The sequence below is a fragment of the Bidens hawaiensis genome, unplaced genomic scaffold (assembly GCF_021521415.1).
Source record: "Bidens hawaiensis isolate Kalapana, Puna unplaced genomic scaffold, B.hawaiensis_p1.1 tig00000702_1, whole genome shotgun sequence".
NCBI classification, from domain to species: Eukaryota; Viridiplantae; Streptophyta; class Magnoliopsida; order Asterales; family Asteraceae; genus Bidens; species Bidens hawaiensis.
This window is the reverse complement of record NW_027491042.1, coordinates 1,887,530-1,959,618: the sequence shown is the minus strand read 5'-3', so window position 1 is coordinate 1,959,618 and position 72,089 is coordinate 1,887,530. Positions and strand designations below refer to the sequence as shown.

General features: G+C 39.5%; 3 protein-coding genes across 3 annotated transcripts; all 3 read right to left on the bottom strand.

The window, feature by feature from the left end:
- Nucleotides 1-6,666: 6,666 nt before the first annotated feature.
- LOC143532160 (uncharacterized) lies at nucleotides 6,667-7,809 on the bottom strand. The gene has a single exon (XM_077027290.1). It carries the CDS (start codon nucleotides 7,807-7,809, stop codon nucleotides 6,724-6,726), a length of 1,086 nt encoding a protein of 361 aa, XP_076883405.1. The 3' UTR covers nucleotides 6,667-6,723.
- Nucleotides 7,810-17,186: 9,377 nt separating this feature from the next.
- LOC143532149 (uncharacterized) lies at nucleotides 17,187-40,203 on the bottom strand. The gene is made up of 3 exons (XM_077027282.1): nucleotides 39,947-40,203; nucleotides 18,910-20,297; nucleotides 17,187-17,950 (listed from the first exon to the last, which is right to left on the bottom strand). The coding sequence occupies exons 1-3, from the start codon at nucleotides 40,201-40,203 to the stop codon at nucleotides 17,187-17,189; spliced, it is 2,409 nt and encodes an 802-aa protein (XP_076883397.1).
- Nucleotides 40,204-40,585: 382 nt separating this feature from the next.
- Nucleotides 40,586-40,909, bottom strand: LOC143532138 (uncharacterized). Its single transcript, XM_077027272.1, has one exon. It carries the CDS (start codon nucleotides 40,907-40,909, stop codon nucleotides 40,586-40,588), a length of 324 nt encoding a protein of 107 aa, XP_076883387.1.
- Between the last annotated feature and the right edge of the window lie 31,180 nt (nucleotides 40,910-72,089).

The following is a 72,089-nucleotide window of genomic DNA, read 5'->3' as shown; positions in this document are numbered from 1 at the left end:
TCGAAGAACTTGACAAAGATTGAGTATTGAAATTCAAAGGAGGAACAACTCTTGAATTGATGAGGTAGAATACGTATTAAGAGTAATTTGAAGGTGAAGAATGGTGGAGCAGAATTTGAAGGTCGTTTATAAAGGTTTAATTAGACCATAACGGGCTTTACGATAAAAATCGTTTAATTGAAAGGATTTGGTCATAATGGGCTTTATGATAAAAATCTATTAATTAACAAATTGAATCATAAAACTTGCGAGGATAAGTCATGGAATTAGGCTAGGAACAAGGTCTAAACATATTAGCATCGATTAGTAAGATAGATACGCGAAATCAGGCTTACAAAGAAATGAAATCGACTATATACGAACTTTATGTATATCTGCACTCCCTCGAGCATCGCGGGGCATAGATGCTTGTCTTCCATGACGCGCGGGGGAATAATTATAACAATGATAATAATAATAATTTTTTAGAAATTGACGGATGTCACATATATCCCCATTAGAATATCACCAATCTTTGATTTAAGGCCGAAAATGAAGAGATATGTTGCACAATCTTCATAAATTTCTTCAAAAAATTTAACCTTACTAAGCAAGATTTTGAATTCATTACAATATTAATCAAGCGTGCCTTTTTAGCTTAAGGACTTGAGCATGTTCATAATAATCTCCTTGTTTTGATTTCTTGGTGATGCAGAATCGATTTTCGTCCTTTACTTGTTGTTGTTGAATCTTTTGGTTGTCTTAATTCTTGAATCGTTGTTGTTATTACCGTTGCCCAACCCCCATGTCATAGGAAAGGATGCTTTGATGCCATTTTTATGAACAAAAATGATAATCAAGATTAATAAGCGAGAAATACTAAAAAGAAGAACACGGAAGAAGAAGAAAAGATAATTTTCAAATCAATTCACTACCCAAATCATTCACTGCCTATTTAAGTATACCTAGACTTGTTCACAATACCCCCTATACTACTCAACAATTACATTTCAGACCACTATTCTATTTTTTTACGTATCATACATTAACAAAAACACTGAAAATCCCCGAAACCAGGGTACCTCAGTTGTTGAATTTACTCACGAAACATAGTTCTTAAACTAGAGAATTTCATTTGTTAAGTGGCGGAAACATTAAAAATTCATAAACATATGAAATATAAATTTTTTTTATAACATAAGTATAAACATATATTCTGGATGGTAGTCTCTAAGTCGGATAGCTCGCCAATGCCGTCCATCCTAGCACATAGATTACATAAAATCAACCTGATGTGTATATTAAAATTCAGCTACGCTGAGTGAGTTCTAGTTTTAATACATAGATTCAATTCATCATATCACATTTCTTAAAGTAATACATCCTAACGTAACATTCCTAACATAGCATTCCTGACATAAAAGTCATAACATTCTTATGAGTACATGCGTGGCTCGCCGACCATCCCTCTACTCAATATTAACACTGCAAGGCTTGCTATATGCTCATTATTATGAACACGTACAAGGCTCGCCGACCTTCCATATTCTCATCTTTACCAACATGTACAAGAATCTTAGGCCTTCCCTATGCTCACACATACAAGGCTCACCTGCCTTCCCTAAGTGTACACGTACAAGGCTCGTCTGTCTTCCCTATGTTTACGTTAATCTATCAGGTACAACATGAACACCTACAAGGCTCGCGAGCCTTATCTATTTTGAGACTAACATTCATTTATATCCTTCACATACTCACTAAGTATTATACTTCGACATTTCATTACTTAGTTATCTTTTTCAAAGTCCTTACACATCAAATGTTAACATTAATAATTACTATTTAAATAATAATTCTTTATTTTTCGCGGCTAGAAGCCATAGCTGTTACGTCATTTTATTTTAACATTTTGTGAGTTTGCACACCAACTCAAAATATAACATGAGGGGGGGGGGGGGGGGGGGATGTTTCCATAAATTCACCTAATAGAGCTAACTTCTTAATCATAGGGCTAAGCTTTCATGATCGAACTCTTGAACAACTGTAAAGAGCTATCACTATCTATCTATACGAGAACTGTAAGTAATCGCATATCCATTGCTTTTACATATTTCTTGCATAATCAGGTTCTTGCACGACATAGTGATCGCTTGATCTGGTTATTCCATGACCCATTTATTGCACTTTCCTAGTTATTGCATGCTCAACTTATCGCATTGGAAAGTTCTTGGATGACCAAGTTATTGGATAACCAAGTTATCGCATACACTAGCCAATGACAACTAGCATTATGCGTAAACTAACTTATGCGATTACTTAACTATACAATTACTAAACTACGATATATCTAACTTTATGTGATAACTAACCTATGCGAAACTATGAATATTCTATAACCTACACTCAAAGCGACTAATACTATTAATGTGATCACTACAAACATGGTGATAACTTACCCAGTTAGCCGAAGAACCCTATATATGGATCTTAAATGGTTGTTTCGACATTCAATCCTTAAAAACGACTCATGGCATAAGCTTTATGATTCCTGATGGTCCAAATGTTATTCCTTTAAGTTTCCATGCAAATCCAATACAAAAAATATGACCATTTACTGAAATGCTACCTTCAAACTACACTGAAGATTGAAGATTGATCTTGAAGAAGATGATGATTGGTTGATGTTGTAACCTGATTTCACGGTTCATCCTTCACCAAAACTTGTTCCTTATCGAAAAAATTCAAGAAAGCCGCGATCTTGAGATCAGTTGTGGCTCTCTCTCTCCCTCTCTCTCTAGTCGAAGATACACACACACACAAAGTGTTTTGCTTGTTTCAATGAGGTAATGAAGACGACAATGGCTAAACCCTCTTTTAGGGTTTTTCCCATGGTTAATCTTTGCCAAAATATCATAACACCCGTTGCTCTTTTATATTCTTTTAAGCACCAAAAATAAATAATTAACATCTCATTTTATACAAAAGGAAGTTTGGGATGTTACAAACCATATAAGACATCAAAGAAACACAAATTTTTATTTGAGTTCCACTCTTTTAGACGGATTAAAAAATTTTAAATTAAAGACCACAATGAACTCAGAACCTGAATGCAAGTTCAAACTTAGAATATGCTTTTATCATTGGTTTAAATGATTCCATACGGTGTACATTTATACAGCATCACTAACCCATCGAAGATTTATATATCCTAACGTCAAGCTTATACAATAATCATCTAACTTCAAGAACATAATGTTCAATAACCCCCCCCCCCCCCCCCCCCCCCCATTTACAGAACGTACAATGGAGTTTTTGCATTATTATCATCACATAGTCCTTAAAGAAGCATTACTAACACATTATAACAACCAATTTTAGTTTAAAACACTTTTTTTTAATCAAATTGTTTTTGTTACTTTGGAGTTCTAGGCTTCAAATATTATTAAACACATAACTCTTGATTCCTTTTAATCCAACGTAGAGCTAGGGTTTAATTCTTGATTCAACCTTTAATTTCATCAAATTACAACCTATCGGTATCCCCTATCCATCTCTCTCATCTTCGTCGCACAACACTAAGCTTGCACACTTACACTTGCCAAAAGCACATGTATAGTACATATAGGTTTTACACCTTATTGGATTGTATCTCATACTTGTTGTCTTTGGCCCCAATATTAATACATATATGTTTTACACCTTACTGGATTGTATCTCATACTTGTCGTCTTTAGCCCCAATAATCTATTTCGTTAACACATAACTAGTAGTTTAGTTTTTTATGTTTTTAAACATATTAAAACCATAACATTTTGGAATACATTTTATAAAGTGACACCCCTATAATATATATGAATCAACATAATATAAAAATACGGATGTTACAGGTTGTGTTTTTTATGCATTTTTAGATCCATTGTTTATTTTACTAGAAGTTAGGAGCATTTATTGAGATCAAGGACTTGTATTTAACTATTTAAGCATTTATATATAAGGGGGAGAATAATTTTAGAGGTAATCTTTTGTTTTAACTCCTATTTCATGTGTAAAGCTTTATCCCATGCTAATTCAACTATGAAAGATTAAATGATGATCTTAGGTCTTAAGTTCGAGTGGTGTGGTTGTATTCATATTGAATTTGGGATAAGCATCATAGAGTTGATTATATATTTCTGATGTGCTAAAAACAGTCAATAAATATTAACTAAATTAAACAAGTAATAAAAACTAGACCTAAGACTCAACTAAACAAAACACCGGCAAGTGAACCGGTCAATTGTATTAAAGCTAAGTAAGTCCGGAATATCGAACCCACAGGACTCTATAAATTACGTTAATTAACTAATTAGACTCGACTTACGACACGACTATTTATTATTAATGTTTTAAGGGGGATTTTAAAACTAACATTAAACTAAGAAAACAAATAAAAAAGTAAACGAGAAACAAGAAATCAAACACAAGATTGGAACCAATAAGAGAAGGAATCTACCTAGGTAAGAAACCCATGCATCAACAATCATTAAGCAATGGACAAATAACATGATTATGGAAACTGATTTATAAACGTATTCATCTAACAAACCCTAAGGACCTTTGACTGAATCAAATGAAATCCCAAAGAACAATTATTAGATTATTAAGCAATCAGTATTATTGATTTCCGCAAAGTCATCAATTAGGGTTAATTAATAGTATCTAAAGCAAGCAATCTTACGAAACACTAAACTCTAGATAACTTGATAAGCTAACATGACATCATGAACATGGATCAACACAATAAGCAAGAATATTGTCACTAACTATCCTAGCATGCAATTGACCAAGACACATGAACAATTCCTCACCTTACAGCTACTGGAATTTAGCAAATCACTTAAAACCCTAACCAACAATTAACAAGCTTCTATGATCTAATAGGCCTATTCAACCATAATAATCAAAACACCAAGTAATGATTAAACATAAACCCTAAATCTAAATAACACAATCAAAAGATAAAAGATCTATGTGAAGCAATTGTTAATAATCAATCAATATAATAAATACTTATACGCATCATGAAAATAAAACCAAGTCTTTACTATTAAATAACGAAATCCATAATCAAACAATAGTCCAAAGCAAGAATCAAGTCTCAAACATGTTCATCAAACCTAGGTAGATATGAAGTCTAGCCTAGAATCATTATTAAAAACAATCCTAAACAAGTATTAAAAACAAAGAGGAAAGACATGACAAATAATGAACAAGGAACGAAAGTTAGAGCGATAAAACCCTTTGCGATTGATCCTTGAACACCCGGATGAAAGAACTCTTGATCCTCCTTGGTTCCTAGCTTCAAATCACCTTCAGACCCTTAATAATTCTCTCAAAATCGGCTGGTGGCTTCAGGTTCTGTCAGGATTAAGTTAAAGGTGTTTAAATACCAAAAACAAGGCCCGACAAGAAGCAAAAACGAAAATAATGTAGCCCAGCTGTGCCTAGGCGCCGCGCCTAGGGCTTTTGGCCTTTCCCCTTGGCGCGGCGCGGCGTGCTCTTCTATGGGGGCCGGTCAGACCGACCCGGTCAGACCGGTTCTCTGCTCTGGTTCTTCGTGACGCGTTCCGGATCTCCGTTTCGGCTCGTTTTTCGCCCTTTTTCATCACGATCAAATCCCGAAACCTACAAAACATAAAAACGTTAGTAGTATACAAATCTTGGCTAAAAACGAACAAAAACAATTAAAATATTAAATAAAATAAACAAGGGAAACATATATATTTAGCATTATATCAATTTCAAACATGAAAGGAGTTTATGATATCATGATTCATGAATAAGTTATTTGAAAATAAATTAATGTGATACTTAAAGAAGATATATAATAAAACAATGTTTGGATTGAGTAAAAATATTTAATATACTTAAATAACTATATCATGATAAATACTTACAGTTTGATCAACTACATATAATAAATGAAATGCATATTGATAATATATCAATAGACACGATTGATATATAATCATTTTTATGTAGAAAACTAGAATAATCATATTATACAATTGTGCACGATTATTTTCTTATTTAATGGGAGATAACAAAGAGTGAGGTAGATTGTTACTTATCTGCCTTATTAATTAAAGCTAAAACAAAACGATTCAAATGTTTATGTAGTGTTTCAAATTCAATAATCATTTTGGAAGAGAACAATCATCAATAAATAGTTTTATCTTTTCAATATTATTAGATAAAAATGAATTTAAAATCACAAAATAGATAACAACGTGAAGAAAATATGAAATCAATCATTCATAATAATAAAAATACCATTATCCTCCTATTTATACAATGATAAATTACATAAAAGAAAATAAAAGATATCAAAGTCACAACACGCTTATCACCCTCTCCGAAATAACCAATTAAATTTGTTTTTTTTTCAATAAATAACCCTTCAAGTTATTCTCCGTTGAGAGTTGAGGACTCATAACAATGAAGTATAAAGGAAATGGTTCTAAACAAAATATTAGTGCCCTGAAGTGCAATATTGAAGACCTTATTAGAAAGGATTGGGTGCAAATGAACTACTTCTTAAACTTCTCCTCAAGGAGCCTTCTTTATTGTAACAGTTTGAATAAACCTGAAAAATAAATACGAACTTATCATTATTGCAGTTGCACTCACAGAAGTAGTTAACATATCAACATGAAGTATGATACTTACAAGATCGTAGCTTTGGAGTGATGAATTAATGAGGAATTAGTAATGAATTGGGGGTGGTGGAGAAGCGTAAATGTACATGGGTGGTGAAGGTGATTTTACTGGTGGAGGGGGAGATGTGTAATGGTATGGTGGTGGAGGAGATTTAACAGGTGGGGGAGGTGAGGTGTAGTGGTAAGGAGGGGGAAGAGATTTCATAGGAGGTGGCGGTGAGGTGTAATGGTAGGGTGGAGGAGGAGATTTAACAGGTGGTGGAGGTGATGTGTAATGGTAGGGTGGAGGAGGAGATTTCACTGGTGGTGGAGGTGATGTGTAATGGTAGTGTGGCGGTGGGGATTTAACTGGAGGAGGAGGAGAGGTGTAGTGGTATTGGGGTGGTGGAGATTTAACAGGTGGGGGAGGTGATGTGTAATGGTAAGGTGGCGGAGGGGATTTAATCGGTGGAGGTGGAGATGTATAGTGGTATGGTGGTGGTGGAGATTTTCCTGGAGGAGGTGGTGATGTGTAATGATATGGTGGTGGAGGGAACCTAACTGGTGGTGGTGGAGAAGTGTAATGGTATGGTGGTGGTGGGGATTTCACTGGTGGAGGTGGTGAAGTGTAGTGGTATGGTGGAGGTGGTGATTTTACTGGTGGGGGAGGTGATGTGTAATGATAAGGTGGTGGAGGGGACTTAACTGGTGGGGGTGGAGATGTATAGTGGTATGGTGGTGGTGGGGACTTCACGGGTGGAGGAGGTGACATGTAATGGTAAGGTGGCGGGGGTGGAGATGTATAGTGATATGGTGGTGGTGGAGATTTTACTGGCGGAGGTGGTGAAGTGTAATGGTATGGTGGGGGTGGTGATTTAACTGGTGGTGGAGGTGAAGTGTAATGGTATGGTGGGGGAGGTGATTTTACTGGTGGTGGAGGTGAAGTGTAGTGGTATGGCGGGGGTGGCGATTTAACTAGTGGTGGAGGTGAAGTGTAGTGGTATGGCGGGGGTGGCGATTTAACTGGTGGTGGAGGTGAAGTGTAGTGGTATGGCGGGGGTGGCGATTTAACTGGTGGTGGAGGTGAAGTGTAGTGGTATGGCGGGGGTGGTGACTTGACTTGTAACACCCCGACCAAAGGCGGATTATACATCGGGGCGCCACATATTGTTTCATTACTCGTGACACTATTGGGTGTCAATATTTAATAAATACATTTATTCGCGCACGCGCAAAGTAAACAAGATAACATAAAACATCATAAATCAATATATTATAAATCATAATATTCGAACAGCAAAGACTTGTCTTGATACATTTTAATCTAGGTCCAAAATAATGAAAACTTCCTACGTGTCCACAAGCTCCAAAACAGCTACTGCAAACCTGAACATGTGTTAAAATAAACGTCAAACACTTGCGTGTTGGTGAGAAATCAAGTTTAATAGATAATAATAGATAACAATAAATCTGCGCGCAACACGTGTATGTCTGGTGTTTAACAAGGGTGCAATCAGATTGTGATCAAGCCTAAATAGATCATAGCTCATAGTTCATAGTTCAATCCGTGCTCCCAATTGAGCACAAAAACGAGAAAACATCTGTGCAAGTGTAAACAAAGAAAACCGTAAACGATAGGTCTCCCGTGTTCATCTAATGGATCCATGAAAACTGCGGAATAGGCCGAACAAAGCGGTTAATGACACACACATACAAATAAACAGCCAAGTAAACGTCCTCAACACATGGGATACTGCGCGACTAAAGCTCATAAACAAGTTTAAGACTCTAAGTTTGTATGAACACATGAACATCCCAAAACATTGAAAGCAAAAAGGGATTAGGTACGAGATTACTCACTTGATAAACGATGCGGTGTAAGATAAAGCAAGAACCGACTTTAAACAAGCACAAGTTAACCTATAAATAAGATTATTGTTTTAATGATTTGTTTTAAGTCTTGATTATAAGTTAGCATAATTAATAAGTAAGTTATTATATATTATGTATTACCGGAAATCAGGGCAGAACAGGAGAGAAAGACGGAGGCAGAGAGGAAGACGGCAGAGAGAGCAAGGAGAACAGGAGAGATTAAGTGTTTGTGTGTGTAGTGTTAGGAAAAATAATACTATTATTTATAGAGAAATCCTAGGGAACACAATCCCTAGAAAAAGGGGAAAAGATCTCAAAAAGCAAAAGATTCCAAAAGCAAAAGATATCAAAAGATATGGCAGCAGGGAAAAAGAGAAAAAGCTGACAGGGAACAGTAAAAAGGCATGGGCAGGTCAGAAAAAGGTACTGGTCAAGCATGGCAAAAGCAGATCTCAAAAGATAATGTCAGTCACTTTTTCTGCCAACCAATGGGGTTGGTGCGCATGCTGCGCCGAAAGTAACTTTTCAGACATAAAGCAGATTAGGTTAACAGCACAAAAGATAAGACAACACAAAAGCAAACGGCTAGATTAAACAGAAGAAAACTCAAAGGGTTTAGCGCGAGAAGGCTCGAGCGCGAAGGCAGACACAGAAGGTCAAGAGAGCGCGAGCGCGAAGGCAGACGGAACCAACCTTAACGCGTCGCGGAAAGAACTACATTTCTAAGCGCGCCGCGGGAAGAATCACATTTCTTAGCGCGCCGCGGGAGGAACTAAAATTCCTAGCGCGCCGCGGGAAGAACTATAATTCTTCGCGCGTCGAGGGATGAACTACGATTCTTAGCGTGCTGCGAGAAGAACTACAAATCCTTAGCGCGTCGCGGGAAGAACTACATTTCTAAGCGCGCTGCGAGAAGAATTACAATTCTTAGCGCGCTGCGAGAAGAGTTCGTCTCGCGTATCGCTGAAACAGGTGGTCTTCACGCAGGATTCCTTGTAAGGGGTCTGGCGCGTGGAGCTGCGCAGACAACCTTAGGCGGGAAGGAACAAAGGACAAGCAAAGAGTTAGAAGAAAAAGAGGGAAACAAGGCGTAAGGGCGGGACGGCGACAAGAGGGAAAAGAAGGCGGAAAGAGAGAAGGAGAGGGACGGGACGGCGGAAAGAAAGAGAGAGAAAGAGGCGGGAAGGAAAATATATATATTATTAAAAAAATATAAGTATAAATAAATACTAGATCATAAAAGAAAGAGATCGGGTCAGAGAAACGGGTACCTGGGTCGGGTCGGATCGGGGCAGATGTCACAGTCTCCCCTACTTTAAGAAATTTCGTCCCGAAATTTATCTCGAAGTAGGTGGCGCAGAGAACAGGTGCGGGTACTTGATCTTCATTTGATCTTCCCTTTCCCATGTATACTCGGCTCCGCGCTTGGACTCCCAGCGAACTTTAACAATAGGGATACGACTGCGCTTGGTTTGCTTTACCTCGCGATCCATAATCTCAACAGGCTTCTCAACGAAATGCATAGTTTCATCAACTTGAACTTCATCAAGTGGAATGTGAAGGTTCTCGTCAGCTAAACACTTCTTGAGATTGGATACATGGAACGTTGGATGCACATTACTGAGCGCGGGCTGCAGGTCAAGTCTGTAGGCAACTTTTCCTACACGCGCGAGAATCTTGAATGGACCAACATATCGAGGAGCAAGCTTACCTTTCTTCCCAAAGCGGACAACACCTTTCCAGGGCGACACTTTGAGGAGAACAAGATCACCAACTTGAAATTCGAGAGGCTTCCGCCTACGATCTGCGTAACTCTTCTGTCGGCTTCTGGCAGTCAGCAGATGATCACGGATCTTGGCGATTTTATCGGTTGTCTCTTGAACAAGTTCGGGTCCTGTGATTTGAGTTTCACCCACTTCGCTCCAACAGATCGGGGAGCGGCACTTACGACCGTAAAGTGCTTCAAATGGGGCCATACCAATACTGGAATGATAGCTGTTATTATAAGAGAACTCAATCAAAGGCAGGTGTGAATCCCAATTACCTCCAAAATCAAGAACACAAGATCGGAGCATATCCTCAAGAGTTTGAATAGTTCGCTCAGACTGTCCGTCAGTCTGAGGATGATATGCAGTACTCATGTCCAAGCGAGTTCCTAGCGCAGATTGGAGAGATTTCCAAAAGCGAGATATAAAACGGCCATCGCGATCGGATATGATGCTCAAAGGAGTACCATGACGGCAGACAATCTCTTTGACATAAAGCTGCGCGAGTTGCTCAACACGGTAGTTTTCACGAATGGGCAGAAAGTGAGCAGACTTAGTCAAACGGTCCACTATTACCCAAATGCTATCATGTTTGCTTGCTGTCAAAGGTAACTTGGTAATAAAGTCCATCGCTATACCTTCCCATTTCCACATAGGAATTTCTGGTTGTTCGAGCAAACCAGATGGGCGTTGGTGTTCAGCTTTTACTTTAGAACAAGTCAGGCATCTAGCTACGAACACAGCAATATCCTTCTTCATACCGGGCCACCAATAAGTAATGCGCAAATCCTTGTACATTTTATCGGCGCCAGGATGAACGGAATATCGAGATTTGTGCGCTTCACTCAGGATATCAGTGCGAAGATTCTCATCAAAGGGAATCCAGATGCGATTAAGATAACAGAGAATTCCACTCAGATTAGGGACAAAGTGCGCTTCCGCGCCACACGCTAACTCGGCGCGAAGGTTACCATTACTGATGGATGCGCGCTGCGCGTCACGAATGCGCGATTCAAGGTTGCTTTGGATCGGCGCGAAGTGAAGCTGGGTGCGCGGCAAAATACAGTTAAGCTGGCAGGGTTTTCGGCTGAGCGCATCGGCTACCACATTAGCCTTACCAGCATGATACCGGATCTCACAATCGTAATCGCTGATGAGTTCGTTCCATCGGCGTTGCCTCATGTTAAGTTCCTTTTGATCAAAGATATGCTGAAGGCTTTTATGGTCAGTGTAGAGGATACACTTAGTACCATAAAGGTAGTGTCTCCAGATCTTCAAGGCAAAAACAACTGCACCAAGTTCGAGGTCGTGAGTTGTATAATTCTTTTCGTGAACCTTGAGTTGCCTTGATGCGTAAGCGATAACCTTGCCTCGTTGCATAAGAACACAACCGAGACCTTGGTTGGAGGCATCGCAGTACACGACAAAATCATCATTACCCTCAGGTAGCGCAAGAACAGGAGCTTCACACAACAAACGCTTGAGCGATAGAAAGGCTTCTTCTTGCTTCGAGCCCCAAATATACGGTTTACCTTTGTGCGTTAGAGCTGTTAAAGGCAAAGCGATCTTCGAGAAGTTCGAAATAAAACGCCGGTAATAACCAGCTAAGCCCAGAAAGGAACGGATCTCAGAAGGAGAGGATGGCGTAATCCAGTTCTTGATTGCTTCAATTTTGGATGGGTCGACATGAATACCCATCTTGTTCACAACATGGCCAAGAAACTGTACTTCATCAGACCAAAATTCACACTTGGAAAGCTTAGCATAGAGCTGCTCGGTTCGAAGCTTTTACAACACCAACCGGAGATGTTGCTCATGCTCGGCCTTGGTCTTAGAATACACCAGAACATCATCGATAAACACAATCACGAAACGGTCCAAGAAAGGCCTACACACCCGATTCATTAGATCCATGAAAACGGCGGGTGCGTTGGTTAGACCGAAGGACATGACCAAGAATTCAAAATGGCCATAACGAGTTCGAAAAGCAGTCTTCGGAACATCTTCATCGCGGATGCGCAACTGGTGATAGCCAGAGCGGAGATCAATCTTCGAGAAACAAGAGGCACCTTGGAGTTGATCAAAGAGGTCGTCAATACGCGGTAAGGGATACCGGTTTTTAATGGTGAGTTTGTTCAACTCGCGGTAATCAATACACATGCGAAACGATCCATCTTTCTTTTTAACGAACAACACCGGAGCACCCCAGGGCGAAGAGCTAGGGCGAATGAATCCTTTAGCAGTCAACTCTTGAAGTTGACTTGCCAATTCTTGCATCTCAGCGGGCGCAAGACGGTAAGGAGATTTAGCTACGGGGGAAGCACCAGGGACAAGATCAATACGGAACTCGACTTCACGAGCGGGAGGGATACCAGGAAGATCATCAGGAAAAACTTCAGGGAAAACACGCACAACAGGGATATCGCGAAGCTTCTTCTTTCCTTCATCGGGTTTAACCACATGGGCTAAGAATGCAATACACCTTTTTCGCAAGAGTCTTTGGGCTTCGGCGCAAGACATAAGTTTAAGACCACGGGAGGGTTTTTCGCCGTAGATATGAAGATCACCATTTTCTCGAGGAATGCGAATCAACTTCTTGGCGCAAATAACTTCGGCGCGATTATTCGAGAGCCAGTCCATACCAATGATAACATCAAAGCTTCCAAGAGGCATGGGGATGAGGTCGATCAGGAAATCGTTTTCGTTAAGGTTAAGCGTGCAATCTTTAATCACTGAGTTAATTAAAACAGTTTCGCCATTAGCCAATTCAACTGAAAAATTTTCTTTTAAATCGCTGCGCGGTCGCGCAAGCTTCTCCTCAAACGCGCGTGAAATAAAACTTCGATCGGCGCCAGTATCAAAAAGTACAGAAGCATAAAATCCGTTAAGCAAAAATGTACCATTAACTACGTCATTATTCGCTTGTGCTTGGTGCGCGGTTATGTTAAAAGCTCGTTCGCGCGTCACTTGGTTCGAAATCTGGTTCACCGGATTCGCTTGCGTAATCTGAACTTGTAGTCTCGGGCACGCGTTCCGGAAATGACTGGGATCACCGCAGTTAAAGCACGATCTGGGTCGTGGGTTTTGGTAGGTTGGTTGTGGGTTCTGCGGGTAGACTGGTGGTATTGGCGCAATTGGATTGGCGGGAGGGACTCTACAGTATTCGGCTGAGTGACCAATGCGGCCACATCGGTTACATTGTCGACACGGGGTCTGAGTTGGGTGGTGAAGTCTACAGGTTGGGCAAAAGGGTTGGTTTCCTGTGTAAGGTTTCTTAGTTGGCGGGGTAGGGAGTGCGGGATTGGTTAAGGCATAGTTATGGACTACAGGAGGTGTTGGGTAGGTCGACAGTGGGTTAGGCGCGTAAACTGGAGGTTGGTAGGTGGGTTGCTGGACTATGGGCGGGCTGGTAAGCGCGTAAGCTTTGCGCCTGCGCTTGAGGTTGTTACGGTTCGAGGGTTCTGGTTTGGTTTCTGTTGGTTCAGGGACAGTTTTGGTGGGTTTGGTCTTCTCAGTTCCCCGCAGGAACAGAGTTCCTGCTCTGACATGGTTGTCGCTGAGCACGGCGGCCAATTCGATGGCGTCAGAGAGGGTTGCTGGGTTTCTGGCCCATATAGAATCTTGAATTTCCATGGGGAGACCCCCAAGGAATTTCTCTATGGCTCGGCGGGAAGGGGTAACAAGGTGAGGGACAAGCAGGCTTAGTTCATGGAAGCGCGTCGCGTACTCGCGCGCTTCACCGCTGTATTGCTTAAGATTCCAAAATTCCTCCTCCAGGCGCATAACTTCGTTGGGAGGGCAGAATTCTCGTGTCAGAATTTCCTTGAATTCCTCCCATGTCATGCTAGAAGCAGCTTCTGCGCCACGCGCATGAGCTACTCCATTCCACCATGTAAGCGCTCTAGATTCCAGGACACTGGAAGCATATAGGGTTCGTCTGTCTGAGGGGCATTGGGTGTGGAGGAAAGTGTTTTCTATTTTCTCAAGCCACTGGAGCATCACGGTGGCTCCTTCAAGACCTGTGAACTTTGGAGGGTTACCCGCGTTAAAGGACTTAATGTTGTAACTGGAGGTATTGTTTTGGCTCAAGGCTTGGGCTATCGCGGCGGCCATTTCCTGGGAACGTTGCTGCGAGCGTCTGCGCGCGGCTTCTTTCTTCTTGAGATGGCGAGCTGATAGTGGAGGCATTCTATAAAAGTTTTAATTTTAGTTAATATCTTGATTTTAGCGCAAAGTTTTAATCTTATAAAGCTTGGTTCCGCAGAGTTAGATACTATCAAAAGTTAAAGTAAAATAAATGACTTTAAATGTAGACTTAATAAAGGTAACAAATTCGAATCGAGAATCGACAATTCATGTATCACCATGACCTTCCAAATTCTCAATTTAAAATGACGAGTAAACGAGTATTGGAGATTGACGATTCATGTATCACCATGACTTTTCAATCCTCAATATAAAATATACAAGAAAATGAGTATTGGAGGTTGACAATTCATGTATCACCTTGACTTTTCAAGTCTCCAACCTCAGAACATAATCGTAATTGAAAATTGAAAATCAACTATTCATGTATCACCATGACTTTTCGGATTTTCAATCCCAACAAACGAATATGTAAGTAAAATCAATAAAAATCGAAATTCAACAAAAATCGAAATATCGCGAAATAAAACATAAAATCATATACTGCGCAAGCGCGAGCATATTCATAAATAACGAGTAATTAACAATAAGCGCGCAAACATGAGATTTCTCTCATGCGCGAGAAGGGACTCTTAGGTATTCTAGGCCGTTACGTCTAACCACCTATCCTAAAGTCAACCTGGCTCTGATACCAATCTGTAACACCCCGACCAAAGGCGGATTATACATCGGGGAGCCACATATTGTTTCATTACTCGTGACACTATTGGGTGTCAATATTTAATAAATACATTTATTCGCGCACGCGCAAAGTAAACAAGATAACATAAAACATCATAAATCAATATATTATAAATCATAATATTCGAACAGCAAAGACTTGTCTTGATACATTTTAATCTAGGTCCAAAATAATGAAAACTTCCTACGTGTCCACAAGCTCCAAAACAGCTACTGCAAACCTGAACATGTGTTAAAATAAACGTCAAACACTTGCGTGTTGGTGAGAAATCAAGTTTAATAGATAATAATAGATAACAATAAATTTGCGCGCAACACGTGTATGTCTGGTGTTTAACAAGGGTGCAATCAGATTGTGATCAAGCCTAAATAGATCATAGCTCATAGTTCATAGTTCAATCCGTGCTCCCAATTGAGCACAAAAACGAGAAAACATCTGTGCAAGTGTAAACAAAGAAAACCGTAAACGATAGGTCTCCCGTGTTCATCTAATGGATCCATGAAAACTGCGGAATAGGCCGAACAAAGCGGTTAATGACACACACATACAAATAAACAGCCAAGTAAACGTCCTCAACACATGGGATACTGCGCGACTAAAGCTCATAAACAAGTTTAAGACTCTAAGTTTGTATGAACACATGAACATCCCAAAACATTGAAAGCAAAAAGGGATTAGGTACGAGATTACTCACTTGATAAACGATGCGGTGTAAGATAAAGCAAGAACCGACTTTAAACAAGCACAAGTTAACCTATAAATAAGATTATTGTTTTAATGATTTGTTTTAAGTCTTGATTATAAGTTAGCATAATTAATAAGTAAGTTATTATATATTATGTATTACCGGAAATCAGGGCAGAACAGGAGAGAAAGACGGAGGCAGAGAGGAAGACGGCAGAGAGAGCAAGGAGAACAGGAGAGATTAAGTGTTTGTGTGTGTAGTGTTAGGAAAAATAATACTATTATTTATAGAGAAATCCTAGGGAACACAATCCCTAGAAAAAGGGGAAAAGATCTCAAAAAGCAAAAGATTCCAAAAGCAAAAGATATCAAAAGATATGGCAGCAGGGAAAAAGAGAAAAAGCTGACAGGGAACAGTAAAAAGGCATGGGCAGGTCAGAAAAAGGTACTGGTCAAGCATGGCAAAAGCAGATCTCAAAAGATAATGTCAGTCACTTTTTCTGCCAACCAATGGGGTTGGTGCGCATGCTGCGCCGAAAGTAACTTTTCAGACATAAAGCAGATTAGGTTAACAGCACAAAAGATAAGACAACACAAAAGCAAACGGCTAGATTAAACAGAAGAAAACTCAAAGGGTTTAGCGCGAGAAGGCTCGAGCGCGAAGGCAGACACAGAAGGTCAAGAGAGCGCGAGCGCGAAGGCAGACGGAACCAACCTTAACGCGTCGCGGAAAGAACTACATTTCTAAGCGCGCCGCGGGAAGAATCACATTTCTTAGCGCGCCGCGGGAGGAACTAAAATTCCTAGCGCGCCGCGGGAAGAACTATAATTCTTCGCGCGTCGAGGGATGAACTACGATTCTTAGCATGCTGCGAGAAGAACTACAAATCCTTAGCGCGTCGCGGGAAGAACTACATTTCTAAGCGCGCTGCGAGAAGAATTACAATTCTTAGCGCGCTGCGAGAAGAGTTCGTCTCGCGTATCGCTGAAACAGGTGGTCTTCACGCAGGATTCCTTGTAAGGGGTCTGGCGCGTGGAGCTGCGCAGACAACCTTAGGCGGGAATGAACAAAGGACAAGCAAAGAGTTAGAAGAAAAAGAGGGAAACAAGGCGCAAGGGCGGGACGGCGACAAGAGGGAAAAGAAGGCGGAAAGAGAGAAGGAGAGGGACGGGACGGCGGAAAGAAAGAGAGAGAAAGAGGCGGGAAGGAAAATATATATATTATTAAAAAAATATAAGTATAAATAAATACTAGATCATAAAAGAAAGAGATCGGGTCAGAGAAACGGGTACCTGGGTCGGGTCGGATCGGGGCAGATGTCACATGACTGGTGGTGGAGGTGAAGTATAATGGTATGGTGGTGGGGGTGACTTCCTTGGTGGTGGAGGTGATGTGTAGTGGTATGGCGGTGGCAAGGATTTTACTGGTGGAGGCGGTGAAGTGTAGTGGTATGATGGCGATGGTGACTTCTTAGGTGGTGGAGGTGATGTATAGTGGTATGGTGGTGGTGGAGATTTTATTGGTGGAGGAGGTGAAGTGTAGTGGTATGGTGGGGTTGGTGATGTAACCGGTGGTGGAGGTGAAGTGTAATGGTATGATGGGGGTAGGGATTTCACTGGTGGTGGGGGTGATGTGTAGTGGTAAGTTGGGGGGAGAGACTTCACAGGTGGTGGGGGCGAGGTGTAGTGGTATGGGGGTGGTGGAGACTTGTACACGTAAGTTGGTGTTGGTGGTGGTGGAGATTTGTAGTAGTAAGGAGTAGGAGTAGGCTTTGGCTTCTTGCAAATCTTAGATGGAGTCTTGGGGGCGTACGCAAATGGTTTGGCATAAAGTACAACCTCATAATCATTCTTAGACTTGACCTTAAGCTCGGCACCCTTCAAACCACCATGGAGATTTGTTGGGATGTTACATTTGGTACCATTTGGTGCCATATGTAGCTTAGCAACACATGCTTTAGCTCCATATTTTGAATACTCCAAACTATTAACAGTAATTGCAAATTTTCCATTGATCTTAGTCTTTCCATATGCAACAATTTCTTTCTCACCAGTAGCCTTGCATGTGACTTCCACAACAGCACCTTTAATACACATAAAATAAGTTAATTAACAACTATTTTCAACTCTTTATATATCATCAATAATTGATATCCTGTGACCCAATTACCATATGAAATTATATCATGGTACAGATGCTTGATTTAATGATTTAATCAATTCAATTATTCTAATAATAATAAAAGAAATATTTATGGTTATCAAATTTATACATTGTGAATAAAGAACATTCATATATCATAAATTTGTTGTATCATGTAAATGGATCTGAAAATATGATGAAAGTTATAGAAAATAGATCGTTGTAAACAGTAAAAAAGTTAATTATATCATGTATATATGTGCATTAATACATTATCATGTCTGATGAACGTGGGAAACAGAATCAAGGATAGAACATGGGTCAACTAGGAGTGCATATGCATCATGATCACCAATTATTTTAAACATAGTAGTGCCTGTATTATTATGTTAAAACTAAAAACTAGGAACAAAAATTTTGTTATATTGTTTTTTCGTGGGAATATTCTTTTTGTTGTCATATTCTTCTATTATATTCAGTTTTGTTGTATATAAACAATCATATACAACTATTATTATGTTAATAGATCTGACAAAAATTCAAATTGTAGAAAATAGATGGTTTATCTAGTCAAAATGTTACCACATATTTTCCTATAATAGACAAAATAAATAAATTAATTAATTATATGTTTCCCATATGCCATATAATATTAAAAAGACAATTAAATTATATATAAAAAATATTTGTGTATTGTGAATTGTAAACCGTAAACGTATGAATTAAAACAACTTTATCAGAACGTCCCATGATCTTTTAATTGATGATTTAATTTTATGATTGTGTACTATGTGTGTTCATGTGTGGCTCTTGGACGTGGGAAACAGAATCAACTATGAATGCATCATGATAAATTATTATGCTAGAAAAGGTTATTATGTAAAAAGAAAAGGTTTGTACCTTTGAGATGATGCTTTGCATGAGATTTGATTGGGTATTTCCAGTCATAGCAGCTGTAGCAGTAAACTTTTCCGACCACTTTTACGATCAATTTGCGGTGGTGAGGGTGAGGGTAGGGGTGGGGGTGGTATGGAGTTGGTGGTGGTGGTGAAGTGTAGTAGTAATGCGGTGGTGATTTAGCTGGTGGTGGTGGGGATTTGTAGTAGTATGCTGGTGGTGGTGGTGACTTTATAGGTGGTGGTGGGGATTTATAGTAATACGGTGGTGGTGGAGAATGCACTGGAGGAGGAGGGGACTTGTAGTAGTATGGAGGTGGTGGCGATTTAACAGGTGGTGGTGGTGATTTGTAGTAGTATGGTGGTGGGGGGGACTTTACAGGTGGTGGTGGAGACTTGTGCTCATACGGGGGTGGTGGTGAATGCACCGGTGGTGGTGGAGACTTGTATATGTAAGGAGGTGGTGGTGAGTGAACTGGTGGTGGTGGAGACTTGTAGACGTAAGGGGGTGGTGGTGAGTGAACTGGTGGTGGTGGAGACTTGTACACATAGGGATCATGTGGTGGAGATTTGACTGGTGGTGGTGGTGGTGAATGCACCGGAGGAGGTGGAGACTTGTACTCGTAGGGGGGTGGTGGTGAATGTACGGGTGGTGGCGGAGACTTGTGTATGTAAGGAGGTGGTGGTGAGTGAACCGGTGGGCGTGGAGACTTGTATTCATACGGTGGTGGTGGTGAGTGTACGGGTGGTGGTGGAGACTTGTATTCATAAGGTGGTGGTGGTGAGTGGACCGGTGGGGGTGGAGACTTGTATTCATACGGTGGTGGTGGTGGTGAATGTACGGGTGGTGGTGGAGACTTGTATTCATAAGGTGGTGGTGGTGAGTGGACCGGTGGGGGTGGAGAATTGTATTCATATGGTGGTGGTGGTGAATGTACAGGTGGTGGTGGAGACTTGTATTCATAAGGTGGTGGTGGTGAGTGGACTGGTGGGGGTGGAGACTTGTATTCATACGGTGGTGGTGGTGAATGCACTGGTGGTGGTGGAGACTTGTACTCGTAAGGTGGGGGTGGTGAATGTACTGGAGGTGGTGGAGACTTGTACTCATATGGTGGAGGTGGTGAATGCACCGGTGGTGGTGGAGACTTGTACTCGTAAGGTGGTGGTGGTGAATGTACTGGAGGTGGTGGAGACTTGTACTCGTATAGCGGCAGTGGTGAATGCACCGGAGGTGGTGGAGACTTATACTCGTAGGGCGGTGGTGGCGAAGAATATAAGTAAGGCTTGTCAGCGGAAACCGCTACAAGGTTAGCAACCCCAAATACGGTAAATGCAATGACTATGTGCCATAAGCGTACCCTGAAAGGGCCGCCGCCATCACCGGCAGGAGCTCTAATGATTCACCCGGAAAGTTGGTGGTGGTGGTAAAGGAGAGGAGAGTGGTGGTGGTTTTGGGTGATGATGTTTAAGGGAGTAAAGTAGTCGGTATTTATAGATACAAGCCAGAGGATAGTCGTTAGATGGAAGTTGTCATGGAAAAGTCAAATACGCAATTTCGATAACAAAAAAAGTTTTATATTGTTTTAATGCAGCTTGGAGACATTAGTTTTAAGGCCTCGTATGATCGACTATAGTGCATTTACTTCCCACTAAAACTTATATTATTAATATTAATAAAATATATATCATTAAGTAATTGTAAGCACTTGCAAGGGACCACTAAAACAATTTAGTAGTTTTATATTGAAAAAGGAAAATGACATTCCCAGTTGTATATCATTGTTAAATTATTTTTACTTATTAGAATATTGTTATAAAATATTAATATTTCTAAACTTGTTAAAAAAAGTTATCATCTCAAGTCAATTAGTGTTAATCAAACTATATCTATTATTAGTAACTTTTACCAGTAAAAATGTGAGATCTTGGTAACTACGAAATCTGTTGGTGAAGGCTTATACAAAACTAGTGCAACAGATCATGATCGTTATTACCAATAGATATATCATAGACAGATCAAAGACAATTTTTTACATTGACAGCAAGATGATGTAGATATATCAAAGATGCTTTTGCACTAATGGCAAATCGACAACGACCATCTCACCAACTAATTCCTTATCAACATATTACCAATGATGTTATATAGATAGTTTTATCGATAAACACACATTTAAATAGTCAAAGTAGAAAATATAAGCAATTTTTATGAAAACGAAAATACATAATAAATTTATTTATTTATTTCTTTTTGGGTTAGGGAAGGGAAGGGGAGGGGCGTTTATTGTTTTTTTTCCTGGCTAAATTGGCATTGCCGGGTAAAATTATATACATGAGAAAAGAAGTTACAAGATTTAAGGGGCATACCCCTAAGCAACCTAGTAAAAGACACTCAAAACAGACTTTAGGATGTCCATACCAAAAAAACATATCATTCCAACTAAAAAAACATATCACTCTTATTAAAATACTAAAAGTTGAAATACTAGTTACGATGATATCCTAATACAAACCGAACCAAAAGTATCGGTTGCTAAGTAGGATCACTAAACAACATTTCTAGCCAAATACAACAACTAAAAATAAACAAGATTAAAATATTAAAATACAACACAAGAACCAAACGGTTGGGCCCGCAATATCGGCTATGATATTGGCAAACCGAAACAGACCAAAAACCCAAAATTGGGCCTTCAAACCTACAAGATGCCAGGTGAAATGGGCTTTAAAAACATGCAAGTTGACGACCCATGCCTGGTCCTTAACTAAACCAAATTAGTTGAAAAATGGGCTTTCCGGTGGGTAATTAAGTATTTAAGTGGTCGAATTCATCTGCCCAACCAGCATAAGTAGCAATGCTAAACAACATATATATATATATATATATATATATATATATATATATATATAACTATCTAAATAATTGTCTAACATAAAATCTTAGGTGTCGTTTTCAGGTTGTTCCCCTCATTCTTTAGAGCCATCAGATTGCTTGATTTATAAATGAAGGCTTTTCATGCATTTGACCCGAATTCGCGGGTATGGGTCTCACCAAACCCGGATAGTCTTTAAATGGGTTATAACATCTCATTTATTTGTAAACTTATTTCATAATAAAACAATAATTTTCACGGGTCATGGGTCTCACCAAACCCGGATAACCCTTAAACGAGTTATAACATCTCATTTATTTGTAAAATAACCCCTTAATAATCAAATAATATTTTTCATGTGTTATGGGTCTTACCAAAATTTAATAGCCCTCAAATGGGTTATAAGATATAATTTATTGATAAACACTTTCATCATCAAACCCTATTTTAATTTATATGCTTTACATGTTCTCCGTCGTTGGTCTATCATCTCCATTGTCGGTTAACTTCCGATACTACCCACCATTTCCAACTACATCAACGTCCCTTTTTTATTAGACAAATATTCGTGTTCATGTTTGTACATTTAAAAAAATCAACATGCTCATGTTCATTAAAAATCTAAAAAACCAAAACATCTCAAGTGATAAAACCCAAACGTTAAAAAATATAATAACAAACTAATATATATATATTAAATTAAAACAAAACTAGGTTAAAAAATAAAATAAATCATCATAAAATAGTAAAACAATTAAAAATAAAACTTTAAATAAACTCCCGTAACACGGGAGGATTAAACTAGTGTAGATATATATTTATATATGATTAGCTCATTTATAAATATTTTGGTTGCGTTAACCATAGATCAAATATTCACATTACCTCTTTAAATAGTCACACTTTTAAAAGTACAATATCATTTACATTGTCAACTAGTTTATGTAATTTCTATGTTTGGTTGAAGGAATGGAATGAAGGGGGAATGGAATGAGAGAAGGAATGAAATGGACAAATGAAAGAAATGGATCATTATCATTCCTTTGTCTTGTTTGGTTAACATATGAGAATGAAATGAGTAATTAATTTATGTTGTTTGGTATCCGAAAAAATTTTTAGGAATGAAATAGAAATAATAAAAATATTCCTATCCCAAAATAAATATTTTTACAAAAAAAAAAAAAAAAAACTGAAATGGTGACAGTGGTGGTAGCTCTGGAGATGAAAATGGTGGTGGCAGTGGTGACGGTGGTGGTGATGGCGGTCAGGCCACGGGGGTGGTGGTTGTGGTGGTGGTGGTCAAGCGATAGTAGCATTAGTAGTGATGGCGGTGGTAGGGTGGTGATGACAGTGGTGGTGGCTAGGCAAGTGATAGTGGTGGTGGCGGTTATGGTTGGGTGGCGACGGTGACAATGGTTGCCGTGGTTTTGGCGACAATGGTGGCGGTTGTAGCTTTGGTGGTAAGGTGGTGGTGGTGGAGGTGGTGATGGCGACGGTGACGGTCAGGTGGTGGTGGCGGCGACGGTGGTGGCGACGGAGGTGGTGGTGGTGACGGTGGCGGTGGTGGTCAGATGATAGTGGTGGCTATGGTAGTGGTGGTGGTGGCGGTGGTTGTTAGATGATGGTGTTGTTGAGAAGGTTGAAGATGGAATGGAATGAAAAAAAAGAAGAGGGAGGTGGGAAGGAATGGTTTTGATGGAATGAGATTCCATGTGTAATGGATGATTCCATTCCATTGTGCAACCAAACACCTCTTATTTCATTCCCACGTAATGAATCATACCATTCCGTCTGTCATTACTGCATAACAAACGCTACCCAAATGTTTGCTCAATACTAGCAGCCCCGTAGTAAATAGTAATCTACAGTTAACTAAAATACCCCTTTTTTAAACAGCCAAATTTAATCAACCTTATTTGCCCAAGACTAGCAGCCCCGTAATCAGCATGATATATATACTTTGGAAACATTACCTCATAGGAGCTTACATTGGAGTAACTTCTACATAAACTTTACAAAATGACACATACCCGGTTAATGTTTGAATGCCAATATATTATAAAAACGCTAGTAGTTAGATGAATGATCATGCAAAATAGAAGATATTTTTCTATTGTGTACCCGGTTTAGTGATTAGTTTGATTTATTTGGCTAACGGAATAAATCTATCGATTAAAATATAAACTATATTAATTATTTTGTGTATAACCCATTCTTTTCTAAGCTCATTTATAATATGTAGTCTAATGTCCATATCCATATTAGACCTTAGACTATCTTTAGGTGTTGAGGAATATTAATCATCTTGGATGTTTTATAATGTTTAAGACTTTTATGGTTATGATGGTTTTCTATGGTTGACGAGTTATATGTTTAATGGGGTGTTTGTGATACCCTATTTTACCTTCTTATATCTTATTTACGGCATTAGGTATAAGTTACAAAGTTGTAACTGATACTTTATACGCTCACAAAACATAGTTTTTCCAAACACCTTATAAGTTATAACCCATAAGTTATAAGCTATAAGGAGCTAAAATAAGGAATCCCAAGCACCCCCTAAAACTATTTAAAGATTTAGATGTTTTATTATGGCCTTCAACTTTTGGTTTAGAATGCATATGTTGTTTTTGTCTATTATGGCCTTTAGCGACTCTTTGGATTCAAAACACAACATAAACTAAATTAAAGCCAAGTTATTGTTTTGGAGGAATTCGATTAATATGGTTTGAATCAATTTGTTTGGTTTTAACATAACCGAACCGAATTAAATTTGGTCCAATTACGGCCTGATAACCCCATTTTCGAATTCGGTTAGGTTTGGTTTTCGATTAGGGGTAACAAAATCTCATAAACGAACAAGTCAAACCGAACAAATTGAATAAATCGTTAGCCGAACCACTGATCACCCCTAGTCAAGTGGCAGCCGGTGATATGGTTTCCCATGCCAAGCCAAACTCTGAAGCCAACATAGGCCCGGTTGACAAAATAGTATGGTCAGAGTGGGGCAACGAGACTTTCCAAATTTGGGGAGTGTGATGACCTACACACAATAAAGTCGTCGCTCCAAAAAAAAGATATATGATTATCCTCTTATGTTATAGACTTAAAATTAGGTATCTAATTCTTGATTATTTCAAAAGGTTTTAGAAATTCTAACAAGCAATCCTAAACACCCATAGTTCGAACTCGGATCGATCCATGATGACAAAATCAAATTTAATTTCAATATATTAAAGATGGTAGTGGTGGTGGTGGTGGTGGTGGAGATGGAGATGATAAAGATGGTGGGACACAAATCAAATGTAACAAAACTACATGGACGCTTGGTGAAGAAGAAAATATATGTGGTTGAGGTGATTATTTTCATTGCTTGGTGGTTTATTAGGAATACTCGAAACGAGACAATTTTTGGTACGAAACTTGATAAGAAAGATTTTCTTTTCAATTACGTTGTTGCGGTCTCCTATTTACGGCTTTCTTCCCGTAATTGTAATTTTAATTTGAATTGGGTAGTGTGGTTAAGAAACCCGTTACTTAGTATGTAACTTTGGTTTTTTTTTTTCCGGTTAGGATTTTCTAACGAGGGATGTTTTTTAATTCAAGTTGTTGCTCTTAGAAAAAAACTATTGGGACGCAAAATCAACGACTGAAAAGGGTATAATATTCATTTCAGTTTTCCGTTAGACATTAGCTAGAGGGACTCAGAGTGCGCCAATTTTAAAACCACAGGGATGCGGGTGTATCATTTTGATTTTTTAGGGCACATTATGAGTCCGCCCAAAAACCACATGGGAGTAAATAGGAAAAATATCAAATAGAATCATCCTATGTGTCTTCAAGTTATTCTACTTGTCTTGTCGCTAACATCCTCACCATTATTCATGTAGAGTTCGAGGACCTCGCATATGTAAGACGGATATGCAGTATATTAAGCCCTCGTTGATTTGAGTAAGTTATTTTCCATCCACATATCATCATCTGTGAATTCTTTAATACATTATGGTAGCTCATATATTTCACTTTAGGGTCTTCTCAAGAACATGCAACTAATCTTTCAAATCGTTTATCAAATAATTTAATTTATGATGCATTAACTTTTCTAGTGATTTTTAAACAAACAGCTCATTATTATATAGCATTTAATTTAATTTGAAGAGTATGAGTCTGAAGCATGATGTCAATTTAATTCCTACTTATGAAATGTTTTATACGTATTGAGTCGGGCACCCCTCATCGCATTTCTTCCTAGCTTCATCATTGTGTATAACTCTGTTATCACATCAATATCAAAGTTAAACATGTTGAAGTATCGGGTTAGGATACCATATGCTTTAAAGGTTTTCATGTAAAGATAGGTTTTTCATCAAAATTCAAACATTAATCAAATCCTTGATTAGAAAATTTTTTATGAAATAAATGGATTACTTTGAAAACAGATTATATAAGTGTCCTGAGTTAGTTAGTTCAGCTTGGTTAAAAACTAAAATCTCAATAGGCTTAAAAGCATACAAATAATAATAATTTGAATAGGTATACATACCATATATCAGCAAAGAGTTGAAATAATTGCAAAACTTTGATAGGCTTGGTTGTAACTAAGCAATTTACTATTCTTGTCATGTGGTGATGCTTGAAACAATTTACTTTTTATCTCGTTTAAAACAATAGGTAACCAAGGTGGAGGGATCCTGAGTTTCAGGACGAAGCCTATGATTATTAGTTTAGGAAAACTTTAGATTTTCCTGATGGAGGGATCCAGAGTTTTAGGATTAAGTTACGAATATCTTTTTGCTTAATATAATGATAATCTTTTGCCTTAATTATGTCCATATCTTTTTATGCCAAAATTGTTGGTGTATGATGTCAGTAGTTCAGTGTCTAGTGTCTGTAATCGAGTTTGTAATGTTTTGTATTTGATGTAAGCGAAGTTAGCTAACAAGTTCGCTGATATAGGCGAACGTGTTAGACAAGCGAAGTTAGGGACAACTTCGCCTGAACATGCCAGGGGAAGTTGTCGTGATATATATTGATTAGGTTACGGCTTGATCAATAAGAAGTTTTGTTATTCGAGTTTACGAGTCAGAGAGTCCTGTAATCAGTGATTGATATCACGTGTTTAAGGTTGCAATATAACGAGTATTTGTTTATTGTAACGTGTGTTCGATTGTGTTAACTCGTATCGTCTTCTACGCTCGTAACGTCTTACGTAGGGATTCCGCACCTACGTAGAACGAGATATCTCGTGTAGATCCGGCTGAGAACCTACAATTGGTATCAGAGCTTTTGCTCGATTGTGTGGTTCGGGATTATCACGCGGGTGTAGAAACCGTTCCGTTCGACTATTCGCGGGACGAGTTTTCTGAGTTTTTGTGTTATACTCACCTCCTACAATCATAAACAACCCATAACACATTCACAGACCTCGTAAACTCCAGAAATCTAACCTGCATATTCATCGTGTTCATCAGGCGAAGTTGCCGTCACTGTTCGTAGGGTTTCAGCGAAGATATAAGGTTAAGAGAAGTTATCCACAACTTCGCCTACCTTCTCAAGTTCGCCTATATCAGCGAAGTTACCCACAACTACGCCCACTTCACAAGTTCGCTTAGCTTAAGCGAAGTTATCTACAACTTCGCCAAATCAGGCGAATTTAAAAAGAAAGCGAAGTTCAGAATCAGCGAAGTTCAGACTTAAGAGAAAATAACCACAACTTCGCCTACAGTACTGTTAAAAATAAAATTTTTATTTTTCGGGTTTCTGTGTGTTTCGTGAAAGATGTCTTCAATCAACATTACGGAACTAGTTAAGATGGAAGTGGAAGCGGGTTCGGCTACAAAGGCACCGAAGATGCTTAAGAAAACCGATTATGTAGCGTGGAAAGATCGTTTTGAACAATATGTCAAGTACCAAGATGCTAAGATGTGGGTATGCATACAAGATGGTTACATTCCACCTACTGCTGAGTATGAGGGTCGTGATCAGATAAAGAAATACAAAGAGATGGAAGAAGAAGAGAAGAAAATGTATGAGGCTGAAAGCAAAGCTCATGCTGCGATTACTATGCTCTTCCACAAGAGATTCTACACACCTTCAGAAAGTATAAGACTGCTAGAGAGCTTTGGGAAGCTCTTGAAAACCGTTTTGAGGGTAATGTGGGAATTCGTGCTTCAAAGATTAAACTACTTAAAACCCAATTCTCGGTCTTCAAGTACTTGAAGAATGAATCACTTGATGATATCATCACTAGATATTATCATCTGATGACCGAACTCAACAATTATTCAATTGCTTACAAAGAAGATGAAATTGTTGAAAAACTTCTTGATGCTCTCCCACCGAAATGGGAGATGTACACTGTGTTGATGAGAGAAGACAAAGACTTTGCTGACTATGACCTGGAAACAGCAGTTAACAAGCTACGAACTTTTGAACTAAACATGGTTCGAAAAGAGACACCTACCGATCAGGTTCAAGATCCAGGAATGTATAGTGCACAGGTTAATACAAGTTCAAGTTCGAAGTCTGATTCGTCTGCTTACTACTCAAAGGGAGAGTCGGGCGCTAACTCAACACCTGAAGGTCATGTTTCTCTCAACATGAATGGTGATGTATGCTTTGTAGCTGGAGGATCAGATGCTTCTAACCCTCAAGCAACCAAGAGTAGTTTAACCCCAAGTGTTTCGAACAACTACTCAAGGTTGCCCATGAGTGTTAAATCTGCTGAACAGCAGTTTGCTCTCTATGCATCCTTTATTGCTTCGTATGAAAATTACATTCAGGGTAAGATTGTTGATCCAGCAATATTGGAGGAAGACTATGATCAGATCGATGCTGATGATCTGGAAGAGATGGATCTGCAGTGGCAGATGGCGATGATTGTGAGAAGGGTTAAGAGGTTTATGAAGAAGACAGGAAGGAAGTTTGTCGGTGAGAGACCGGGTTTTGACAAGTCAAAGGTGCGCTGTTACAACTGTAAACAGAATGGCCACTTTGCGAAGGAGTGCACGAATGAGAGAGTTGAACGTAGTCAGAACAGGTCGACACACCAGAATGGGGGTTAGATAGCGAGCGATCACTCAGCAATGAACACTAACTGAAAGCGGCCGGGAATGAGTACCTATCCCTTACGGGAATCGAACCCGTGTCTTCGACATGATAATAGGGCCATGATTTCCAGACAGAATGGGGAATATAACTGGAATCTGCATGTTGAAGAAGTGTTCGAACAAGCCAATATGGCGAACATCGAAACTGCAGATACTGAGGAAGTGACTGGCGAAAATGAAGCTTGTATGGCAGATGTGAAAGATCAGCTCACCGAGGTAAGTACTAAACTCCCTTGCACTAAGTGTGAAAATCTGTCTGAACAATTGACAACTATAACTGATCAGTATGTTAGTTTGGATGCTCAATTTAAAACCTTAAAAGAAGAACATCATTTCACTAAAGCTAGAGAAAATAGTTATAAAGTAAAAATAAAAGCTAGTGAAAAAGATATTAGAAGTCTTAAAGCAAATCTAGCTGAAAAAATTAAAGTAATTGATCTGAGCTATGAAGTGTTAGAAGAAAAAACCAAACTAATAGCTGAAAGGGATAAACAGATAGCTGATCACCAGGTGAAAGTGGTGGAACTTAACAGGAAACTTGAGAAATTTAGAAATTCCACCGCTATACTTGATCACCTCGTTAGTGATCAAGGTTCCCCAGTTAAAAGGGGAGGAATTGGTTATCATGAAGTTCCACCACCTTACAATCATAATTACACTTATGATCCTAGTAATCAGAAATCTGTTGATGTTGATTATAGTCAGACAGTTCCGGTTAAGGTTACTATTAAAGAACCAGAAGTTAGTAAAGGCGAAACAAGTAAGCCTGTTTCAAATGTTAAGATTTCTGCTCCAAGTCTTGTCTCATCAAACTCGGACAAGTCATCTGAGTCGTGTGAGACAAAAGAAAAGGCAGTGTTACCAAAAAGTGGAGAGAAACATAAAACAACTGAAACAAATCTCCACTAAACCCGTATGTCCCACCATATGTGAGACAAACGGGCAGTAGTACAGCCTCAACATCTAAAACAACTACTGAAAAGAAAGTTGAACACAGGAGTTGTTTCAGATGTAATCAATTAGGACACCTAATTGCTGATTGCCCTCTGAAGCAGAGATTCAGAGGTGTGAGGCCTTCAAAAACTGAAAACAGATCTAACAGTAACTATAATAGTGGTAAAACTGAAAACTAATCAAAGTTCAGAAATTGGACTAATTCAGGTTTTCAAAGAAAAAAATATCAGTTTTTCACTGCTAACAACCAAACCATAAGTAATAATTCACTTAATTCTAGAAGGTTTGGATGGCCTCATAGTCAATCTCCAAGAAGGTATCCTTTCAGGACTTACAGAAACTATTCTGATACTAACCTTGGACAGCCAAGGTACGGGATGTATCGACCCAAGACCAATAGGTCTTGGGTCCCCAGATTTTAATCATTTGCTTTAATCGTGCAGGAACAGTTGAACAGGGCTGCAAACAATCAATGGGTTGTGGATAGCGGCTGTTCCCGGCACATGACGGGTAACAAGAAATTGTTAAACGATTGTAAACCTGTTCAGGGAGGAAGAGTGAGTTTCGCTGGAGAGAACGGTGGTAGGATTACAGGAATTGGGACGGTGACTAACGAAAAGATGACGTTAGAGAAAGTAAATTTTGTTGAAGAACTGAAGCACAATCTGCTGAGTGTTTCGCATATTTGTGACAAAGACTACACCATGCTTTTCACCAAGAATGAAGCGATCGTGCTATATCCTGGTTTCAAGATACCAGAGGATTGGATTGTTATGAAGGCTCCAAGAGAAAAGAATACGTATATAATGGACATGAGGTCGACTGAGATGACCACAGAAGAATCGTGTCTTCTGTCGAAAGCAACTGAATCGGAGTCCGAATTATAGCATAGGAGAATGGGGCATATTCATCTTCGAAAAATGAACTACCTTGTCAAGAATGGGCTTGTGCTGGGTGTTCCTTTGAAGAATTTCAACATTGAAGATCAATGCTTATCGTGCAAAAAGGGAAAGCAACACAAGAAATCCCATCGCACCAAGAAGGTTAACTCAATAGTCAGTACCCTAGACCTACTTCACATGGATCTCTTTGGTCCCGTGAATGTAAAAAGTCTAGGGGGAACATCGTATTGCTTGGTGATCACTGATGATTTCTCTCGATACTCTTGGGTATATTTCCTTAAGTCAAAGGATGAAACGGTTCAGATGGTAATAAATTTGATTACCAAAGTTGGGAACATTATGGGAAAAAGAGTTAAATTCATCAGGAGTGACAATGGGACTGAGTTCAAGAACTATCAGATGGAGCTCTTCTGCTTACAGAAAGGAATCGAACATCAGTTCAGCGCTCCGTATACTCCGCAACAAAATGGAGTGGCTGAGAGGAAGAACAGAACGTTAATTGAAGGAGCCAGAACCATGCTGGCTGATTCGAAACTTCCTGTGGTGTTCTGGGCTGAAGCTGTTGCAACAGCCTGTTATATCCTTAATCGAGTGTTAACCATTAAAAGATTAAATAAAACATGTTATGAAATTATGCATGGGAGAAAGCCCAACTTGAGTGGTCTTGAACCATTCGGTCCCCATGTTCGATATTAAAGGCAAATTCTAAATTTGGTGAAATAGCCGACGAAGGAATCTTAGTCGGATTTGTTGTTGGGACTCCTAATAGACGAGTCTTTAATACATCGACCAGCATGGTTGAGGTGGTCTGTAACACTGATATCACAAGTTACAAATCACCAAAACCAAGCACGGGACCCGCTGGGGTTTTCGACTATGATAGACTTTTCAAATCTTTTAATATACCTTATTTGGATTGTGCAGAAGTAGATGAAAGAATTGCTTCGAAGATGATTTTTGATGAGGAAGACAATTATGTGCAAAGACCGAAGTATGATGAATGTCAGCCTTCCTCATCAAATGCTGTCAATACCCCTGCTGCCTCTACTGAAGAGGAATTTATCAATCCGTTTCACTCTCAACAACAATCACCCACTGATAAGCTACCTTCGAACCTGGAAGACGATCTAGATGTCAGTGCGGTTCCGACTACGAGAGTTCACAAAAATCACCCATTGGAGAATGTGATAGGTGATTTGTCCGACGGTGTACAAACAAGACAAAGCTTGAATGAGCACACCTGTGTTTATACAAGCATTAAAGATTCAGGCATAATCAACGAATGCTTGTACACCTGCTTCATCAGCCAGATTGAACCAAAGAACTATCAAATGGCTCTCAAGGACAACTCGTGGGTCGAAGCCATGCAAGAAGAATTAGCCCAGTTTAAAAAGACGGAGGTATGGAACTTGGTTGCAAAACCAAAGAATGTGCATGCGATTGGCACAAAATGGGTCTTCAAATGCAAGACAGATGAGAAAGGGATTATTATCAGGAATAAGGCGAGGCTGGTTGTAAAAGGTTTTAATCAGCAAGAGGGGATTGATTACAATGAGGTGTTTGCTCATGTGGCAAGATTGGAGGCCATTCGTTTGTTTTTGGCATTTGCTGCACATAAGGAGATGAAGGTTTTTCAGTTGGATGTGAAGAGTGCTTTCCTTAACGGTAAAGTCGATGAGGTTGTGTACGTTGAGCAACCTCCGGGTTTTCCTGACCCAGACTTTCCCGATCACGTATACAAGCTAAGTAAAGCACTGTATGGACTACATCAGGCACCTCGTGCCTGGTACTCAACGTTATCCGACTACTTGCTTGAGAATGGTTTTGAACGGGGAAAGATTGATAGCACTTTGTTCTTTAAGAGAAAAGGGAGCGACTTTCTACTGGTGCAAGTCTACGTGGACGACATCATCTTTGCTGCATCAAAAGTCGCAACGTGTCAGGAGTTTGAGGCCGTCATGAAGAAGAGATTTGAAATGAGTGCTATGGGTGAACTAACTTTCTTTTTAGGACTGCAGGTTGATCAGAAGAAAGATGGGATGTTCATTCATCAGACTAAGTATGTCCATGATGTTCTCAAACGCTTCAAGATGGAGGACAACACTCCATACGATACTCCAGTCTGCGTCAACCACAAATTGGGTGCTGATTCAGACAACGATGCAGACGTGGACCCAACTCAATATCGAGCAATAATAGGTTCTTTAATGTACTTAACTGCTTCTAGGCCTGATATAATGTTTGCTGTTTGTCTTTGTGCTCGCTTTCAGGCAAACCCAAAGGAATCTCACTTGAAGGGTGCGAAGAGGATTCTACGGTATCTCAAAGGCAAGCCTAAGCTGGGGTTGTGGTACACGAGAGGAGGAGACTTGGAGTTGGTCGCCTACACAGATTCTGATTATGGAGGGTGCAATCAGAGTCGGAAGTCAACTACAGGTGGATGTCAGTTTCTTGGTGGCAGATTAGTGTCATGGCAATGCAAGAAGCAGACTTCAGTCGCGATTTCAACCTGTGAAGCAGAATACATGGCAGCATCTAACTGCTGCTCCCAGGTTCTTTGGATTCAACAACTGTTGCGCGATTACGGTCTGAATTTCACTCATACTCCTATTTGCATTGATAATACTGCTGCTATCTCAGTAACTAACAATCCCGTAAAACACAGTAAAACTAAACATATTGACATCCGTCATCATTTTATACGGGATTGTTCTGAGAAGAAACTGATTGTGCTCGAAAAGGTTGATACGCTAGATAATTTCGCTGACATGTTTACTAAAGCGTTTGACAAAACTAGATTTCAAAACCTTGTTGAGCTGAATGGGATGATCAATCCCGAGTAACCCTGCTTTTTGTATTAGTATTAAAAAAAAAAAAGGTCACTATCGCTTAGAATTATGTCGGTTGCCTCAGTTTGAAGGACATATCTTCGGATATGTTTGGTCCTCATTTCTACTTGTTGAATATAAGGATAGCCATTAACCAGATGACTGAAAGTGACCGGGGCGGTTTATGATGTGTTTTTATTCTTTCGCTGAAAATTAGTCGATCATACTTAGTTAGAAGGACACATACTTGTATGTGGTCGGTCCAGCTGATCCATTGGATCTTCGGGATAGCCGTTTACCTGAAAACTTCAATTTGATCGGGGCGATTGAAGTTAAAAATTTTTCAGGGAGATGAAATTATTTTTCAAGTCTACTACTTCGTAAGAAGTTCCTTTACTATGTTTAACAGAAAATTGATCCAACCTTGGAAAGTGATAGATATACTGATTCTGTGTGCTTAACTAGTGAAGTTATTAGGCCTAAAAGACTTTAGAACAGTCATTGTATGTCATGGTAGTTTTTTATGGTGCGTAAAAGTAGAAGTGATACTAACTAAATCTACTCGATTTTACGTGGAAACTTCTTAACAATTTGTGCATGTCTCCATATATATCTTTCCGAATGATAGGCAGAAAAGCGATTACCCAGTCATACACGAGCCCGTGAGTGTTCTGATTCCCGTGAAGATAGCGTGTCAAGAAACTGCAGTGATCCAGATTCGGGACTTGCAGTAGTTTATCTGACGTTGTGAAAAAAAAAATGTGTGAGTTATTGAGACATTATAGAGTTCATAATGATAAGACTTCTCAATCAAGATGCAAGATAGAGAACGGGAAGAAGAGTCTGACGATCGAAGAGCATTTACTATTTAATCAGACACTACGGGTCGAGGTTAACTCGGGGTGACTTGGGGAAAGCCAAATACGCTCTTGAGAATAGATAGGAGGCATCATAATCTCTGAGTTGTTGCCCACTTAAGTTTTGAGCTTAATTGAACCTAACCCGTATCACAGAAACGATGAAAACCATTCTAAGTCATTTACCTGCTTACAACCTGTTTCTTTATGTCATAATAAAGCTGAACACGGATCTGTGTGACAGTCACGTAGTTAGTATGATTCCTGTTCGGATCTTTTCTAAAACATGGTAGTCCCTATCGAGACTGAAATTTGATCCCGTGTACTTTAAATTTTAAAATTTTTCTACTTATGTAGTTGTATGATTTTATATCTGGTTACTTGGTCTTGATCGTATCATTTAACACATTAAAGGTTGTTTTTAAAACTTAATTACAAATTGTTCAAATTATAGGGGTTTGTTTTGAAAATTTTAATACCGGCGAAGTTGTCCATAACTTCGCCTGCATTAGGCGAAGTTATCCACAACTTCGCCTGTATAATTTTGACCCTATATAAAGGAAATTAAAGGTCAAACGGGTTCATTATTTTCAAAACCCAGCAAACTTATCCAGCGAACTTAATCTCTAAACCCACAGCGAACTTATCGATCTTCATCTGTGTTCTTTTTCCAGTTATAATCTGAGTTATAGGTGCGTAGTGTTGATAGTATCACCTATTCGCTGTCCGTAACGTTAATCAAAGGTCGTTTCGACCCGATTCACGACCTCGTTTTTCCGAACCTTCAATAACCGATTTTCAAACGTGTTTTCACGTGTTCATAATCAATCTAATCGTCTAAATCGTCATTAAATCAAGTTTTACAAGATCCGCAAGCTCAAAATTGACCAAATCACGTCGTTCGATAAACCTAACTGATGCCGTTTCATATTCGGCGAAGTTACAGTTTAGGCGAAGTTGTCCGTAACTTCGCCTGAGGTTAACTTCGCCTGATAATTATTTTTGAAACAGTTTATGAGGCGATGTTGTGGTTAGGCGAAGTTACCATTAACTTCGCCTGGAATTTTTTACTTAACAGTTAACAGACGAAGTTAAAGTTGAAGCGAAGTTGTTTCCCAACTTCGCCCCATCTTTAACTTCGCCTATACTGAAAAGATCACAACTTCGCTCATCGTAACAGGCGAACTTGTGATTTGCTTTGTCGCTTATCTAACTTAGTCTGTTTGGTGCAGATATGGCTGCTATAGGTGGTGCAGGCGGTGATGACGGTGGTGATAACCAGAGACAGTTCTTCCCGGGTCACAACATGTATATAACATTAGACCCGGAGGCGAGCGGAGTTGATGATTTCCGTGAAATCATCACGTTCCTACTACGCTCGTGTATATTCCACGCGATTACGACAACACTGCCAATATCCTTGCCAAACATTGAGGATTTTTGGCAGACCGTGGAATATGATTGTAGGGTCGAGCCCCCGGTGATGCGAGCAACAGTCAACAATCACATTGTTCAGTTCTCATCTGAACAGATCCGGGCGGCTTTACGTTTTGGAGATGAGACGAGGGATGACCCGACAGACTTTGTAGCTCCTTTCCGTGATGGAGCGTTTTTGAGGATGGGATACTCAGGTCCCTTGGGAGATACGCATAGAAGGAAGGAGTTTTTACTTGACCAGTGGCGCTTTCTCATGCATGTCATGATTGTTTGCATGTCAGGGAGAAAGGCGGGCACTGATGGCATGGGCGCGACCATGCAGTCGGCAATGACTGCTCTGACTTATAATAAGCGTTACAGCTTTAGTCAGATGGTCTTCTACGAGATCGATCGACAACGAAGAGCGGTGGCGCGTGAGAGATTTATCATGTATCCAAGATTTCTACAAATGATCTTGAATCATGTTGCTCCAACGCTACCTCAGCGCCTACCAATCCGATACGTAGAAAGTGTGAGCAAAAGGATCTTTGCCCAATGCAGATCCTCCAGTGCGAGGAGCAAACCTGAGCTCCGTCCTCGGCATACTCCACTATTTGGGTACTTGATCAACCCGGGGTATGTGCCTGCTCTTGGGGACGAGTTTCGGGACCCGGCACCACAACAGGCAGGAGCACCTCAAGCTATACCTGCTGCTCCTGTTGTGTCACCGGAGGAGAACGTTGACCTTGACGCAGAGTTTGGCGGTCAAGGATTTTTTGACATGGAGAGGGTTGATCCAGAGGAGATTGTGCAAGTCTCTGTTGCACATGTTTCGGGTGTGAATGTTACTAGGGCAGCTGCAACGGTGGCTGGCTCAGATTCTGATGATGAAGTGGCCGAAGCAAGACGGATTTTGGTAACACATGAACGGACTCATGGGAAAAGGAAGAGAACTGATGATGATAGTGAGTCAGACTATGAAGAAGAAGTTCAACAGTTGATTCGCAGATCAAGAAGGGAACGGATAGGTGCAGGATCGGGAGTCGGTGAGAACTCGAGGGTGGTACGTTTCACCCCACCCGCACTGTCCGGTATGACAATGGTTCCCTCATCATTACAGGTTACAAGGCCAAGCGCCACGAACATTCCCGTGGTGGCTACCTCATCCTCATTTGGCCTCCCACTCACTTCATTTCAACTATCGGCTCCGGAGATTGTCTCGTTGCCACCTCCAACTCTTACTCCAACGGAGGTCGTGGCACATTTTATTGAGTCGACGGTTGTGGCCACTGCAGGGTTATCGGTGACGATACCACCTGCGGTTACGTCTACTTCTGAGGTCCCGGTTACATCGGAAATCCCTCCTCAGTACACTCAAGATATATCACATCTGAGGTTTGATTTCGATGCAACCTTATCAGACTCAGAACGAATAGCAGCACTTGAACGGGTCGTGGCAGAACAGTCAAGGATTAATCTTATCCAGACCCAGGCTATTCAACGCCTAGTTGCAGAGAATCAGATGCAGTCGTCCCTGCTGGTAGAACATGGAAAAATCATAGATGCTCTGAAGGAGTTCTTGGCATCTCAGGGGGAGACGAGCTGTAAAGGCGATGAGTTGAGGACCAAGAGGAGAAATGATCGAGACGATGATCCCAATGCATCGAAAGGTGCAGGTGGTGAGTTGCCAAGAACTGTACAAGCTCTTGGGACTTCCACAACTCAGGGGGAGTCGACAACTGCAGCTGGTGGTGATGATGTGGTGGTAGTGGAGGTTGAGGAGATGGATGATGACTTTATGTGTGATGATGATGTATTACCGAGTGATGAGATAGAGAAGATTGGTGAACAGATTGTGATTGATGATGAGATAGAAGAGGGAGAGATAGTAGAAGAGAATGTAGAGCATGAGATTCCAGAAGTCGATAACGCAGATTTGAGTAAAGAGATGGGAAATGATGAGACTGAATGGGAAGAGCAGCCTAGATGGAAAGAAGGCTATGCTCAGTGGTTCGTCAAAACGAAGAAACCAGCGGTCCCTACTATGTTTAAGAAGACTTACAACATTAGAGGCTATGCTGAAGCGAGAAAAGGGATTATCTGCTGGATATACGATGAGCAGTTGAGGCTCTTCGTGATTAAGAGATATGATGGTATTCAGTACTTCAAAAGAATGTTGAGATCGTTGAACACACTGCCAGAATGTGAAGTGAAAGACTTAGCCAGATTGGGATTGATAAATCGAAGTGATGATAATATGGCTAGAGTCATCGGGAAGATAGTATGGAAGGAGAGTATAAAGGAAAAGAAGTTCTAGCTGCTGAAACCACAGAAGGGTAAACTTATCAAAGATAAAGATAGAGGGTTGAGAGCAGATGGCAAGCCTTGGATGATTATGAAGTATAAACCGATCCGGTGTTTGAAAGAAGTGCCGATGAAACAAATGCCCAAGGATGTGCTCAAAGAGTTGAAGTGGTGGTATGTAGATTGTGAGACAGCTGAAGCAGTGATGGAAGATGAAGATGAACAAGAGCTGCTGAGAGTCTATGATCCGATGCATCTATTGAACCTGTCTCGAGCTGATCTGCAGGTGCTGAATGAGAAGAAAATCTTTTATATTCCTGCTTGGAAAGACGAAGCGAGGAAATATCAAAGAGTTGTTTCGGTATGTGTACGAGAAGGAGTGAATGCTTAAAGATGAAGATTCAAGATTGTTGAAGATTACAAGACACGTGCTTGAAGATAAAGAGATGAAGCTACTGCCAAGGGGGAGTCTGTTGGTGCATGATGTCAGTAGTTCAGTGTCTAGTGTTTGTAATCGAGTTTGTAATGTTTTGTATTTGATGTAAGCGAAGTTAGCTAACAAGTTCGCTGATATAGGCGAACTTGTTAGACAAGCGAAGTTAGGGACAACTTCGCCTAAACATGCCAGGCGAAGTTGTCGTGATATATATTGATTAGGTTACGGCTTGATCAATAAGAAGTTTTGTTATTCGAGTTTACGAGTCAGAGAGTCCTGTAATTAGTGATTGATATCACGTGTTTAAGGTTGCAATATAACGAGTATTTGTTTATTGTAACGTGTGTTCGATTGTGTTAACTCGTATCGTCTTCTACGCTCGTAACGTCTTACATAGGGATTCCGCACCTACGTAGAACGAGATATCTCGTGTAGATCCGGCTGGGAACCTACAAAAATATATTGATGAAAAAGCTTTCTTATTCTTTTAGCTGGATCAAAAACATAAGTTTGGAAATAATTTTTCACCACATACTTGGGAAAGTAATTAAGTAATCAAACCTGGTAGGGGTAGGATAAGGTTTACGTTGATTAGGACGAGGAATTTCTGAAGAGAACCAATCATCATAATCTATATTTTTGATTGAACCTTAAGATCCTGCAAGATATTTTAAGATAACAACTGAGATGGTTATGTGCTCCAGAGGATTCTGGGGAAAATCCCAAAAATAGTTGTGATCGTAAAGATCATGGGGAAAATCCCGAAAATAACTTTGATCTTGAGCTAACACCTAAGTGTTAAAAACTTTGAATAAACCAGTTGTGAGTGACATGAAGATGCCAAAACCTCATGTAGATACTTGGGACAAACTAGTCGTGAGTGACACGCAAATGCCAAACCATTATGTAAATACTTGAGAAAAACCACGGTTTCATAACATGTCCATATTATTCCCTTGACAATACTTGAGGATCCACCATGTAACCAACAACAACGAAATTGTCAGCCACCATTAACATGAACTAGTCCCGCCATCTTGAATTACATGTGAACATCGTGCGCTCTTTGCGAGGTGTTTAAACCCAATACTAAGAAAGGTGGAAACCTTTAAAACATAGAAGGGAATAAAACCTTAAACGTAGAGAGGTGGACACACCCCTTGGAATGCATTCACTTCTTAGTCGGGATCCCAATTCTGCAAAAAACTTGAAGCTTTGTGTGGGTGGGTGTTAGCTCGGCTAACGCCCCTCTGATGATTAGGTCAGTAATGGGTTTCAATAATAATAATAACTATTATTATTATTTAAATAGTAAAGTCTGAATACATACCATACCGAGATAGAAATAAAATTCTAACTTACATGAAGTAGAGTTTAAAGTGAACGGCATTCCAGGATCTAGGCAGGATTCTGCCATCCATAGCAGATAGTTGATATGCTCCTTTTCCTACCTCAGCCTCGATCTTGTATAGTTCTTTCCATATGGGTGCTAATTTTACATCCTTTGGATCCGTTGTATACTGAAATGCCTTCCTTAGTACTAGATCTCCCACTTGAAATCTTTTTACCCTAACGTTCTTGTTGTAGGATTTGGTGATCCTTTGTTGGTATGCTGCCATTACGGATTCTCGTCGAGTCCTTAAGTTCATCTATCACATCCAGATCATCGGCAAGATCCTGATTGTTGGTTTAAGGATTCTGTAGGCAGGATCTTGTAGTAGGGATTCGCTTCGGTCCCAAACACTAAAGAGAAAGGAGTTTGCCCCGTTACGCTATTTGATATAGTTCGATATGCCCATAACAGGAATGCTAGTTCTTCAACCTACTTTTCTTTCTTTGTCCCCAACTTCTTCTTCAAATTGTTGACGATGATCTTGTTTGAAGATTCCGCTTGTCCGGCTTGAGGGTGTACTGGCGTGGATGTGATCATTTTTATCCCCCATGTAGCATAAAAGTCGGTAGTTCTTTTGCTAATGAACTGAAACCCGTTGTTACAGATGATCACAACCCGTTGTTACAGATGATCACGTCTGGGATTCCGAAACGTGTGAGGATATTTATTTTGATGAAGGATATAACTTCTTGTTCTCTAACTTGGACAAATGCCTCTGCTTCCATCCATTTGGAAAGGTAATCTGTCATTGCTAACATGAAAACCTTTCCTCCTTGAGCCTTTGGTAATTTGCCCACAATATCCATTCCCCACTTCATGAAGGGCCAAGTAGATACGATCAGATGAATCGGTCCAGGGGGCTGATGAAGAATGTTGCTATCTCTTTGACAGGCATCACACTTTTGAGCATAGATCATTGCATCTTTCCTCATGGTTGGCCAGTAATAACTAGTCCTAAGGTTTTTAGAAAACGATGATCGACCTCCAGTGTGATTCCCATAGTCGCCTTCATGGATATCTTTTAGAAGTTCTTGTATTTCAGGATCTTCCAGGCAGACCCAAGATTTGCCTAGGCGTCTGCTTCAATATTTTCCTCCCTAGGTACCTATTCAATAATAAAAGAATCGAATTTCTCTGCCATATTTTTACTATATGGAGATATTCAGTTTGTTTCTCACTTCTAATAACATAAGAGCCATTGAAGTGGTTAGCAAGCAATAAGGAATCCACAAATACATGAATATTTTTAATTTCTAAATCCTTGGACAACTGAAGGGCATCAATTAAAGCTTCATTATTGGTAGCTTGGAAATCATATCTGATTGCTTAGGGTATTACTTCCCCCCTATGGCGATTTCAGGATGATTCCTAAGACTGTCTCCCTGACATTTGAGGCCCCATTAATATATCCACTTACCTTTATCCTGGTCTAGTTGTTGAACTTCTCAGTCAGCATCCTGCTGGATATCACTACTGAAATCAGCCACAAAGTCGGCTAAAGCTTGGGATTTAGTTGCTGTTCTAGGCTCATAAACTAAATCATAAGCACTCAATTTAACAGACCACTTAGCCATCCTACCAGAAATTTCAGGCTTTCTTAAAAAATCTTTCACAATATAATTAGTTTTAACAAAAATAGTATGCGTCTCAAAATAATGTCTTAACTTGGTAGATGCCATAACTAAAGCTAAAAATAACTTTTTCTAAATAAGAATACATGGTTCCAGCATCAAGTAGACTTTTACTTTCATAGTAGATATGATGTTTTTGCCTTTCGCGATCCTTGACAAATACAAAACTTACAGTGTCTCGAGATACCGCCAAATAGAGGAATAATGGCTCACCATTCACCATCTCCGGGCTTCATTAATAAAGGTGTTGATGAAAGATAAACTTTGTGCGCCTTATCATGTCTCTGCCCCCATTCAAATGTCATGTTCTTTTTTAGGATATCGTAGAAATCCTTTCACCTTTCTGAGGATCTTGAGGTAAATTTATTTAAGGCTACGATCATGTTAGTCAACCTTTGGACATCCTTCACGTTAGCTGGTTCCTTTAGGTTCACGATGGCTTTGATCTGCTCTGGACTTGCTTATATCCCCCTTTTGGTAACCATGTATCCTAATAACTTGCCTTCCCCAACTCCAAAGTGACACTTGGATGGGTTCAGCTTCATGCTATATTGGTCCAGGATATCAAAAGCCTCCTTAAGATCCCAGAGGTGATCCACATATGTCTTTGAATTAACCACCATGTTGTCGATATAGACTTCCATAGTGCCCCCAGTTTTTCTTTGAACATCATGATGACCAATATTTGATAGGTGGTGTCACACCCCAACCTAAGGTGGAAATGTCGGGGCGTGAGCTGATTGCTCATAGCTCTCAAGGTACTATCATGCAATATATAAAATGATAATATCTATTATTCCAATCCAAATAATCCAACAAATTCAAATAACTAAAATACAAAATTTCATAAATAAAACAAGTAAAACAAGTTCAAATTTAAACTCTTGTATCTTCTTCTCTAGCATGCAACCCTAAGCTTCTTCAAACAATATTGGTAATCATATCATACGGTGACCTGCATATGCGTTGAAAATACAAATAATTTTGTCAACACGAGGTTGAGTGAGTAAAACACCAGATAAGTGAATATATATATATATATATATATATATATATAAGAAGTATAGAAAAGTGCAAATTGTAACAAGTGAGATAAGCAATTTAACCAATTAAGCAAGTATATAAGTTGTAGATACGCACGATGCTAGATGAACTGGGCGATGGCTACTACATAAGCAAGTCAATAAGTTGTAGATACGCACGATGCCATATGAACTGGGCGATGTCTACTACGTAAGCAAGTAAATAAGTTGTAGATACACACGATGCCAGATAAACTGGGTGGTGTCTACTACATAAGCAAGTAAATAAGCATAGAACACGTAAGACATAAATTGTTAAACACACATGATTAACAGTTTGAATTGATTATTAATTAATAATAAAATAATTAGAAACGCATATGTCCCCCAAAACAATTGAAAATTTAGTAAAAGAGGGGAGTGAGATACTCACATAATTAGTAGAACAAAACACAAGTGAGGTTGTGAGAATGATGACCCTTCAGGATTTACCGTTAAGGATTCCTAATTAAGTAATATAATATTATGAATTAATTAATAATGAGATAACACATATAATGAATTTAGGTTATCGATTTGAGTTATGTTTGTGATTTAATACGTTATTGTGTAAGGCCTCGTTCCTGGTGCCCTACATTGGCATTGGATTTACTCATAAACACAGTTCCGAATATCATAGTTAATTAAAACTTTCGCAAAAATAAAATAAGTTAACCATTCATTACAAAACATTTGTATCTTGTCTTTATAACATAGCTTAAAACATTATAAATAAACATCATGACAGTTCCTCTCCAGATGCCAGCCGTTTCAGTTCATGTCATGTGTCTCCCTCAAGCCAATTGCTTTATACATGTTAGGGCCCAAATTTTATAGTCGGATCTATGCTCAGGATCCCGAATATGTTCAGGGTTCTCGAATAAGTTTAGTATCCTTAGTATTAATACTAATAAATAGATATTTCTCTCTTGGTATTGTTTTATAATTGCAAATATTAATTGTTGATTTAGTGCATGCGAAATACACGGTTGGTGGTTGAAGAAAACGCGTCAGATGTGTTATAACCTTTAGGAGTAAAGGCCAATTAATGGTTAACGGTCAAATATTGACTGTAAGCTGAAATCTCGCACTTATAGTTAATATTAGCACGTGGAAGAACTCTATTATTGTCAGGAATCATTTCTATGTTTAAGGATCCTGGATTTACTAACAGGTTTTCAATATTCGGTATCCCCGATAATTGCTAACTGTTGTATTATCCTCGAGTATTTGAAGTTACTTCGCAGATGGGACTACGTTTGACAAGTGAATCCTTAAAGAAATCGGTCAAAGACATGAAAAGTAACGGCTAAGAGACCAAGTCCAAGACATAACTTCGCATTTAAAGCCATTAAACCACGAGATTAAAGCAAGAAACGTTTTTATTAAAGACAAAGGCGGATTTCCCGGGATAACAGTTGTAACCTTTAATTATAAATATGAGCTGATAATATGATTAGAACACACACTCTCACGACCTAGCTTACTAGCAATCACTGTAACACTTAGCTTTCGATATTCTATCAGCTCCACCACTTGTAATCACCTATTTTCATTATTAATACGACGGTAATAGTTTTCACCGTCCGGGGGTTTTTTGTGCTGGAGATCATAATAATCAAGCGTTAATTCGACCAAAAGTTAAGTTCATAATCTTTAACCGAAGTGATTCGACTAAAGATTACGTCGTAAACTCTTGACCGAAACGAAGATTATCATAATCAAGGGTTTTTTCCCTCGTAATCATATCGTTGTGTTTGATCTTATCATCAACAAGCACTTCACCTCACGCACTAATTTGATCAAAAGTTGCTTTGCCAATTTTTGACCGAAACAATTTGGTGCCCACCGTGGGGCAAACGGTGCCTTGATCATTATTCACTCTCAAACTAAACCCTACTCTCAATATCCACAACATGTCTTCCCAACCCAAGATTGTTTCCTCTTCTGCCGCAGCCTAAGAATCCTCAGCGAGGCCGCCTATGACTCTCCCTCCTGCTGGTGGTATCCCGAAGAAGCCTGACAATGCTCAGAAGAAACCTGCTACTCTTGTGTTCTCAGGTTCGAGGTCATCTCCCCAGGATCCCGTCATGGTGTCCAACAACGACCTTCTGTCTCTGTACAGACGGCTACAAGAATAGATGGATCGCCAGAACAAGACCAACCATATGCTCGTGAGGGAATTGGAAGATTTCAAGAAAGCCAATAAGCCGGCGGAAGAATTTACACCACTAATCCCGAGATCTCTGGATTTCACTCCTCCAAGATCCTCAGGATTGGTGCATCCAGAGCCGACCACGGCGTACAACTCTGGACCTCCATCTTTCCAGCATTTGGGGTCTGCGGGATTGCACTTATCTGGATCTCACGGATACCCGTATGCGTCATCTGCTGGGCCTTTTCAACATATAGGATCCTCAGGATTGTCACAGCAGGGAGGACCCTCCGGGTTGTTCCAATAGTCTGGATCCTCAGAAATGTTCCAACAGTCCGGATCCTCAGGATTGTTCCATTAGGCTGGTCCTTATCAGCAGGCGGTATCTTCAGGATTAGCTCAAGCTCAGCAGCCCTCAGGATCCTCTGATGTGCACCAGGGAGACTTTATCCCGATGCAGGCTAATGCTCCAATTGTTCCGTTTACCAGCCCTGGAAATGCTATGTTTGGAAATACGAGCTACAACACCCAGACCGTTCCTCAGAATATTAATCAGGGTAACTCTTTCAATACGATTCCTTTTAATGCTAATCAAGGATTTTTGTAGGATGCAGGCATAAGTTCGAGTTTAGCCCGAGAATTACAAAAACTTAAGGACATGATATCGAATGTCCCTGGCGTAATCCATCCCATAGCTGAAGTTCCCACCGATAGTCATAGGATATCCCGGTTTGTGCCATCAATCAGCGACGTGCAGATCCCGAAACGGTTTCAAACCCCAAATATGAAACTATATGATGGCTCAACGAATCCTGAGGAACACGTCGCACAATATAGAGAACGAATGGAGATCAATCCAATCCCTATGGAATCAAAGAGGCTTGTCTTTGCAAAGGGTTTGGGTCTACATTGACCGGAGCAGCCATGAAATGGCTACTGAGTATTCCTCCTAACACTATCAATTCTTTTTCTCATTTAGTTAACATGTTTAATAACCAGTTTTCTTGCAGAAGAACTTTTGAGAAAATGACAGGTGATCATTATAGGGTTACCCAGAATCCTGGGGAATCCTTAAGAGATTTTATTACCAGGTTTAGTAAGGAGTCGCTGGAAATCCCCTTTCTAAACCCAGCTTCAGCAGTGGAAGCTCTCAAGTTGGGGTTAAAAAAAGGCTCCTCTTTCTATGATGATCTCGTTATGACTCCATGCAGGTCATTAGACGAAGCAAGAAGCAGAGCTCTGAGGTTTATCAGGCTAGAAGATGACAAGAAAAACTCTAAGGTCGATATCCCGAAGTATGATAAGACGAACAGGAAATTCGAATCCCCAGTAAAATCATATCGAGCAAAGCCTTACTACAAGCCTGATAACCCCAAGATTAATGCAGTAGATGAGGAAAACGATGAAGAATATCCTAAGATCTCCGAATATTGTTTTTCTGTCGATATTGGTGGATTAATGTGTGCCATGCAGGATTTAGGTGAGAAAGCCAGGTGGCCAAGGAAAGTGGAGAGACTAGGATCCCGGAAAGACAAATGAAAATGGTGTGCCTTCCACGAAGACTTCGGGAACTTGACTGATGATTGCATTGCACTCAGAAGGGAAATCAGCTATCTTTTCAGCAAGGGCCACTTGAAAGAACTACTTGGCAAGAAGAAGGGAAGAGATCAAGATCCCGAGAAAAATCCTGAAAAGTCGACTCCTCCACCAACGGATGCAAGGACAATCATGTTCAAATCCGAAGGATCCGACATCTGTGGAACCTCTTATTCTGCTGCAAAGAGAAATGCTGACCAAAGAAAGTTAGAAGTGGCTGACAGGCCAACAAAGACATCTGTTCTCACTCAAGAGAGGATTATATCCTTCGATGAAAGCGATAGAGTTGATGTTCAGGATCCTCACCATGATAGTTTGGTAATAACTTTATATGTAGCTAACCATTATGTGCGCAGGATCCTCATAAATGACGGAAGCTCTGTCAACACTATTCAATTAGACGTGCTGAAAAATATGAATATTCCTGAGGATGAGATCGTCTCCAGTTCCTCAGTATTGGTTGGATTCAGTGGAGAAACTAAGAACACTATTGGGGAGATTAAGCTCCCAATATATGTCGAAGGCGTAAATAAAATGCAAAAATTTTGTGTTATTGACTGTTTATCTTGTTGCAATATTATATTAGGCAGGCCCTGGATACACGAGATGAAAGCAGTTCCCTCCACTTATCACCAATGTGTGAAACTCCCAAGTCCCTGGGGAGTTATCAAAATCATCAGTAACCAACAAGATGCAAAAAATTTCTACACCTCTTCCATGAAGTGTACTGCGAAACCCCAGCAGGCGTAGCAATTACAGAAACCAGCACGAGGCGTAATGGAGGCCAGGGAAAAAGAAATTAAAGAAGTACCTCTTTATCCCGAGGATCTTGAAGTTAAAGTGCTGATAGGAACTAGCATTCCTGAGGATATTGAGTCAAAATTGCTCGATTTCTCAAATCAAGGCTGTCAACATTTGCATGGAAACATGAAGATATGACAGGTATTTCCAAAGATATTATAACATATAAACTTGGAATTGATAATTCTTTTAGGCCAATCCATCAAAAAAGAAAAAAATTTGCACCTGAAAGAAACATAATTATTCAAGAAGAAGTAGAAAGACTCTTGAAGGCAAAAATGATTAGGGAAGTTCAATATCCCCGATGGTTAGCAAATGTTGTGGTTGTTAAGAAAAAGAATGGCAAATGGAGAGTTTGTGTAGACTTCACAGACTTGAATAAGGCTTGCCCTAAAGATCCATTTCCTCTACCACACATTGATTCGATGGTAGACGATACAGCCGGTCACGATATGCTGACATTCATTGATGCATCCTCAGGATTCCAGCAAATCCAGATGGAACCCTAAGATCACGAAGATACTGCCTTCATGACTCCCACAGGTATTTATTGTTATATTGCTATGCCCTTTGGACTTAGAAATGCAGGTGTAACCTATCAGAGGTTAGTTAACATGATGTTCAAAGAGCAACTGGGGGTCACAATGGAAGTCTATATTGATGATATTGTGGTGAAGTCCAAGAAAGCTGAAGATCACCTTCAATATCTCAAGACAACATTTGATATCCTCGACAAATACAACATGAAGCTGAATCCTTCAAAATGTCATTTCAGAGTGAAGTCTGGCAAATTCTTGGGATTCATGGTCACCAAAAGGGGAATAGAGGCGAGTCCAGAACAGATACAAGCTATCCTGAATCTAAAATCCCCAGCATCAGTCAAGGATGTTCAAAGGCTAACTGGCAGGATAGCAGCGCTCAACAGATTCATATCTAAATCCTCAGAAAAATGTAAAGAATTTTATGATATCCTGAGGAAAAACAAAAGGTTAGAGTGGACCAGTAAGCATGAGGAAGCCTTAGCATCCTTAAAAGCTTATCTTTATTCTGCTCCTCTACTGGTAAAACCCGAGGAAGGTAGAATGGAAAAATAAGCTGTGAAGCTAAGTGCATATGATATAACATATGAACCTAGGACTGCCATCAAATCCCAAGCATTAGCAGACTTTGTGGCTGATTTCACTAGTGAACTTAAAGAAAGGCAGACTTGGAAGTCCAACAACTTGAAGAAACCAAAGATAAGTGGACTCTATACACTGATGGTGCTTTGAAAGTTAGAGGAACAGGTCTCGGTATTCTGCTGAAATTGCCATAGGGGGACATTATACCTCAATCCATATCCTGCGGATTTCAAGCCACAAACAATGAGGTAGAATACGAAGCTTTGATAACAGGATTACAACTAGCAATCAACATGAAAATCAGGTTTATTCAAGTACATGTTGATTCATATTATTAAATATTCATTTTAATGGTTCTTACACTGTTAGAGGAGAAAGACTAATGAAAAATCTAGAGCTAGTCAAAAATCTAGCAAAGTGTTTTGAAATGTTTGATATTTCACAGGAACCTAGAGAAGAGAATGTTGAAGCAGATGCCCTAGCATACTTAGCTTCATCCTTCAGAATACCGGAAGGTGTCAAGATCCCTATCATACATATTCTGAGCCCAACAATAGAAGAACAAGGTGTCAATGAAATATCAGAAGATGGTAGAGATATGGGAGTCACGAATCTTGGATTATCCCGATCAGGAAATATATTCAGGATGGAGTTATCCCCAAGGATGAAAACCCAAGAGCTTTTCGCACAAAGGTAATCCCATATACTATAATGAATGATATATTATATAGAAAATCTCTTGCAGGACCATATCTTAGGTGCTTGGAGAAGGCAGAAGCTCAAGAAGTTCTTTAGGATATCCATGATGGAGATTGTGAGAATCACACTGGGGGCAGAGCACTATTCTCCAAGATCCTGAGAACGGGGTATTTCTGGCCAATGATGAAGAGGGATGCTATGAATTATTCTCAGAAATGTGATGCATGCCAGAGACATAGCAACATTTTTCACAGCCAGCAGAACCATTATATCCTATTATATCCCCTTGGCCTTTCATGAAGTGGGGGATGGATATCATGGGGAAATTACCAAGAGCCCCAGGAGGAAAAGTCTTTATCTTGGCTATGACGGATTATTTCTTGAAGTGGATTGAAGCGGAAGCCTTTGTTCAAGTCAGAGAGAAAGAAGTTATCTCATTTATCAAGCGCAATATCCTGACAAGATTTGGGATTCCGGCAGAGATAGTGTGTGACAATGGCTCGCAATTCATCAGCAAGAGAACAACTAACTTCTATGCCAGTTGGGGAATCAAGATGATCACATCAACACCTGTCCACCCTCAGGCTAATGGACAGGCTGAATCAAGCAACAAAATCATTATCAATAACCTGAATAAAAAGTTGGGGTCTAAGAAAGGAAAGTGGGCTGAGGAACTACCTTTTGTTCTTTGGGCAGATAGAACCACTTCGAAGAATGCTACTGGTCAGACTCCTTTCTCATTAGTATTTGGAGCTGAAGCAGTTATTCCCATAGAGATGGTTATCCCGACGGCCAGAGTCAATCACCAAAATCCCGAAGATAATACTCGAAGTCTACTTGAAGATCTAGATGCGGTAGAAGAACTCCGGAATTTGGCAAAGATCAGAATGGCTTCTTATCAACAGAAGATACCAAAGTCCTATAACAATAATATCAGAGTTCGAAGGTTTCAAGAAGGGGATTTGGTTCTCCGAAAAGCTTTTCAAAATACTACCAATCCTTCGGATGACAAGCTCACACCAAAGTGGGAAGGTCCTTATTTGATCGATTCGGAAGCAGGAAAGGGGGCATACAAATTGTCTACTTTGGATGGTAACTTGCTACCAAGGGCTTGGAATGCTATACATCTCAAAAAGTATTTCATGTAAGATTTCTATGCCGAGGATAACTGTTATACTAAACAGTCAAGGTATATACTCAAACTTATACTTTTATTCATTTTTATTATTATTATTATTCTTCAGACAAGGTAATGACTTAAGCATCGGAGGGGTGTTAGCAAGGCTAACACCCACCCCTCACTTAGAGTTAAATGTTTTGTAGATATGAGGAAATGTAGTCAACTTGGGCCTTCGTCGCCAGTTTCTAAGGGCTTTGTCGCCAGCTTATTCTTAAGGTATAAGGGATTTTCACCTCTTCTAAGGTTTAAGGGATCTTCATCTCTTCTTAAGATCGCCCGTAGAGCACGTTTATTCAGCCTTAGTTTGAGAAGCGGGGCCAACACATGAAATATAGTGACTTGTTACCTCATTATCCTCGGCTATTGGTTTGGATCTTGAGGTTTAAGGGATCTTCATCTCTTCTTAAGACGCCTGTAGCGCATGATTTATTCGGCCTTAGTTTGAGAGGCGGGGCCAGCACATGAAATATAGTGACTTGTTACCTCGTTATCCTCGGCTATTGGTTTGAATCACAAGTTTATGGTAGACGTACCATAATCTAAGGTTAAAGAGATTTACATCTCTTCTAAAGGGTCTCGTCGCCAGTTCATTCTTAAGGTTTAAGAGATTTACATCTCTTCTAAAAGGCCTTGTCGCAAGTTCGTTTCTAATGGTTTAAGAGATTTTTCATCTCTTCTAAGGGGCCTTGTCGCCAGTTTATTTAGGCCTTGTCGCCAGAATTTCTAAAATTATTTTCAGGATAATGCTGATATTACAATTTCATTGCTATATCCCCAGGATTAGAGGAGCATCCTAAACAATGGTCTTGTTGCAAAAATAAGATGGTCTAGACATTATCCAGGTTAATTGATATGCGGTTCTGGTATGATTTTCTATTTGTGAATATTCTATCTTTTGTATTAATTACAAGATAAAGTTTATGACTTGGTATTGGTTTATTGGCTAAAACTTAAGTTATTACTAAGAAATTTTTCATTTTTAACAAACTTAAAATTTTTCTCTAAAAACGGAAACAGGGATTTTCAAAGGACTGATCTATTCTCATAATAATGTCAACTTTAGTCGGTGCTAAAACAAAAAATTTTGGCGATACATGGATAACAATTTATCATAAGAAAATTTAACAGCTGAATTTGGTATAAACAACTGTCAAATTTTGGGGACAATTGTTAGGGCCCAAATTTTATAGTCGGATCTATGCTCAGGATCCCGAATATGTTCAGGATTCTCGAATTAGTTTAGTATCCTGAGTATTAATACAAATAAATAGATATTTCTCTCTTGGTATTGATTTATAATTGCAGATATTAATTGTTGATTTAGTCCATGCGAAATACACGGTTAGTGGTTGAAGAAAACGCGTCAAATGTGTTATAACCGTTAGGAGTAAAGGCCAATTAATGGTTAACGGTAAAATATTGACTAAGGTTTAAGGTATAAGGGATTTTCACCTCTTCTAAGGTTTAAGGGATCTTCATCTCTTCTTAAGATCGCCCATAGAGCACGTTTATTCAGCCTTAGTTTGAGAGGCGGGGCCAACACATGAAATATAGTGACTTGTTACCTCATTATCCTCGGCTATTGGTTTGGATCTTGAGGTTTAAGGGATCTTCATCTCTTCTTAAGACGCCTGTAGCGCATAATTTATTCAGCCTTAGTTTGAGAGGCGGGGCCAGCACATGAAATATAGTGACTTGTTACCTCGTTATCCTCGGCTATTGGTTTGAATCACAAGTTTATGGTAGACGTACCATAATCTAAGGTTAAAGAGATTTACATCTCTTCTAAAGGGTCTCGTCGCCAGTTCATTCTTAAGGTTTAAGAGATTTACATCTCTTCTAAAAGGCCTTGTCGCAAGTTCGTTTCTAATGGTTTAAGAGATTTTTTATCTCTTCTAAGGGGCCTTGTCGCCAGAATTTCTAAAATTATTTTCAGGATAATGCTGATATTACAATTTCATTGCTATATCCCCAGGATTAGAGGAGCATCCTAAACAATGGTCTTGTTGCAAAAATAAGATGGTCTAGACATTATCCAGGTTAATTGATATGCGGTTCTGGTATGATTTACTATTTGTGAATATTCTATCTTTTGTATTAATTACAAGATAAAGTTTATGACTTGGTATTGGTTTATTGGCTAAAACTTAAGTTATTACTAAGAAATTTTTCATTTTTAACAAACTTAAAATTTTTCTCTAAAAACGGAAACAGGGATTTTCAAAGGACTGATCTATTCTCATAATAATGTCAACTTTAGTCGGTGCTAAAACATAAAATTTTGGCGATACATGGATAACAATTTATCATAAGAAAATTTAACAGCTGAATTTGGTATAAACAACTGTTAAATTTTGGGGACAATTGTTAGGGCCCAAATTTTATAGTCGGATCTATGCTCAGGATCCCGAATATGTTCAGGATTCTCGAATAAGTTTAGTATCCTGAGTATTAATACAAATAAATAGATATTTCTCTCTTGGTATTGATTTATAATTGCAGATATTAATTGTTGATTTAGTCCATGCGAAATACACGGTTAGTGGTTGAAGAAAACGCGTCAAATGTGTTATATCCGTTAGGAGTAAAGGCCAATTAATGGTTAACGGTCAAATATTGACTGTAAGCTGAAATCTCGCACTGATAGTTAATATTAGCACGTGGAAGAACTCTATTATTGTCAGGAATCATTTCTATGTTTAAGGATCCTGGATTTACTAACAGGTTTTCAATATTCGGTATCCCCGATAATTGCTAACTGTTGTATTATCCTCGAGTATTTGAAGTTCTTTCGCAGATGGGACTACGTTTGACAAGTGACTCCTTAAAGAAATCGGTCAAAGACGTGAAAAATAACGGCTAAGAGACCAAGTCCAAGACATAACTTTGCATTTAAAGCCATTAAACCACGAGATTAAAGCAAGAAACGTTTTTATTAAAGATAAAGGCGGATTTCCTGGGATAACAGTTGTAACCTTTTATTATAGATATGAGCTGATAATATCATTAGAACACACACTCTCACGACCTAGCTTACTAGCAATCACTGTAACACTTAGCTTTCGATATTCTATCAGCTCCACCATTTGTAATCACCTATTTCATTATTAATAATATCGACGGTGATAGTTTTCACCGTTCGGGGGTTTTTGTGCCGGAGATCATAATAATCAAGCGTTAATTCGACCAAAAGTTAAGTTCATAATCTTTAACCGAAGTGATTCGACTAAAGATTACGTCGTAAACTCTTGACCGAAACGAAGATTATCATAATCAAGGGTTTTTTTCCCTCGTAATCATATCGTTGTGTTCGATCTTATCATCAACAAGCACTTCACCTCACGCACTAATTTGATCAAAAGTTGCTTTGCCAATTTTTGAGCGAAACAATACATACATACATACATACATACATGCATGCATGCATACATACATAAATACATACATACATACATACATACATACGTACATACGTACATACGTACATACGTACATACGTACATACGTACATACATACATACATACATACATACATGCATACACACACACACGTGTACATGCATACATACACGCATACATACATACATACATACATACATACATACATACATACATACATACATACATACATACATACATACATACATACATACATACATACCTACATACATACGTACGTACGTACGTACGTACATACATGCATGCATATACATACATACATACATACATACATGTTAGGGCCCAAATTTTATAGTCAGATCTGTGGTCAGCTCAGGATCCTAAATATGCTCGGGATCCCGAATATGTTCAGGATTCTCAGATAAGTTTAGTATCCCGAGTATTAATGCTAATAAATAGATATTTCTCTCTTGGTGTTGATTTATAATTGCAGATATTAATTGTTGATTTACTCCATGCGAAATACACGGTTGGTGGTTACATAAAACGTGTGGAATGAGTTATAACCGCTAGCATTAAGGGCCAAGTAATGGTTAATGGTTAAATATTGACTATTATGCTGAAATCTCGCACTTATAATTAATATTAGCACGTGTGGGACCACGTTTGGTGAGTAACTCCCAAAAGAATCAGTTAAAGACGTGGGATGAACATTGATGAACGAGGATAGACTCAAAAGAAGAGTGCTCCAACGGCTATATTTGAAGACTCTTTCAATTCCGGGATACTCGGAGAATTAGTCTAGGGTTTCCGGATTATTCGGTATTTCAGTTGTAACTTTTTCTTATTTAAACGAGCTGATAGATACGTTTAGAACACACATTCTCACGACTTAGCTACTAGCAATCACTGTAATCACTGAAGCACTTGTTATTCTATCAGCTCCACCACTTGTAACCACCTTTTTGTCATTAATAAAAGTGACGGTGATAGTTTTCACCGTCCGGGGGTTTTTTGTGCCGGAGATTATTATAATCAAGGGCTTTTTCTCTCGTAATCACATCGCTGTGTTCAATCGTTTTATCATCAAGCACTCCACCTCATGCACTAATTTGATCAAAAGTTACGTTGTTAATTTTTGACCGAAACAATACATACCTACATAAATGCATACATAAACACATACATACATGCATGCATGCATGCATACATACATACATACATACATATATACATACATCAATACATACACACATACATACACACACACACATACATACATACATACATACATATATACATACAACATACATACATACACACATACATACATACACGCATGCATACATACACGCATGCATGCATGCATGCATACATACATACATACATACACACATACAGTCATACACACACACATACATACATACATAAATACATGCATGCATACATACATACATACATACATACATACATACATACATAAATACATGCATACATACATACATACATACACGCGTACATGTATAAATACATGCATACATACATCATACATACATACATATGTTTGTACCTACGTCCGTACATACATATACACACACATACACACACATACACACACACAAACACATTCACACACGCAAACACACACACATACTATTTTGGCAAAAAATCGGTTTCAAGGATAATGTAGCCAAATTTGTTTTGTGAGTTAGGGTGCTTGAATGACAATGGTGATTATACGAGTAAAAATGGAAAGGAACACAATGATTTTGTTACGAGTAAAATCCCTTATTCAATATGAGATCGCCGACATAAAAACCCCGGGTTATGACAATCGTCTATCACCAATATTATTAGTGAACAAAGAAATGTAGTACAAAGCGAGAGCTAAGGCAGAGATTACAAGAGAGAAATCTAAGTGTGTGTGTGTGTTACAAATGTATATATTTTGTGTTGTCCTATGCATTATTGCCATAGCCTCTTTAAATAGATAAGATATCATAATCTAATAACTAAAATCCCTATTTTCTCTCCCCTAATCAAGTCCATTACTCCATATAGCCGGTTAATGCTTGACCACGTATTTTTTAATGAATTTGATGGTGAAAAAATAGGTTGGACTAGGTTATTAGCCGTGTTACCTTCGTTTATAATAATAACATAAAGAGAAAAATCATTAGTAATCAATAATAAGTACTAAGGATCCTTGATCCTGACAAATCTCTGTAATACATGCTAAGGATAACTGATCCAGAACATGTGCCAGGATAATATATCCACAACATCAATTTTGCCTTTAAATTCAAATCACTGCAATATATGTGAAATTTGACATGCCAAAAATAGTAATCATTGTTAGGTCACGAATAATCTGTACCGGGGATATGCTATCCTTGAGACGCATCCGGATCAGTCATCCTTATTAATAGTTTCGGAACTAAGTCAAGATCGAGGATCCTCAGTATTTGTTATTACTAATGATTGTTTCTCATGTGTAGGTTTATAATTAACAGATCTAACGGCTGGAAGACCTAGTCTACCTATTATTTTTCTACTGGACTCGTTCAACACGTGGTCAAACGGCTTGGATGCAGCTATGGGAGAGTGGCAAAAAGACAGGACTAGTTGTTAGCTTTCATTTTTATATTTAATTGAGCTTATTATCCATTAGTTTACACGACACGTTCATTAGAAATACTCATAGATCTCTCTATTAAAACACACACACACATAGCAATTATTGTATTGCTGATCATAATCTCTAACCCTTGTAACAACCATTTTTGATTAATAAAGAGGTGATTGACGATTTGTCATCACCCGTGGTTTTTGTGCCGGTGATCCGACCAAGATCAAGGGCTTTTCCTTGCAACAAATCTATGTGTTATTGTTTACAATCATTTCATAATCGTTATTATCATTCAAGCACTAAACCTCACTTTACAAATTTAGTTACATTATCTTTAATCGATTTTTGACCAAAACAATTTGGCGCCCATCGTGGGGCAATTGGTGCTTTAATCTAGAAAACTTCCTATCAATATTTAATCTTTTCAACCAATACCATCATCAATGGCCTCTTAACAAACCTCTGCTTCAACCACCATGCCTTCATCACTTCCTCTCTCATCAAGAGCCTTGCGGGAGCACCGAAAACCACTGATGTTGGAAACAAGACACAGACTCCTATGTTCCAAGGCTCAAAGTCCACTGCTACCACCTCTTTCAGCTATGTTTTCACAGGTTAAGGCGTACATGGAACAGTAGAACAGGACCAATCAGAAGATCTTACGTGAGATAGAGGATCTCAAGAAGAATAAGAGGCCAGTGGAGGATCAGACTCCCTTGATGCCAAGAACCCTCGATTTCATCACTCCAGGATCCATAGCTCATCATGCTCAAGGATCATCCATCCTTCAGTAAGGATCATCCATCCTTCAACCACGGTCCGTGGGTGAGCAAGCTCAAGGATCCTCGTTTCTTCAGCAAGGATTATCTATCCTTCAATCATGGTCCATGGGTCAGCAAGCTCAAGGATCCTCGTTCCTTTAAAAAGGATAATCTATCCTTCAACCACGATCCATGGATCAGCAAGCTCAAAGATCATCGTTCCTTCCGCAAGGATCATCTATCCTTCAACCAGGATCCATGGGTCGGAAGACTCAAGGATCCTCTTTCCTTCAGTAAGGATCATCCATCTTTCATCCAGGATCCTCTGGATTGTATCATCAAGGATCCTTCGACTTCCAACCTCAAGGATCCTTCGTGCAAAATTAAGGATCCTCAGGACTTCATCATCATAGATCATCGGAGTTCCATGAAGGAGAAATCATCCCTATGCAGTCCATTGCCTCTGGTAGACCAAATACCATAGCAGATGCTTCTTATCTTGGCTACTCTTCTGGGATGCCAACGTTTAGTAAACAAAGAGGTAATCCTTATAATCCCATATTTTTAGACACTAACCTTGGTTCCATGCAGGATACAGGTATCAACCAGGCCATGGCCAAGGATCTCCAAAAACTGAAGGATATGATATCCAGTGTACTAGGAGTGGTCCGACCCATTCCTGAAATACCAAAAGAAAGCCATAAGCTGTCAAGATTTGCTCCACCAATATGTGATGCTGAAATCCCAAAATGCTTTCAAACCCCAATATGAAGGTGTACGATGGGACCACTGATCCAGAAGAGCATGTGGCTCTGTACAGGGAGAGGATGGAGATCAACCCCATTCTTGAAAGACTCAAAGAGGCATGCCTGTGCAGAGGCTTTGGATCCACATTAACTGGATCCGCTCTTAAATGGCTGCTAAGTCTTCCTCCCTACTTTGTTACTTCTTTTTCACACTTAGTTAATTTTTTCAATAGCCAATTTTCTTTTAGTATATAATTCAAGAAATTAACTAGTGATTTATATAGAGTCGTCCAATTTTGTGATGAATCCTTAAGGGATTTTGTTGCAAATTTTGGAAGGGAAGCCTTAGAAATCCCGAATCTTGACATGGCTACGGCTATTGAGGCATTTAATATGGGGTTACAAAAGGACTCCCTATTTTATGTTGATCTCGTTATGACCTCATGCATGATATTAGATGAAGTAAGAAACATGGCACTCAGGTTTATAAGACTGGAGGATGATAAAAGGATCCAACAACGGTTGGGATCTCCAACAAAACAAGAGTCACCTGACAAGAAACAAGGATCCTCATTCAGGAACAACAATTCAAAGCCGTATTCAAAATTCAACAACCATAATGTTCGTGTGGTCGAAGAGGAGGAAGATGATGATGAAGATTATCCAAGAATTTCCGAGTATTACTACTCTGTTGATACTCATGGCTTAATATGTGCTATGAAGGATCTTGAAGAGAAAGCAAGACGGCCTCGGAAAAACGAGAAGGAAACATCCTTCAAGGATAAGCCCAAATGGTGTGCAATCCATGAAAATTTTGGCCATTTGACCGATGACGGCATCGGTCTAAGAAGGGAAATTGGGTATCTTCTAAGCAAGGACCACTTCAAAGAGCTTCTAGGAAGAAAGAAATCAACGATCCATGATCCTGAAGAAGTTCCACAAAAAGCAGATCCACCACCACCCAATGCACAAGTCATCAAGTTCATCTCCGATGGTTCGGATATATGTGGAACCTCTTTCTCCTCGGCCGAGAGACATGCTAACGAGACTAAGATAGAAAACGGAGAGCGACTTGTCATAACCGCTATCCTAACCAGTGACAAGAGAATCTTCTTCGACGAAGAAGATAGAATGAGCGTCTAGGATCCTCATCACGATGGTTTGATTATAACTCTATTTATTGCTAATCATTATGTGCGCAGGATCCTAGTTGATGGAAGAAATTTGGTTAACATCATTCAATATGTTATACTCAAGAAGATGAATATCCCTGAATCAGAAATCGTTCCCGAAATATCTGTACTCGTTGGTTTCAGTGGTGAAACTAAGAAAACAATGGGGGACATCAAACTTCCTATATACATTGAGGGAGTGAACTCTTATAAAAAATTTTGTGCTATAGATAACTTGTCTTGTTGCAATGTAATTCTTGGCAGGGAATGGCTACACGAAATGAAAGTTGTAGCATCTACTTATCTACTTATCACCAATGGGGGGTAGTGAGAATAGACGGCGACCAAGTGGAATCTAAAAACTACTATTCCTCGTCAATGTAACCGGCGACTATACAAACTGTAGCATAGCAACTACAGCAACATCCTAGGAATTTGCTGGAGGCTCGAGAACAAGACCTGAAAGAAGTATCCTTGGACCCCAAGGATCCAGACGTAAAAGTTTTCCTAGGATCCAGTATCCCTACTAACATTGGAGAGGATCTAGTATCTTTCCTCAAACAACGAAAATCAACATTTTCCTTCAAAAACTCCAATATGACAGCTATATCAAAAGAGGTAATTACTCATAAACTAGGCCTTGATAATTCTATTAAACCCATTCACCGGAAGCCAAAAAAATTCGCTCATGAGAGGAATGTGATCATACAAGAGGAAGTTGAAAAAATTCTTAAGGCCGGTATGATCAGAGAGGTTAAGTATCCCCGATGGTTGGCTAATGTTGTGGTTGTTTCAAAAAAGAATGAAAAGTGGAGGGTATGTGTCGATTTCACAAAATTAAACAAGGCATATCCCAAGAATCATTCCCGTTACCACACATTGACTCCATGGTGGATGCAACGGCAGGACATGAGATGCTTACTTTTGAGGATACTTCCTCTGGATTTCAACAAATACAGATGGAACAATCTGATCAAGAAGACACAACATTCATGACTCCTACTGGAATATATTGCTATATCGCCATGCCCTTATCAACGCTTAGTCAACATGATGTTTAAAGACCAACTAGGGAAGACCATGAAAATATATATAGACGATATGGTAGTCAAATCCATGAAGGTTGAAGATAATCTCAAAGACTTGGAAGTAGCCTTCAACATCCTCGACCACTATAACATGAAACTCAACTCATCCAAATGCCATTTTGGTGTTAAAGCTGGGAAGTTCCTTGGTTATATGGTCACTAAGAGGGGTATAGAAGCTAGCTCATAACAAATAAAGGCCATCATCAACTTGAAGTCTCCCGAGAATGCAAAAGACGTACAAAGGTTGACTGGCCGAATCGCAGCCTTGAATAGATTCATCTCCCGATCTTCGGAGAAGTCCAAGGATTTCTATGATATCCTTAGAAAGTATATAAAGTTTGAGTGGACGGAGAAACATGAGGCTGCACTCAAAGCCTTTAAGAATTACTTATTCTCAGCACCAGCATTAATGAAGCCAATAGATGGGGAACCCCTGTCCTTATACTTAGTTGTATCGGGTAATGCAGTAAGTGATGTCCTTGTAAATGATCATGAAGGGGAAAAACATCTTGTTTATTATGTAAGTAAAAGTCTTCTAGATGCTGAAGCCAAGTACTCTCATTTAGAAAAATTAATTATTACTCTAATTATGGCTTTTACTAAGTTAAGGCATTACTTTGAAACTCATACTATAACTGTGAAAACTAACTATCCTATCAAGAATGTTCTTAGAAAACTAGAGATGTCAGGTAGGATGGCTAAGTGCGCTGTAAAGCAGAGTGCATACGATATCCAATACGAGCCAAGGACTGCTATCAAATCTCAAGCATTGGTTGACTTTGTGGCTGATTTTAGTAGTGATTTACAAAAGGAAGCCGACATGGAGGTCCAATAGTTAGAGAAAACCAAGGATCCTTGGATCTTATTCACGGATGGAGCATCCAACCTTAGAGGAACATGATTAGGTATTCTACTGAAATCACCACAGAGGAACATAATACCCCAGCTACTGCCCTGCGCCTCTCTAGGCTTCGCTCTCGCTCATGACTGGTATATGGGTCTCTCTATGTAGAGATCGGCCTTCTAGAAGCTTCGCCAGAAGCGACTACTCATAGGTAGAGCTGCTCGGCGGTTCCTCACTCTAGCAGGTTATGACATGAAATGTGTAACTCCCAACGCAATGAAAAGTAAAGCCTTAGTTGATTTGCTTGTCTATAGCCTGTGAGTTTCAAACCACAAATAATGAAGCGGAATACGAAGCTTTAATTGCAGGATTGCTACTAGCTAAACACATGAGGATCATGTATCTTCAGGTGTAAATAGATTCATTATTAATAACTAACCAATTTAATGGCTCATATGCTCTTAAAGGAGAAAAACTAATTAAATATCTAGACATTGTGAAAGAACTGTCAAAGTTCTTCGATTCATTTAGTATTATACAGGTACCAAGGGAAGAGAATGTTGGGGCTGATGCCTTAGCAAATCTAGCATCATCGTTGAAGGTGTCGGAAGCTACAAAAATCCGAATCATCCATAAACTCTCACGAGCAATAGGTTAGCAAGAAATTTCGGAGATAACAACTAACAAAGAGATTGTGCTTTGGTATGCATTATCCTCAAATAATCAAGGATCCTGGATCTTCCCGATCAAAAAGTTCCTTCAAGATGGAGAGATTCCCGCTACAGAAAATCCTAAACCTTCAAACTTAAGGTATCACCATACATCTTATTGCATGATATTCTGTATAGGAAATATCTTGCAGGTCCATACTTGAGGTATATTGAGGAACCTGAAATCCAAGAGGTGCTCAAAGACTTTCACGAAGGTGATTGTGGTAATCACACTGGAGGAAAAGCCCTATTCTCTAGGATTCTAAGAACATGATACTTTTGGCCAACCATGAAAAAAGACGCCATGGAGTATTCAAAGAAGTGTGATGCTTGTCAAAGACAAGGCAACATTCTGCACCAACCAACGGAACCTATGTATCCTATATCCTCATCATAGCTTTTCATGAAGTGGGGCATGGATATTGTGGGTAAGCTACCTAAAGCACCAGGAGGAAAAGTGCTCATGCTTTCCATGATTGATTACTTCTCAAAGCAGATAGAAGTAGAAGCTTTTGTACAAGTCCGCGAAAAAGAAGTGATATCCTTCATTAAAAGGAACATTATTACTAGATTTGGTATTCATTCAGAAATTATTTCTGACAATGGTTCCCAGTTTATCGGGAAAAGAACCACTAACTTTTGTGACAGTTGGTACATCAAGACGATCACTTCTTTTTTGTGATTATTGCAGAAGAAATGAAACAAAAGATACGATAGAGCTAGGACAGTTATTGTATGAGGTCTACCCAATTGTGAGTTTCCTGTTTTTTTTCCTGCTTTCTTTTGTGTAGGACCTGAGTCAAATACCCCCGGAGGGAATAAGCACCCACCTCTCGGACGAGTGGGTGCGTCCGAGCTCGTGAGGGGTAATCAATCTAAGCAAGAGAGGGATGCCCTGGATACGGTATCTCGATCGATAATACCGGTGTTTTTGTCAGCTTGCTAGTGCTTTGATTGTTCCTACGATTAGTGCTTTGATTGCTTTCCCTGCTGCTAGTATTCTTGTTGCTATTGCGGTTTGTGTTTTATGGGGTTGAAATCAAGTACTGTACTAAGAAAACTGATGTATAGATATGTCACCAGTTCACCCTCAAGCCAATAGTCAAGCAGAGTCAAGCAACAAGATCATCGTCAACAAATTAAAGAAGAAACTAGGAACCAAGAAAGGCAAGTGGGCTGAGGAGCTTCCTTATATCCTTTGGGCTGATAGAGCAACACCAAAGAATGCAACATGTCAAAAACCCTTGTCGTTGGTGTTTGGGTCAGAAGCTGTAATCCCTACAAAAATGGTGGTTCCAACTACTAGAACAATGTAACATCCCAATTTTTCGTTCGGATAGTAATAATAATAATAATAAAATATGATAGGATAAATAGGCTTTTAGATGGACTTAATTATGGACCAAAAGGGAAAGATGGGCCTTAGGTCCATGGGCTTAAGGGAGTATAAATACCCCTTAAACCCTAATCCTTTCCATTTTTATCCTAATCTACACACTAGCCTATACCTTAGAAAACACACAACACCATCTTATAACCTGAACCAAGATCCGAAGGCGAAAACCCGAGCTTGTTGGTGCTGGAACGTCGTGACGGACCAAAACAACATCAAGGCTTAACCGTGTTCGTAGTTCGACTCGTTCAAGGTACGTTTATAGTTAGAAACCGTTCGTATAGGTTCTATTTGATTTGGGAAATCATAGATCTGTGTTAGTTTGTTATAAACGAACCCAAAACAACAAATATTACTGGAATTGATTAGCATTTTATAGGTTAATTGTTAACCTAAAAGAACCCGTAACCTATATGCCTAAATCACACCCCTTAAACATCGATGTTAGGCCAATTTGATGGTTGGGGTTTGTAGGCGCTGCTTAGACGATTCCGTTGATACGTAAATCGAGTTATTTGGTTAAGAAACGGAGATGATTATGGGGATTAAGAAACAACAGTAGCTGCAGCTGGACAACTTCGCTGCAACTAAGTTCGCCTGATGATAACTTCGCTGGTTGTCAAGTTCGCCAGCTGACTAAGTTCACCTAAGGTTAACTTCGCCTGAGGTTAACTTCGCCTAAGGTTAACTTCACCTAAGGTTAACTTCTCCTAAGGTTAACTTCGTCTTAGGTTAACTTCGCCTAAGGTTAACTTCGCCTAAGGTTAACTTCGCCTAAGGTTAACTTCACCTGGTGATAACTTCACCTAAGGTTAACTTCGCCTGAGGTTAACTTCACCTGAGGTTAACTTCACCTAAGGTTAACTTCACCTGAGGTTAACTTCACCTGAGTTTAACTTAGCACTAAGTTGAAATAATATGATACGATAGGACGAGTATTGATACGTGTAATCTATATACAGTTAGCAGAGCATAGTTAAAGAGAGGAACCACGATAAACGGAGAAAGGAACCGCATTCAGGTGAGTTTCTAGCCTCGTTCCTTGTTATGTTTTCGGGGCTATGTGCATACTCGATGTGTTGTTAATACACTCATCCTAAGTGATAAGTGTATGCCATATGTGATATATGTTATAGATATGAATGATTGCTTTTCGGTACGCGAACGATCTTCGGATATTGCGCGTACTGTCAGGTTAAAAATAAAGGTACGAATATTATATATCGAAGATGTATGAACATTACAAATGAACACTTGTCGGGGCGTGAACGATCTTCGGATATTGCACGTATCGACAAGGGGTATGGTTGTTAAATGAATGATGTAAAGAACGCCTAGAGTGTTCTTATGCTATAATGTAATTATTGTATATGTGAAGTATGTGTATACAGGTACACTAATGGCATGTGAGTCCTACGTTCGACATAGTAAGTTAGGATGGCGAATCCCTCTAACTTCTGTTGGACATAGACTTGGCATGTGATGGCGTAGTTAAGGACTGCGGGCCTTATACGTGATGTAGATGATAGATATAAACGTAGATAGGGACGGTGGGCCTTATACGTGTTATAGGAGATAGACACAAACGTAGATAATGACTGCGGACCTTATACGTAATGTAGATAGGCGTCAGCACAGGAAATGACTGTGGACCTTATACGTGCTATATTTGTGTTGTGGTAGCATAGAGGAAGACTGCGGACTTCGTACGTGTTATGGTTATAGGTGATAGACGCCAACGTAGATAAGGACTGCGGACCTTATACATATTGTAGATAGGCGTCAGCACAAGAAAGGACTGTGGACCTTATACGTGCTATATTTGTGTTAGCATAGGGGAGGACTGCGGACTTCGTACGTGCTATGGTTTAGGTTGCAACATATGGAAGGACTGAGGACCTTGTACGTGTTGTCAATATAGGATGGTACAGGGAAGGACTGCGGACCTTGCACGTACCATAACTGGTGAACATAGGTAAGGACTGCGGACCTTTTACGTGTTCACGATCTTGAGTACAGGTATAGACGGTGGACTATGAACGTACTCATGGTAGGCTGAGGTTAGTGATTGTAGAGATGTATGTGTATGTATTGTATGGCGTTCGATTAACTAGAACTCACTCAGCGCTGACTTTTAGTATGCACGCAGGTGAGTAGAATGAGACATCTAGCTTGAGCGGGCACATGGTGGGCGAATAGGCATCTGAAGACTCAAGATGTTTTAATGTTAATTGACGTTTATTTTGAAAGACAAGAATGTTTAATTAAGGCAAGTTTTGGATTGCTGTAATGTTTTATGAAAGTTTTTATATTCCGTGAAAGTTTTAATTAACTCTTATTTGTAAGAACTGTGTTTATGAGTAAATCCGATGCTAAAGTAGGGCTACCGGGTTCAGGGCCTTACAAACAAGCATCCGTGATCCTCAGGCCAACAATGAAATTCTTCTCCAAGATCTAGATATTGTTGATGAGCTCAGAGACCTAGCTAAGATTAGATTGGCTGCATATCAGCAAAGGGTAGATGGGGAATACAATAAGAATATCAGGATTCGAAGACTTCAAGAAGGAGATCAAGTTTTGAGGAAAGCTTTCCAAAATACAACTAATACCGCAGATGCAAAGCTAGCACCTAAGTGGGAAGGCCCCTACTTGATCGAATTAGAAGCAGGCTAGGGGGCGTATCATCTACTTACTATGGAAGGTGACCGACTACCAAGAGCATTGAATGCTATCCATCTTAAGAAGTACTTTATCTAGTCAGGATCACGAATCCTTAAAGGATCAGGATCCTCAAGTTAGTAAAATTTTATCCTGTCATTTAATCGTTTCAGATTTACATTACTAACTAAAGGATAATATATTCTTAACCATTATCTTTTCCAATCTTTAAGTAACAATGCAGATTTTAATAAGTGGTTCAATGACTAAGAGGTTGGCCACCTCTCCCTCACACACAAGGTACATTGCTATTTCCTTGGCCTAGCCCCCTTAAGGTGTGACCCCCGATGGTCATATCTGCCAGGGTTTAAAGGTTTTCACCTTTCTTACGAATTAGAGTTTCTACACTCTCGCCAATAGCACACGTTATCCAAAATATATTTCGGGGCAGTGGGACCAGTACACGCTTAGTGGCTGACAATTTCATTGCTTTGGCTATATGGAGGATCCTACGAATGATGGTAGACGTACTATACCTAAGGTTTTGGCGTTTTTATGTCACTCACGTTTGGGCTAAATCCCGATTCGGGCAATTCCCCAGTTAACATCCGTACTTTTGGGCCAACCCCTAGTTTGGGCTTGTGTCACACCCCCATATTAGGCCTAGGAGTGTGACCACTAGTTGGTGCCATAAATGTAATTAAATCAGAGTTCGTTAGTTTGTGGAAGACTTATAAAACTTTAAGGATCAAAATGTAACTTATATATATATATATATATATATATTCAAAAGACGGGATTATAAAATACACGCTAGAGTTGTTAACAAAGCATTACTTGTTTATATTTACAAACCACCATAATATGTTAAGTTTAGAAAAGAAATCCGAGCCATCGGATATATAAAAGTAGCACTTCGATACTCCAAGCGCTAAACTTGTTCACCTGCAAAATGTAAGAAAATACGTTAGCAACGAATGCTGATGAACACGCTGACGCAAAATAACTTCTTTTACTTTATTACCCCTTGAGACTACGCCTGTCTCGGCCCATCGTGGCTTAGGAATAACAAAGTCAAATAACACATTATAAATTCGAGCCTCTACTCTAGGTCACCTTAGCAAACACCGCAGCATTCGACTTAGTTAAGTACCCATAAATATACACAACGGTCGTACTCCCTGCAGGAGAGCATCCTACGACCAAGGGTGGTGCGATGTGCCCATTCATCGCATAGTACCACCCATGTAAGGATCCAGACATACGTATACCACAGCCTGAGGGCTAGGTTCATACCCTTATTTATAACGGTTTTAGGAACACATAGTTCCTTGTAAACAATTTCATATAACACATTTGACTTATTTAAAAACAAGTTTATAAAAGTTTGGGGGCGTATTCACCTAATCGCTTTAGGATCGGCTTCACTCACCGTCCAAGGGTCTTTCCCTTCTTTATCTCATACCTATAGTACGAGTATAAATATTTGTTAGTCGGATACACGATCCGGCTTAAGACCTTTAATCTTATTTTATATCTCAACCTCGATGAACCTTTAGGTCATTTTCTTTTACTTAAAAAAACTTTAGTTTAAAAGTAATTATAAACCTTTGGTTTATATTCAGAACCAGACGTTTCTTCTTCTCAAAGAAAAGTATTCTTTTTCTTTTATTATTTAAGAATACTCATTATTCATTAAATAATATTTTCATAACAAAGAGCATACATATATACTTACACACATATATACGTATCAATATTAAATATCTTACCTTTCATTCATTTCTTTGTTATTTTTATTTCTCTTTTATCGAGGTATCGAGTATAACCTCGACTTAAGGCTTAAGACTTGAATATAATATTATATTATATTTTTCGTTACTAACCTTATTGACGTATTTAGAAACCCTAGGAACTCGAGCAGCACTCCTGACGCCGCTTCACTTCTCAATCAACTTTGCTATGTCAATGACAATACCAATCTTCTACATGCCTTTCGAGAACAACACCTTCCTTGGTTGTATGTGGGTGGAGGGTGGCACGAACGTCGAGGAAACGTTGACATGAAAATCAAGGATCGGGACACGTTTTACGAGGAAATATGGCACGCTTATCGAGGTGGATCGAGTATACGATTGTCAGGATTTAGAGAGATGTTAGAGAGAGAAAGGTATGTGTGATTTTGGTGTGTAAATGGTTGATCCCAACCTTGCTATTTATAGGCCAAATCTAGAACCCCACCGCGGTACGCGATGGGCTCCTGGGAACCTATCGTGTATCGCAATATAGGTGTGATGAGTCACAACGTAGGTCTGCCACGTGGCGACACATGGCATCAGTGTTTCCACGTGGCAGCAGGTGGTGCCACCGTGTGCAACGCGACACACATGTCAAAACGTGTCAGACCACGTCATCGCGTATCGTGATGACGTTGGTTCAACGATGATCGCATATCGCCGTTGACCACTTCTAGAAACTTTGACCAAGCACCATCGTGGTACGCGATGGGCTTGTATTTTGTCCCGTCGCATATCACGATAGAACAAGAAAACAGATTTTTCATTTTAAACCCTAATGTTTGGAATTTGGCATTTTCAGTCCCTTAACTTTGGAAAGTTGGCATTTTGAACTTGAAATTTTCATGATGTTACATCCTTCCCACCTTGAAATAAATCTCGTCCTCGATATTGCTTTACAAGAACCAGTGGGGGTATTTATTTCTCATTTTCGATTCGATTTCCCATGTATATTCGGGCTATGAGAGTCCCATTTTACTTTCACAATTTTTAACGTTTATCTTTTTAATCTCTTTATTTTCGAATCTTCAATTTGTATTGGACATTCTACTAATTTTAGGTTCTCTATTATTTCTACGTCCTTTAATGGCATAGCCAAAGATTCATCGGTTAAACACTTACGCAGATTCGAAACATGGAATACGTCATGTATCCCTTGCATTTCCTCGGGCAGTCGCAAACGGTATGCAACAGTGGTGATTCGTTCGAGTACCTCAAAAGGTCCAACGAATAGAGGACTTAGTTTTCCTTTCTTATCAAAACGAACTACGCCTTTCCAAGTCGAGACTTTTAACAGGACTTTGTCACCAACTTTAAATTCTAATGGCTTACGACGGACATCGGCGTAACTCTTTTGGCGGTCATGTTCCGTCTTAAGTCGTTCTTGGATTTGAAGAATCTTATCAGTGATTTCTTGGACTATCTCGGGTCCAGATAATTGATTGTCTCCGGTTTCAGACCAACACACGGGCGTTCTAAACTTTCGACCATATAACGCCTCGAATGGTGCGGCTTGAATACTTGCGTGATAGCTATTATTGTACGATAATTCCATTAGGGGTAAGTGGTCATCCCAATTTCCACCTAAGTCAATCACACAAGCCCGAATCATGTCTTCCAACGTTTGAATTGTTCTTTCGCTTTGCCCATCGATTTGCGGATGATAGGCAGTGCTAAGTTTCAGTTTCGTACCGAGTGCTTGTTGGAAGCTTTTCCAAAAGTGAGACGTAAAACAACTGTCTCGATCAGGGATTATAGATAGCGGTACTCCATGCAAAGCAATGATGTTGTTTACATAAATACGCGCTAATCTATCCATTGAATGCGATTCATTGATCGGAATAAAGTGTGCTGATTTGGTTAATCTATCAACGATCACCCAAATAGCATTATGCTTCCGAGTCATCTTCGGTAGTTTGGTAATGAAATCCATAGTGATTAATTCCCACTTCCATACGGGATGTTCGGGTTGCTGAAGCAATCCTGAAGTCCTTTGATGTTCAGCCTTGACTTTCAAACATGTTGAACATTTCGCAACATGCGAAGCGACATCCCGTTTCATTCCATTCCACCAATAATTAGCTTTAAGATTGTGGTACGTTTTATCACTTCTGGGATGCATCATATATTTAGATTTGTGAGCTTCGTTCAAGATTTTCTCACGCAAGCCTCCAACGATTGGTACCCAAATCCTATTACCGAGTCTAAGGATACCATCATCACCCTTGACTAACGAGTCAATGGTGCCATTACGTTTTTCATCGGAGATTTGGTTTTCATTGATTGCTTGAGTTTGAGCGGATTTGATTTGTTCGATAAGATCAATTTGAAGTTCTAGTCGCAATGCTCGAACTCTTTTGGGCTTCTCGTGCTCTTTACGACTTAAGGCGTCAGCCACAACGTTGGCTTTACCTTCATGATAGACGATTTCGTAATCATAGTCATTGAGCGTTTCCATCCATAGCCGTTGGCGCATGTTGAGCTCTTTTTGATCAAAGATATGTTTTAGACTTTTGTGATCGGTGTACACGGCAAATCTTACTCCATAGAGATAGTGCCTCCATATCTTAAGTGCGAAGAAAATGGCGCCTAACTCTAAATCGTGAATCGTATAATTCTTTTCATGTACCTTGAGTTGACGAGAGGCGTAGGTGATTACTTTCTTGCGTTGCTTTAGTACGCATCCCAAGCCAGAATGAGATGCGTCACTAAACACTACAAAATCCTCAGTACCTTCTGGCAAAGCCAAGATAGGTGCTTGAGTATGCTTTTGTTTGAGTATATCGAACGCCTCTTGTTGTTTCGCCCCCATTCATACTTGATGTTCTTACGAGTTAGAGAAGTTAAGGGAACGGTGATACGAGAAAAGTTTTCGATGAACTTACGGTAATAGCCAGCCAAACCTAAGAAACTTCGAATCTCGGTTGGCGATTTTGGGACCTCCCACTTATAGATAGCTTCAATCTTAGCGGGGTCTACTTGAATACCGTTAACATTAATAATATGACCAAGAAATTGTATATCGTGCAACAAGAATTTGAGTTTGGAAAACTTAGCATACAACTTCTCGGTTCTAAGAATTTCAAGCAAAGTTCGAAGACGGACTTCGTGATCAGCCTTTGACTTAGAATAAATAAGTATGTCGTCGATGAATACGATAACAAATTATCCAAGAACGGCTTGAAAATACGGTTCATCATGTCCATGAATGCAGCTGGGGTATTAGTAAGTCCAAATGGCATAACCGTGAACTCATAATGTCCATACCTTGTTCGAAACGCGGTCTTTGGAACATCCTCGGATTGGACTTTGAGTTGGTGATAGCCGGAACGAAGATCAATTTTAGAAAAGAAGCTAGTAGCACCTTGAAGTTGGTCGAAAAGATCATCGATACGAGGAAGTGGATATCAGTGTTTGATTGTGACTTTGTTTAACGCACGATAATCGATACACATACGCATAGATCCGTCCTTCTTCTTGACGAATAGAATTGGCGCTCCCCAAGGCGACGAACTTGGTCGGATGAAGCCTTTCTCAAGATGCTCATCGAGTTGTTTCTTTAACTCCTTCATCTTGGTTGGCGCTAAACGATACGAAGCTTTGGCAATTGGAGCAGTACCGGGAATAAGATCGATCCTAAATTCTACTTCATGATCGGGAGGGATTCCGGGAAGTTCATTAGGAAAGACGTCAGAAAAGTCGGAAACGATAGGAACGTCTTTGATTTCTTTTGGCTTTGATTCTTCAGTGACGTAGGCCATGAATGCGAGGCATCCTTGATTCAAACATTTGTTAGCCCTAATCATAGAAATTATGCTAACTTGGCCAGCGTCTTTGTCCCCTTCAATTCGAATCGTTCGTTTATCGGGGGCTTGAAGTTCAACAGTTTTGCTATTGCAGATGATACGGGCATGGTTATCGGATAACTAATCCATACCAAGTACAATATCAAAACCAACCAGACTCATGGGTAACAAACAAATAGGCAGAATATAACCAGCTAGAAGTATTTTTCCGTTTTCAATGGCTTCGGAGATCTTAACGATTTCGCCACTAGCAGTCTCGAAGCTTAGAGTTTTATCTAATTTTGTTAAAGGTTCATTTATTAGACTACAAAAGCTATAATCTATAAAACTCAAACAGGCACCCGAATCAAATAAAACTCTAGCATAGGTGTCGTTGACTAGAAACGTACCGGTTATGGTTTCCAGCATGTCAGTGGCCTTCTTTGTGTCGAGTATAAAGACTCGAGCGTTTCCCTTCTTGTTTTGGCCACTTCCACCTGCACCACCAGCAGCGGGTTTGTTCTTTGGGCATTCAAAACTAAGATGGCCCATCTCCTTGCAGTTGTAGCAAGTCATTTTCTTCTTCCAACAGTCAGCAGCCGCATGACCCGTGCGATTGCATGACTCGCACACTTTAGGAGGCGGGGCGAAATTGCATCGACCCTTGTGATACCTCCTACAGGTCTTGCATGGCGTAGAGTTGTTTTGGTTTACGCCTTTGCCTTTGATGTTGGAACTTTCTCCAATCCTTCCTTGAGCAGCTGTTGTTGTTGGCACCTTCTTGTCCTCTTCTTTTTTACGAACCATGCCGCCCATCAGGTAACCAGCTAACTCCATCGTAGAGTCAGCGGTTTGAGGTAAGTGTGACCTCACCATATCGCGGATTT

Coding starts and splice junctions, on each gene's coding strand:
- LOC143532160 (XM_077027290.1), bottom strand. CDS start 7,809: ATGTATAATCCGCCTTTGGTCGGGGTGTTACAAGTCAAGTCACCACCC.
- LOC143532149 (XM_077027282.1), bottom strand. CDS start 40,203: ATGGCAGCATACCAACAAAGGATCACCAAATCCTACAACAAGAACGTT. Junction 20,298..39,946: donor CACTTTAAACTCTACTTCAT/GTAAGTTAGAAT, acceptor GTGAATCATTAG/AGCTCCTGCCGGTGATGGCG. Junction 17,951..18,909: donor TGCAAAGCATCATCTCAAAG/GTACAAACCTTT, acceptor TGTGTATTAAAG/GTGCTGTTGTGGAAGTCACA.
- LOC143532138 (XM_077027272.1), bottom strand. CDS start 40,909: ATGAGGAAAGATGCAATGATCTATGCTCAAAAGTGTGATGCCTGTCAA.